General features: G+C 43.7%; 2 non-coding genes and 2 pseudogenes across 3 annotated transcripts; 2 read left to right on the forward strand and 2 right to left on the reverse strand.

Moving 5' to 3' along the window:
* Positions 1–2,009: 2,009 nt before the first annotated feature.
* Positions 2,010–2,629, reverse strand: LOC114884216 (annotated as a pseudogene). Its single transcript, XR_003790809.1, has one exon. The product of XR_003790809.1 is annotated as a 60S ribosomal protein L17 pseudogene (transcript).
* Positions 2,630–3,812: 1,183 nt separating this feature from the next.
* Positions 3,813–5,095, forward strand: LOC114883963 (annotated as a pseudogene).
* A 9,456-nt stretch (positions 5,096–14,551) lies between these two features.
* On the forward strand, positions 14,552–14,658 carry LOC114884884. The gene has a single exon (XR_003790945.1). It is a non-coding gene; the product is annotated as a U6 spliceosomal RNA (small nuclear RNA).
* Positions 14,659–58,969: 44,311 nt separating this feature from the next.
* On the reverse strand, positions 58,970–59,041 carry TRNASTOP-UCA. Its single transcript has one exon. It is a non-coding gene; the product is annotated as a tRNA-Sec (tRNA).
* Positions 59,042–72,089: the final 13,048 nt, after the last annotated feature.

Below are 72,089 nucleotides of genomic sequence, written 5' to 3' on the forward strand. Positions count from 1 at the left end.
GGATGTGTACTTGTCATTACCAAACCCTGAGAAAGATACAATGGAGCTAGAAGTAAAGATGCTTGGGCGCTCTGATTTGAGCGTTATTTTTTCCTGTATAATTATCAAGCGCTTGCATTACTTAAAGGGGATAGAAGGAGGCACAGAAATCTGTCGGACAGACACTCAAGAGACATGGCACAGAGCGTGCATCTGAGGAAGGGGGTCGGTGACTTGGAGACTGAAGTAGGGGTTGAGTGAGAGATATTCAGTTTTCATAAGGTATGTTTTGTATTTGAATTTTTCGAAACCATATGCATGGAGTATATTTTCAATTTTTACAAAAAACCATAAATCACTACTCAAACTGCCAGGATAAAGTTTGGTGTAAAACATGGACCAAACTGTCAACAGGCTATTATGTAATAAAGCATAATCAAACTGTAGAATCAAAGTTGAAAAAGACACCATAGCATGTTGAAAACAATGTTGGCATAGTTGTCAAGAGGGACTTACGGCTGTCTGGTTTGGTTATTTCTCTTTTTTCGTTCTCAGTTGCCCCAGGGAATAAGAGGGGGTTGATCTGGGTCAGTGGTTCTCAATCCCGGCTCTGGATTTTTCTACCTCATTAGAAAAATAGTTTAGGAGGGAGGGATAAATTAGGAGTTTGGAATTAACATATACACACTACTATATATAGAACAGATAGCCAACAAGGTTCTACTGGATGGCACAGGGAACTACATTCAATATTTTGTAATAACCTATAAGGGAAAAAATCTGGAAAAGAATAGATATGTATATGTATAACTGAATCAATTTGCTGTATACCTGAAACTAACACAACATTGTAAATCAACTATACTTCAATAAATAAATTCATTCATTCATTCATTAAAATTTTTTAAATAGTTTAAAAAATAGTGTTGGGGATTCCCTGGCGGTCCAGTGGTTAGTACTCGGCACTTTCACTGCCGGAGGCCCAGGTTCAATCCCTGGTTGGGGAAGTAAGATCCCACAAGCCACGCAGCGTGGCCAAAAGAAAAAAAAAATAGTGTTGCTTGGATCCCGTGCCTAGATTCTGATTTACTTGATCTGAAAACACTGGTCTGTCAGCGTCTCTCAATGTTTCTTTCACTCTCTCACCCCTAAGGAACCCTTTTAAAGATATATTTTTGCTAACTGCCGTTTCCCATAAACTTTTCATACCACCAGATATACTGTATATCTGTTTATGAACTGTATGTACATTTGTGCTTTACATATAAAATGAGTAAGATTTTTTGGCCCGTGTTGAGAATTCATGATGTAGATGGAAGTCCCTTGTAAGTTTACCAATTGTATAACTCTGTAAGTTTAACTTATCTGAAATAATGGAAGAAGGAAATAAAAAGAGGATACGCTACAGCATAAATTCCAACACTGTCTCCGCTGGGTTTTGTTACCCAGTCATATAACACACACATGGGTCCTGTGCCTTGTAGAGCTGGACCTGCCTTGGCAGTTCAAGACATTACACTCAATGAAGAAAGCTGACTGGTGTGGGGGACAGAAATATCAGACAAATATTAGGAAGATCCATCTCGCCCTTGGGATGTTTCCTGACCACCCTTGCTGTGCATTACTGGACAGAACAGCCTCACCCGGTAGTCATCTGCCAACACTGGGAGTGGTCAGACAGAGGCCAGATGTAAACGAGAATCCCAGAATTCATTGGGAGTTTGAGCCCAATAATCTTTTTTATTTATTTATTTAATTTGTTTATTTTTGGCTGCGTTGGGTCTTCGTTGCTGCGCACGGGCTTTCTCTAGTTGCGGCGAGCAGGGGCTACTCTTCCTTGCGGTGCGCGGGCTTCTCTTGTTGCGGGTCACGGCCTCTAGGCTCATGTGGGCTCAGTAGTTGTGGCGCACGGGCTTAGTTGCTCCACAGCACGTGGGATCTTCCCGGACCAGGGCTCGAACCCGTATCCCCTGCATTGGCAGGCGGATTGTTAACCACTGCGCCACCAGGGAAGCCCAAGCTCAATAAACTTTTTTTTTTTTTTTACTTTTATTTGCATTTATTTTTTGCAGCATTTATTCCCGGGCCATAAGTTTTTGTTTCTTCAATTTCTTCTGGGATATCTTTTTCTTCTGGGCAACCTCCTCTTCTGGTTTAGGAACAATCTGTTCTTTTTCAGTAAGGATCATCTCAATGTGGCACGGAGAGCTCATGTATGGGTTGATCCGACCATGAGCTCTATAAGTCCTGTGCCACATCTTGGGGGCTTTGTTCACCTGGATGTGCTCAATGACCAGAGAATCTACATCTAAGCCCTTAAGTTCAGCATTACTCTCTGCATTTTTGAGCATGTGCAGTAAAAATTCAGCACTCTTTTTGGGCCGCCGACCCTGCGTCCAGCCCCACTGTTTGGCCTGGGCACACCTACCAACTCCACCATCGTAGCGACGGAATGGCACACACTGCTTCTTTAAAGTGACATCCTTCAGATACTTCGTGGCTTTTCGGATATGCATACCCTTAATGGCCTGGGCTGTTTCACGAGTGTTCTTAAAGTGAACACGAAGATTTGAACCTCTCGACTTGCTTGATTTTGTGGGATTTTCTGGGTCAAGTGAATAGCGAACCATTTTTAGAGGTCACCTCAGGCCGCTAACCAGAAAAAGCCCAAAGCTTTTAAACACAATTCTATGCCCAAAGCAAGAGCAAATAATTGGAATAAAAGATAAAGCAATCTCCTCTCTAGGACTTCATGGCAGGCAGTGTGTGTTAGGTGGTCCTAGTCACCTCCACTTGTACTGGGGCTGTTTCTAAACATGTCTGTGGTCCTCCTATTAATAAAAGGGGCAGGAGAAAAGTTTGGCTGCTGCCCATTTAATGTGTAAGACCAATAACAGCTATACTACTCAGAGTGTGGAATTACTTCCAGTAAAATGTTTTCAATTAAGTCTTTTTATTCTGAAGGAACCTTTTACACGTAGGCTGGACACCTCATCATAGCATTTCTTTGCTTTAACAACAAAAAGCTCAGAAAAGTCTAGAAGTTCTAAATATGCCTTTGTAAATAGAGTTCTAGTTTTAGAACTCAGATTTGATCTGAGATACTTGTGATGCCATACTTGTGGACACAGATCCCGAGTTCTGGGGCTTCCTTCCTTCTGGTAAAACAGTAGCTCTCTGGGCTTCTCTGGTGGCGCGGTGGTTGGGGGTCCGCCTGCCGATGCAGGGGACGCGGGTTCGTGCCCCGGTCCGGGAAGATCCCACATGCCGCGGAGCTACTGGGCCCATGGCCGCTGAGCCTGCGCGTCTGGAGCCTGTGCTCCGCAACGGGAGAGGCCACAACAGTGAGAGGCCCGCGTACCGCAAAAGAAAAAACAAAAAAAACACAGTAGCTCTCTGTTCCTCACCTCATTTTCATCTGAGTGCACCTGTGAAAACTTTTGGTCTAAAGTTGAAGATTCAGGGTCAAAGGAGAGAGTGAGGGGTGGAAGGGAGATGTCAGCCTATAAAATGAAAAATATAACAAATAAACAACAATAATAATAAATCTGGACACTCAGGTTGGCTTGTGTTCCCTCAAGGGTCTGACAATACAGTTGGTAAATCAGACCATTTTTATGAAAAGTTGAGTAATAATATAAGGTATCATTAAATAGGAGGTACAGATAATAAGGAATTTAGAGGAGGGAGTGCTCGCTGAGATCTGGTGTCAGAGACATTCAGGAACGCTGGGGGTGGAAATACCTGCATATGTATAAGGCAGGAACAAAAGCCAGCTGAAGTCTAAAACGGAACAAAGTTCATCGGGTTAAACTGTTCAAGAGAAGTTTGGAATGAAGTTTCTCCTCTTAATTCTCGTTCTTCAAGCTGCTGCTTCTGGAGTTGTTCCTCTGTCTAATAGTACAAGTCTAGAAGAAAATGATGTGCTGTTTGCACAAAGGTACCCGGGCACCTTTTATGGCCTCCTGGTGGAAAGAACTCCCATGCTCAAATGAGAATCATTAGCAACTTTGTGGTGGGCAAAATCCAGGAAATGTGGCATTTTTTCTTGGGGCCTAATGTGACCTGGCAGTTGGATGCCTCTCCTCTGACAATGAGGTCCACACCAAGGTGTGGGAGGCCCAGTGTTCACCAGTTTGGCACAATGATGGGGAAACCAGTATGGACAAAACATCATGCCACCTACGGAATCAAGAATTACCCTCCATGGTGTGGAAGGACGTTGACTATGCCATCCCCAGGCTTCTCAAGCACGGAGTGATGTGACCCCCTGCAATTCAAACAGAAGAACTCTGAAGAGGCTGATATCATATATTTCCCACAAGGAGCTCACAGAGACTCTAATTCTGATGGCAGAGATGGAAACATCACCTGTGCTCATGGGCCTGGAGCTGGTATTGGGGGAGGCTTGCATTTTAATAGGGCATAAATGTGTTTCTTGTTGCTGGTCATGAGTTTGGCCATTCCAAACATCCAAAGGCTACTATGTTCCTCCTCTACATTATGTTGACCTCAACAGACTTTGCCTCTCTGCTGAGGTCATTTGTGACATTTGGTCTCTCAATGAAGACTCATAAAGGCAGTGTCACAGCCTTAGACCATGTGGTCCAATTTGACTGTTGATACTATCATTACAATTGGAAGAAAAAGTTTTTTCTTTAAAGATGAGTTCTTTTGGTGGAAGCTTCCTGAGCTATTAAGCCACATATGAAATTGGAACCAGGAGTCAAGTTTTTCTTTTTAAAGATTGCAAGTACTGGTTAAGCAGTGATTTAAAAACCACAACCCAGCTATACCAAAAGTACACATTATCTGGGTTTCCCTGACTCTGTGACAAGATTGAAGTTGCTGGTTTTAATCCACTCATCTACAAGACCAGCCTGTTTGTGGATAAACGATGTTGGAGGAGAAATGAGAGAAGGTAATTATGGATCTTGTTTATCCCATATTGATTACTGAGAAATTTCCAGGAATTGAACCTAAAATTGATGCAGTCTTCTACTCCAAAAGACACATTTATTTCTTCGAGGGATGTAATGAACTTGAATCTGACAAGCTATACAACTGTGTCACCAAAGGCTGTGAAGCAATGGTGGTTTTGGTAGGAATGGTGTAACTAATGGCATTTATCAATTTACTTCGCTTATTATATATTTACTGCATGTGGGTTTTGTGCCTGGTATGCCTTTATTTAGTGGTATCTTAAGATAAGAAGATAAAACTTTTATATAGACCATAGATTAATGATTATGAAAAATATAAACTGAATTTTTATAATATTTTCTAATTTTGAAAACCTCCAGCAAATAGGTTCTTCATTTTCAATTTTTCTTGTTAAGTTTGAACATAGAAACCCTCGAAGGCCAAGAGGATACATTTTGGAGAATGCTCAGTAAGTCAGTTTCTAAAATCCTTGGACTGAGATACCCCTCGCTGGTTTGCCTAAAATCACGAAATGACATTTCAGTGACCGTTACATTTTCAACAAGGGCATCATTTTATCTTATTAATTAGTTAATTTTGTTGTTTTTTTTTTTTAGCCGTGCCACCACACGGTATGTGGGATCTTAGTTCCCCGACCAAGGATTGAACCTGTGCCCCTGCAGAGGAAGCATGCAGTCTTAACTACTGGACCACCAGGGAAGTCCCAAGGGCATCATTTTCATTAAGAGTGAAAGCAGAATTCCCCTTAGAACTTAAATAAAAATGACAATTATGTAAGTAAACTATTTAAATGGTGATAATATAATTTATTCTCTTTCAAGATTGACTTCTTAATATTACATATAAAGTATATATAAATTAAAACTTTGAAAGGAAATAAAAAAACGGAATCAGTGTTCTGTTTGGATCCCCTAATCCTGTGCCAAAGACATCATCCCCTTGGCTTTGACCTATTTTGGATTTCTGGTCTCCACTTCCGAGTTCATCCCAGGCCTCTTGTAGCCTCAGCCTCCCATAACCAGCTTCGGCCTTTTCTGGTGGACGGCTGGCAGTGAGGCCCTCCCAGGACATACCTCCAAGACCATCTCACCTGTGGGGCAGGGGCAAGAAGCAACCGGACCCAGGCCTTGTGGGCAGCTTAGGACTTAGGCAAGTGTGGGGATCAGAGGAGGGCTTGTATGCAGGGGGGATGATCTGAAGAAAGATGCAGAATGGAACATGTGAAAGGTGTTTGGGGGGCTGTGTGTTGGTGGGTTTGCCTGGAACAGGTGGTTTGCTGTGGGGAACATTGAAGCTTCTGGGTTTAAGACCCAAAGATACAACAGAACTGACCCTCAATCTCTAGGTACTGTAAAGAAATAAAAAACTGCGGGAGAGGAAGGTAATATTAGCTGCCGATGTCTAGATCCCCAGTTTAGTTACTGGATCTTTTTGCACAATTTTGTAGTCAGGCTCTTTGGGAAGGGAAGGAGCAAAAGCCTGGTATGTTCATTCTGTTCTCCTAATGAACGGGGAAAACCCACATTTCATCCAGTTTATAGAATCAGACTCTGAGAGTGAGAAAGGGCCTTAAAGCCCTGATACTCCATGACCTCATCCGTTGTTTAAAAACCTGCAACATCCAACAACGGGGCATTCGGCCTAGGCTTGAATCCTTCCAGTGTTGGGTGGCTCTCTACTTCTCAGAGCAAGCTGCAACCTTCATCCGTTTTAGCTGGTTCAGTCTCCTTGGGATTCCAGGAAGCACTTCTCATTCTCTCTCATGTACCACCAGGTGCCCCTAGATTTTCTCTTTTCCCCTCACCTTCCCAGGCTGAACATCCCAGGTCCTTGAAATGCTTTTCTTGTGACACAATTTTAAGTTTCCTCCTATTCTCATGTCTGTCCTTGCCATATCTTCCTTTATAAAGAATAATATTTTATGGGAATGGACTGGAGGAAGCATTTATATAGGTTTTAAAAAAAATTTTATGAGACATAATATATATATATATATCATGAAATCCACAAATTGTAATGTAAATTTCAAGCACTTCCATCCTCCAAAAGGTCGCCTTGTGCCAATTTGCAGACACTCCCCATTCCCACCTGCAGCTCTAGGCAACCACTTATCTGCTTTCTGTCTCTAAAGTTTTGGGGATTTTTTTTTTAGGGTTGCATCTTATATAAAAAAAAAAATTTTTTTTTTTTTCTATCAGCCATCTGAGAGCCTGTGGAAACAGCTTTATATTATAGAACATTCCTTTGAGATGGTCTTTCTGGGGGGATTTTTGCCTATAGATGCAGACAGGGTGAATAGAAATTCATGAATGATTATTCCATAATGGGTTATAATTTATCTTCCTAATCGCTAAAGATTAGTGATTACCCAAATAGGACAACCAGAGGCTCTCCCAAAATATCCCCCCGAGCTACAGTCCAAATTTAGAGTGCTGAATGGACTATTGATCTAACCCAGTGTGGCACTTCAGACGACTTTGATGCTGTGCCCGGGGTCAGGGAATGAGGACGCGATGGAGCACAGAGGTCTCTCCTCTGCTCTTCTAAACCCTCCAAGCTCAGTCCTGCTTTGTTTCCAACCTCCTCCCTGTACGGAACTCATTACCCATCTCTAGTCTAACTTGAATCCCACCCGCTCTGCAAGATCCAGGTCTCTGATGTCCTCCACTGACCACACACTGGAAAAGCTGTCTGTGTTCATACACCACGCATTTCAGTCCCACCAGACAATGCGTATGACCATAAATGGCTTGAGAGTGGGGACCTTGTCATTAAGCATCCCTTAGATCCCACAGCCTTAGATGATGGCCCATCTGAACCCCTGACCCCTGACCCCTGATTTCTCCCTCCTTTAAGCCCCTCGAAGTCTTTGAACCTCTTTCATTATTTTCTGCCTAGTTTCACAGTCCCTTGAGTGCTTCATTATGTGTGCGTGTCCTGTGGGCAGTAGTTTCCTCTTCTGTAAGTCCTCCTTCAGGATCTGACACAGTGCTTTGTACATAATAATAACAATTAAGTGACGACCACCCACATTTGCATATCACGCCTCAGTTTCCAAAGTGCTTTTGTATCCATTCTGCGATTTGGCCCCATGGCAATCTGGTGATAAAAGTATGATTATTATACTTCTTTTACAGACAAGAAATCTGTGCCCAGCGTCCTCGCTTCTAAGATATTCTGATGCAGAGTGCCAGCACTCAGCTGCACTGCCCTACGGCTCAATAAATCTCTGTTGATTTCATGCTACTTGGTTGGTTGCATCGATATGGATGAGGGTACAAGAAGTAAGGAGCAGCTTTGGCTTGTTCTTTGTTGTAGCTTTTGTTGCTGTTCATGTATTCATTATATATTAATCCATTTATTCATTCAACAGACAAGTACAGAGGGCCAACTAAATTCCAGTGCCAGGCTCTGGTTAAGCACTGGTTAGGCACAAAAAGTTTCAGACACTGCCCTTTGGTTGCTGGTCAAGTTGTGAGGGCGAAGCACAAATAAACCCACAATTGAAATATAAAAATTCATTGGGGACTTCCCTGGCAGTCCAGAGGTTAGGACTCCACACTTCCACCGCAGGGAGCATGGGTTCTATCCCTGGTCGGAGAACTAAGATCCTACGTGCCCTGCAGTGGGACCAGAAAGAAAGAAAGAAAGAAAGAAAAAAATTCATAGTGTTAGGGCTATGGGAACCTAGAGGGGGGTCTCGAAATCATCCTGGGGATGGATGCTGGCGAGGTTGTCTCAGCACAGGCATCTCCTGTAAGTCTTGAAGGGCAGCCAAGAGTCAGCCAGGGTTTTCAAGAGAGAGACGTGGATGTCCCAGGCTTGATGGACGCCAGCCCTGCTGACTGTGGGAGGTAGGATGGGCAGTGGTGGGGTCGGATTTGCTCCAGGTCATACAAAAGTTTTAGCAGGCTAGGAGGCGGTGTGGTCCAGTGGCGAAAGGCTTTGATGTCAGATGTAGCTGAAGTTGAATCCCACCTCTGTCATTCATTAGCTGTGTGACTTTGAACAAGTCACGTGATTTCTTACTTAGACCCTTACTTTCCTTATCTGTGAAATAAGTAAAGTCTTCTCTAGTGGACTGTTGTGAGGATTGTAAGGGAGACAGGTGGGGTTAAAGCACTGGGCACAACGTCTGGAACACGGAAGCACTCAATAAAGAAGAGAAGACAAGGCGCTTCCCTGGTGCCACAGTGGATAAGACTCCGCGCTCCCAATGCAGGCGGCCCGGGTTCAATCCCTGGTCAGGGAACTAGATCCCACAGGCATGCCTCAACTAAGGAGCCCGCTCACCGCAACCAAGACCCGGCGTGAACAAATAAGTAAGTAAGTAAATAAATATTAAAAAAAAAAAAAGAAGCAGAGAAGACAAGAGTTCTTAGGAAATTGTTGTTGTCCTTTGTGGCATCATTAAGAGATGCAATTAACAAGAGAGCTGGATGGACCAACCACTGCTTTCTCTGAGAAATTCAGCTCTCCCACCTCATGTGCTGCCTGGAAATGCCCATGGTAGCAAAGAGAAGAAGAGGAAGGTGGGAGAGATGATTAAAACACAGGCAGAAGCACTGAACCAAAATTGAAAGCCAAAAATTGAGATTAAGGACGAAAGGAGTGGGAGATTTGGGGCAAAACAAATTCATAAAGTTCAAAAGCAAAAATACTTCTTTTCCTTGGAGTTTTAGGAAAGTTTTCATTAAGTCTCTCCTTCGACCAGAAAATTGATCCCGCACTTGTAGTGTTTGGGACCTCAGCTTGTCTCATGTGTTTTCTTCTGAATGGTTTACTGTTTCCAGTTTGCAAAGCACTGTCATGTAGAGTGTCTCATTGACCTCTCACAACAAGCCACGATTTTATGCCATTGTGACAAGGAGGCTGCTTCATTTCACAGGCGAAGAAACAGAAAGCCAACTGCTTTGATTCGAAGGGAACAAAAAATCATCCCGATTTTGAGTCTCCTCTAGAAACAGCCCTCAGATACACAGAACAGAGCACGAAGGTCAGATTCCTACCCAGGAAAAATTATTTGACTCCGAGCCAGAAGCCCGGAGGAAAGCAAGTATGTTTCTGTCTATCGTTGCTGAGTTTATGGCTCTTTAAACACATCTGCTACCAAAGGCTGCAGGAGTTTAAACACAGTATGTCCAGGAAGCACCAGGGGATCCCCGAGGTCAGCATTTGACCGCCAAGTATGTGGTCTTGAAAAGTCCATCTATATCAGAAAGATGGAAACCACTTTGGCTGGTTTTCAAGGTGCTTTCTTGGCTTTAATTCAGTTCTGTTAAAACTTTTTTCCCCAGCTTTATTGAGATATAATTGACACATACTATTGCGTAAGTTTAAGGTGCATAATACACACATATATTGATACATGTGTATATTGCGAAATGGTTACCGCAGTCAGGCTAGTTCACACATCCTTTACCTCACACGATTGCCATTCTGTTGCTGTTATGATGGGAACATTCAATCTTTACCCTTATAGCAACTTTTAAGGATACAGCACAAAATATTTTTAAAAGGATAATTTGCGGCTTAAACAGTTTAGACGTTCCCTCATGATACGGTCCTATAATAACCCACAGGAACACTCCACCTGTCGGAAGCAGGTAAAACAGGAGGTTTGTGGGTGTGTACAGTGTTTTCATTTCTGTGGCCCACACTACATGTAACTTTCAGTGCCTTCTAAAGCACCTCACGTATTTGTCTCATGTAATCCTCACCGTAAATCTATGAGCTGAGAATTTTTACTTCCATTTACAGATAAGAAAACTGAGGCCCAGAGAGGCTGGGACTTCTCCCACAGCTCAGAATGCGTGTGTCGCCGTGACTGGATTCAAAACCAGGTCTCTTTTTCAAAGCCAGGGCCTGTGCTCTTTCTTCTCCATTCATTGTCTCCCAAGGAATTTAGCTCTTATTAGAAACTTTGTGTTATTCTCTTCTTGTTCCTTGATTCCGCCTCCTTTTTGCCACATGACATAATGATTAATTTTTAAATGTAAAACTAACTTTTGTCGAGAGGGAGGTCTTTGGCAATCACTGTGCTAGGTACTTTTTAAACAGTAATTTATAAGGTTGCTGTTATTTTTATCCTTTATTTGTTTGCCTGGGTCATTTCAAGCAATTCCAAGTGAAATAGAAGTACATTGGCTACAAATAGAAGCTGATCAGTTCCATTCTCCTCCCCGCAAAGTAACCATTTTTAATGGATTTGTGGGTTTTCTCTCAGCTGTTTTTCTTAGCATTTAAAAATACATGTGGAGGCATTAGAATGCAAGCCCCATCAGATGAAAGAAAAAAATACATGCTGAGAACAGATACAAAGATATATATAATTATTTTTTAAAATAAATTTATTTATTTATTTTTGACTGCATTGGGTCTTCGTTGCTGCACACAGGCTTTCTCTAGTTGTGGTGAATGGGGGCTACTCTTCGTTGCGGTGCGCGGGCTTCTCATTGCGGTGGCTTCTCTTGTTGCCAAGCACGGGCTCTAGGGGCACGGGCTTCAGTAGTTGTGGCATGCGGGCTCAGTAGTTGTGGCGCACGGGCTTAGTTGCTCCACGGCATGTGGGATCCTCCCGTACCAGGGCTCGAACCCGTGTCCCCTGCATTGGTAGGCGGATTTTTTTTTTTTTTTGGACCGCCAGGGAAGCCCTTGCAAAGATATGTTGTTTCCATTTTATGGATGAGGAAACTGAGGTTCAGTGGGGTTAAGTGATTGCCCAGAATCAAACAGCAGGTGAGGCACAGAGCTGGGATCAGAACTCAGGTCTTAAAATGCCACATTTCAACCTTCAAACCACCACCTCTCTAGCTGGCCTTTGGTCCCAAGACAAGAGTCAAAAAGCGCACTGCTCTTGAGTCAATCATCAATGTGACTTTGACATATTACTTGCTTGCAGATGAACTGCTTAGGATACCCTGGGGACTTTTAGTTTGTCTCCTTGAGAAAAGAACGTAAAGATGCCTTCACCCGACTTCAGTGGGTGCTGAGAGAACGAAATCATGTCTGCTGTGTGTGCTGAACTCCTAGGAAAAGGCACTGAAGATGCCGGGGGTTCTGGGTGGGAACACGTTGTCCCCTGGCACAGACGTGCCTCTGCGGGCTCCTTTGGAGGGGGGCAGCCCTTGTTCTAGGGTTTCTTTCCAGCTGACTCATCCTGTGACCTTGAGAAAGTTCCCAGTCTCTCTGCACCTTTGTTTCACACTGGCTCTAAAACAGGGCTAATAATACCTTCTACCTTGTTCGTAAAAGAGAGGACATTCACAAACCAGCCCTCACAGTACATTTCTACAGAACTGGGGCCCGAGTTCTAGCACCTGCCCAAGTCAGATGAGATTTTTGGCTAAAGCACCCTCCAGCTCCCTTTAGGCAAAGAGACTGGAAAAAGTGACTGTGGGAACAAAAAGGAACATGTTTTAGCCAAAATGTGTTTCTCTAAGGAAACTGAGTGTTTCTTAGATCCTCACCTTTGTGAAAATTTTCACCTCGTGCCTTTTTAAAAGTGTTTTGCTTCTCCTGAAATGTCCTCCCCCATCTCTTCTTGTGAAATTGTTCCTGTCACTCAAGGCCCTGCCAAAATGCCACATTTCTGTGAAGCTTGCCTTTACTCTTTCAGCTAAATACCTTTTCTCTCTCCTCTGGACTCTCTGAACACTGTCTATCCTCCCTTCATCTCATATTCTGCCAAGAATTATAGTGATTTTTAAAATGCAAATCTCATTCTCTTAGTAGATGATAAGTATATTGAAGGTAAGACTAATACCTTATTGTTATAATTCTGTAAGCTAGTGACACAGTTTCCTACACAGAGTAGTTGCCTAATAATCAATTGCTGAATGAATAGAATATTTGTAGAGGAAAAATATTAAATAGTAGTGAAGGGCTGGTGAAGACTGATACCACCAAGGGTACCGAAGAATTTTTGCTCATGAATCAGTGTCCGCCTGTTAAATTCCTGCCCATTGATGGATCCACTGATGCATCAATCCCTTGAACAAACGCTATCTGAGCATCTCCTTGTGTAGGATGCTGTGCAAGGTCCTTCAGGGAAGAACACTGAAGATCTTGAGTAAGTGAAGAGAGCCCGTGCTGCTCTTATCCTGGTCATCCTGGCTCAGGATTTTGTGCAGAGTTGAGAATTTGTGTTTGTGCCAAGACACCTGGGTTCTGGTCTTGGTTCTGATCCTTGCTAGCTTGTCACTTTTTTTTTTTTTTTTGCGGTACGCAGGCCTCTCACTGCTGCGGCCTCTCCCGTTGCGGAGCACAGGCTCCGGACGCGCAGGCTCAGCGGCTATGGCTCACGGGCCCAGCCGCTCGGCGGCATGTGGGATCTTCCCGGACCGGGGCACGTAGCCGTGCCCCCTGCACTGGCAGGCGGACTCTCAACCACTGCGCCACCAGGGAAGCCCTAGCTTGTCACTTTGAGCAAATGGCCTCATAAATCTCAGTTTCATATTGTGTTTAATGTTAACCTGATAAAGAGGAGATAATACCGTAGTGCTTGTTTATCTGACTCCCAGAAGTACGGAGGCGAGGGGCAGTGACAAAGTGAAAACATTTTACCTTCTCTGAGAGCATATGAAAACCACATATAGGTATGTGTATATACACATACATACATATGCACACATATATTTTTTACTTAGGGGATGCAATGCATCATATATCTCCAACAAATTATAAACCGTGCCTTAGGTACCTTAGAGAAGCTTAATGGTTTCAATTTATGATACACACTTAGGATACAATACATCACAATTATTTATTCTAGATTTTTGCAGCAAAAGCTAAAAAACATCGAAAAAACAAAATTCTAAGTTTCATTACAAAACACCCACTATTCACTTGGCTCTATGACGTGACATTTCTTGTCATTGCACATACACAGTACTGCATAGTTGTAATCAATGTGTTCATTCTAGTTGGGGTTCTGGTTTTATTTTTAGGATTGTTTCGAACAGACCTTTCCCTATTTACAATTTTAATATCAGTATTATTCATCTAATTATCTATCTATCTATCTAATCTCGGAATTTATTTAACTATTTCCTAATTGTTGGGCATTTGAGTAATTTTCAATTCTTCATTATTACACATGGTCTATTTTTAATCGCATACAGACGCCTACCCATCACCTAACACATTCTTGGCTTGGCTCCCTCTACTGTCAGTTGATATATACCCAAGAAATGCCAACTCATTTTATTATTAGCCTGAGCAAAACAGAATTAGGAAGGAACTACAAATGTTTTATTTTGAAAATCAGACTGTGCATTTACAAGATGGTTTGCGAATGATTTCCTTTGGGAGAAGGGAGCTCTGGATCCTGGCACCACAGCTTTAATCTCCCAGGGAAGAAGAGTGATGACCAGGGACTTTATACGTTTATCAAACATTTATTGACCTCCAAGACACCAATTCCAGGCTGGGGAAGAAAGGCGTAATCCTTACCCTCAGTGAGCTTACTGGTTAGTAAATGATCTAGACCAGTGGGAATTCCCTGGCGGTCCCATGATTAGGATTCGGTGCTGCCACTGCAGGGGGCACTGGCTCGATCCCTTGTGGGGCAACCAAGATCCCACATACCACGTGGCCAAAAAAACAGAAAACAAAAAAAGAGGATCGAGTGCTCGCTTCAGCAGCACATACACTAAAATTGGAACGATACAGAGAAGATTAGCATGGCCCCTGCACAAAGATGACACGCAAATTCGTGAAGCATTCCATATTTTTAAGATGTGGCACATATATACAATGGAATATTACTCAGCCATAAAAAGAAATGAAATTGAGTTATTTGTAGTGAGGTGGATGGACCTAGAGTCTGTCATACAGAGTGAAGTAAATCAGAAAGAGAAAAACAAATACCGTATGCTAACACATATATACGGAATCTAAAAAAACAAAGGATCGAGACCAGCAGTGGCAATGCTCATGGCAAAGGCAACGATAACGCAGTGTGACAAGTGTTGCCAGAGCAGTCAATTCAAGTCACACACACAAGGAAGCGACAATAGTCTTGTTGGGGGTCCTAGAAGGAAGGGTCACAGAAACTGAGGCCCGAGGACCAGTGGGCATTGGCCTGGAGAGTAGTAGTCCAAGCACGGGAAACAGTGTTTACAGAAGCCCAAAGGAGAGAGAGGATATATATTTTTTAGGGATGGCTAAGTCGAGCATACAGTTTGAACTGTATACAGTACACAGTTTGAGTTGGAGTGTCAATGGAGATGAAGGGGAAAAGGTAGGCTGCAACCAGGTTAGGAAGGGCTTTATAAACCGCGTTAAACAACTTGGCTTTACAGTATCTGGGGGTGGTGCAGCTACTTTAGAAAACAGGGAAACGGCTTGGCAGTTTCTTAAGAAGTTAAACATAAACTTACCATATGACCCAGCAATTCCACTCATGTCTAGCCAAGAGAAACAAAAGCATACAGCCATACAAAGACCTCCATGTGAATGTTCATAGCAGCATTATTCATAATAGCCCAAAGTGAAACTACCCAAATGCCTACCAGCTGATGAACAGGTAAACAAAACGTGGTCTATCCATAGGATGGAATATTATTCAGCCGTAAAAGAGGAAAGAAGTTCTGATACCTGCTACAACATGGATGAACCTTGAAAACGTTATGCTAAGTGAAAGAAGGCAGTCATAAAAGACCACATCTTGTATGATTTCATTTATGTAAAATGTCAGAATAACAGACAAATTCAATGAGGCAGAAAGTGGATTATTAATTGCCAGGGGTTGAGGAAAAATGGGAACTGACCGCTAATGGGTATGGAGGTTCTTTTTGCGTGATGAAAATGTTCTAAAGTGAATCCTGGTGGTGGCTGTACGACTCTGCTAGTGTAGTACAACCATGGAACTGTGTGCTTTACATGGGTATGATATGGGAATTATATCTCAATGAAGCTGTTAAAAAATATCTGGGAGAGGGGCAATAGGGAGGTCATTTGGTTTTAAGAAGAAAAATGTCACGATTAGATTTACTTTTTTTGGGGGGGGGGCACACCGTGCAGCTTTGAGGATCTTAGGCCCCTGACCAGAGGCTGAACCCGGGCTGCGGCAGTGAAAGCACCGAGTCCTAACCACTGGACCGCCAGGGAACTCCGTAGATTTACTCTAGAACTTTTGCTCTGAATAGATGCAGTGGATGGTTAGGACAGGGCAAGGTGAAAAGTGTGAGTCTGGTTAGTGGGCGGTTGCAGTAGTGGGAGAGACATAGGGTAGACAGAATGGAATGGACAGGTCTGAGACTTTAAGGAACAAAACTGACATGACTTGGGGAGTGTCGGAAGTGGGGGATGGGAAGTTAGGGATCTCACCCCAGTTACTGCCTCAGGCCCTTGGGAGGCTGGAAAGGCTATTCATGCAGATAGGAAACCAGGAGGTAGTTTGGGGGGAAGTGATGAGTTCAGTGCTGGACAAGATGAGTTGGGGCATCCAAATGGCATTGGTTATGATCTGGAGCCCAGAGGAGAGAGCTAGTCCAGAGGTGGTGCACAAAGCATCTTCTTATTCTATTACCACCTTATGAGGGAGTTTAAGCCCCTGGACAAGAAAAGAGCTATGGATACTGTAGCAGGTATTATATGCAAGGTTGGCTCTCAGTCCCTTTCCATCAAACCCTAACATGAAACATAGCGATGCTTTTGACTCAGGGCACAAGTTCAGCTTCTCCTGTTGGTTTATTGTAGCCAGTATTCGAATAGCTTCAAGGAACATATTTTTTTTAATTTATTTTTATTTCTTTAAACTTTTTATTTTATATTGGAGTATAGTTGATTAACAATGTTGTGTTAGTTTCAGGTGTACAGCAAAGTGATCCAGTTATACTCATACATGTATCTATTCTTTTTCAAATTCTTTTCCCATTAGGTTGTTACATAATATTGAACAGAGTTCCCTGTGCTATACAGTAGAGGACCATATTTTTTTTAAGCTCAAATTAGGTTCTGCCATGCCTTGAATAAATGTGCAATTAAAAGAAACATTTGAATCCAAGACTCGCTTAGAATATAGGCTGTGTAGCCATGACGTGTATCTCTCTTGGTAGAACATCCCAGGAAGTAGTCCGGTCTGGGGAACCGGGTGGTCCTCACTGCTTCCTTGTAGCGTATTCTTAGCAAGTTCCCTGATTCTCAGATTTCTCGTTTGAAAAATGAGAATAACTATATTTCCCATGCAGTAGGATTATAAATAAAAACTTTGTAAAGTGTCTGGCTTGGCACAGGGTAAGATCTCAATAAATAGAAGTTTACTATTATTACTGTGATTTTCTTACTTAAGTGTTGAAAAAGGTGTTTGATACAGTGCTACAAAGGAAATGTTCTGAGTCTCTGTCTTTTGTACTCTCTTCTAGTTCCTAGATCTGTTCTAGCTACCAAAATCAATCTTGCCTCTTGGTGACTGTTATTTTAAACTGAGTGTATTTTAAGTTTGTTCCCTTCATAAATGGCATGATTTTATAAACTGACAGCTCTTTGATCTAATTTGCTGGCAGATTATGCAAGAAATATATATTTTATTGAAATGCAAAAGCTAGTCAGTTTTTGCACCCCCCTTCTCCCCCCGCCCTTCCCCTGGGCATTTGGGGAGTGAGGAGTGATAGTGGGCATGGAGGTAGGTAAGGGAGAGAAACAGGTGGTTTTTCTAATTAATTAATTAATTAATTTTTAGCTGCGTTGGGTCTTTGTTGCTGTGCGCGTGCTTTCGCTAGTTGCAGCGAGCGGGGGCTACTCTTTGTTGTGGTGCACGGGCTTTTCATTGCGGTGGCTTCTCTTGTTGCGGAGCACGGGCTCTAGGTGTGCGGGCTTCAGTAGTTGCGGTGCATGGACTCAGTAGTCGTGGCTCGCGGGCTCTAGGGCGCATGCTCAGTGGTTGTGGCTCGTGGGCTCTAGAGCGCAGGCTCAGTAGTTGTGGCGCACCGGGCTCAGTTGCTCTGTGGCATGTGGGATCTTCCCAGACCAGGGATAGAACCCGTGTCCCCTGAATTGGCAGGCAGATTCTTAACCCCTGCGCCACCAAGGAAGTCCCGAGGAACAGTTTTTGTCTCTGATTCAGACCCAGGTTGGGGGGACCTTTAGATGTTTGTGTACTGGTTGATTTTGGCCCCCATGCTCTCCTCCACCTGCTTCTACACTGTCAGCACCTTCGTTTCTTTAGAGTGAATCTTGACCTCCTGTATCCTTTTCTTATCTGGGATGTCTACCACTATTTGGGATTTCCTAACGGCCCAAGAGGACAAACTGAGACCCTTGTGGATAACCGTAAGGGCAGAGGGGAGCAGCTAGGGCTGCTCCAGCTGGGGCAGGGAGGCAGGCAGGTGGGGGAGGGCTCGGGGAGACCTGGCTGGCTTGGCAGCTTCCCATTTGTCCTTTCTCCAAAAGATGCCCCTGGGAGCCAACCAGAAAGCTCTCTGTGTTCATTTTGTAGCCTGAGAGCAAACACGCCACCTTGGCAAGGGAGCATCAGACCTATAATAATAATACAGTTCTCTGACATTAAAGTGCAAAAACATTTTCCATGACAGCTTAAAATTAATCACCACCACTTGCTGCTATAGATCCCTCTCCTTTAGGCAGTGCCAGCTTTGAGACAACTGTTAAGGCAGCCACATGGCTTCCAGGGAAAGAGCAAGAGGTCTGCAGAGACAATCGGCAAAGCTCCTTTTCTCCATTTTCCCTTTTGTCCCGGGGAGGATGTGCTTTCTCGCTAACAGGGTGGAAGATGGGGCTGGTAATTGATCATGGAGAACAAGCCACAACTGACTCTTACGGGTGGGATTATAAATGCATCTCGAGCTCTTAGTGACATCGATAAACCACTGGAGATGCCTGCTGTGCAGCTGAATGTTCCAGAAATTGTTCCCATGGTCTTTGAACTCACATCAAGGGAAAAGAAAGGAGCTTCCACATATCACTTTCTTTATCCGGCTGATGGAAATTAATCATCAGACAGATTTTACCCAGACAACCTCACAGAATCGTTCAACAAATATTTGTTTACTTTATTATTTAAAAATTTTGGGAATTTCCTGGCAGTCCAGTGGTTAGGACGCAGCGTTTTCACTGCTGGGTCCCGGGTTCGATCCCTGGTCAGGAACCAAGATCTCTCAAGCTGTGCGGGGTGGCCAAAAAAAAAAAAATCTAAACTTAGTTCCTGCTCATGGTAAAAGTTGAAATTGTATTGGAGGGTAAACGGTGAGCATGGAAATTCTTCCTCTTTCTCCTGATTCTTTGGTCCCAGTCTGCAGAGGTTACCACTATAAACAGTTTCCTGTATATCCTTCAAGAAGTTGTTCTTGCATATACAGGCCTACGTGTGTATGTATATGTGTGTGTGTATATCGCTGTTTTCATTTAACAATGTATATTAGACACCTTTTCACACCAGTACCTAGAGGTCTACTTCACAGTTTTTAATGCTACATAGTGTTTCTTGGTATGTATGTATTTATTTTTTTAACTGGACCTCTAATTTTGGATGTTTGAGGTATCTTTTGTTTGTTTTTTTGGTTTGCTACTATGAACAATACCACAGGCCACATTTTCTTGGACTTCTTTGTTTGTACTTGTGCAAGCCTATTTGTAAGACAAATTCCTAGAAGTGAAATATGCAGGTCAAAGATATGTGTAATTTAATTTGTAAAAGATTGTGAAATTGTTCTTCAGATAGACAGTAAACATATACTGAAAGCTTTCTCCATGCCAAGCACTGTGCTGGGTGCTAGGGACAAAAGGTCACAGTCCTTTCCCTTGAGAACCTCATGGGAGAGACAGACAATAAATTGTTACAGTGCAACGTAGCAAGCACTATAATAAGGGTTTTGTAACACTTATTATTACCTTACTGTGTTAGCTACTAGTTTTAATCCCTCACTGTGATTTTTTAAGATTTTTGAAGTGTTTTTTCATTCCAGAGTAGTTTTTTGGACTGTGATACGTTTCCCAGCTTAAAAAGCTGAAAACACAAAAGTCGAGGTGGGCCTGGCAGTGACAGCATGATGAAGTCCAATCAATATTTGAGAAGCTTCCAGGTCCACACACTCCTGTGCCTGTCATGTCATTTAAGCTTTGCAAAGTTACGATTATTCCGATTTTGCTGATAAGGAAACTGAGGTCAGAAGTACGTTAATGGGGGCTTCCCTGGAGGCGCAGTGGTTGGGAGTCCGCCTGCCGATGCAGGGGACGCGGGTTCGTGCCCCGGTCCGGGAAGATCCCGCATGCCGCGGAGCGGCTGGGCCCGTGAGCCATGGCCGCTGAGCCTGCGCGTCCGGAGCCTGTGCTCCGCAACGGGAGAGGCCGCAGCAGTGAAAGGCCCGTGTACCGAAGGAAAAAAAAAAAAAAAAGTACATTAAGGAATTTGCCCCAAGTCGTGTAGTCGTGTAGTTTGGTTCTGAATGTGAGTCTCTTTGATGGCAAACTCAGGGCCCTTTCTCCTGAGCAGTTTGTCTACGGCACAGTGGGTCACACTGTCCCCAGGGATTCTAAACCACAGCCTCCACATTGACCATGAGATTACTGAGCAGAGGCACAGTGCCAGGGATGGAGGAAAACAAGTAGTAGGAGGACCCACGACTTGGTCTTGGAAAACTCACTGCTTCATGGGGAAGAGAGGTCTCCATCTAAATGATGCATAGGACAGTCACCCAAATTCACATTATTCCAGACAAATGTTGCAGCCTTGAGAGGAGGATTTCTGGAGTTAAGAAGATTGGTTGGTTTGAGGGGAATAGAGGGAGGGGTAATTGGAAAAAGGTGGTCAAAAGTTGCAAACTTCCAGTTATAAGATAAAGAAGTACTAGGGATGTAACGTACAACATGGTGAATATAATTAACACTGCTCTATGTTATATACAAAAGTTGTTAAGAGAGTAGACCCTCAGAGTTCTCATCACAACAGAAAAATATATTTTTTCTTTTATTTTGTGTCTGTATGAGTTGATAGATGTTCATTAATCTTATTGCGGTCATCATTTCATGATGTATGTAAGTCAAATCATTATGCCGTACTCTTCAAACTTATACAGTGCTATGTGTCGATTATATCTCAGTAAAACTGGAAGGAAAAAAAGAAGATTGGCTGGTTTGAAGGATGAAAAGGTAGTTCGGGAGGAGAGGGGGAGCCTGGAGCTGATGGGACAGGGTGGGCGAGGCATGGGGAGGGCCAGTGTGGTTAGGTGGCTGGATTTTTTTTTTTTTTTTTAATTTTATTTATTTTTATTTTTGGCTGTGTTGGGTCTTCATTGCTGTGCACGGGCTTTCTCTAGTTGCGGTGAGCAGAGTCTACTCTTCGTTGCAGTGCACGGGCTTCTCGTTGCGGTGGCTTCTCTTGTTGCGGAGCACGGGCTCTAGGTGCACAGGCTTCAGTAGTTGTGGCTCCCAGGTTCTAGAGCGCAGGCTCAGTAGTTGTGGCGCACGGGCTTAGTTGCTCCACGACACGTGGGATCTTCCCGGACCAGGGCTCCAACCTGTGTCCCCTGCATTGGCAGGCGGATTCTTAACCACTGCGCTACCAGGGAAGCCCAAGTGGCTGGGTCTTGACGTGCATGGGGGTTTACGTGAGACATAAGGCAGGGAGGTTAAGTTGGGGCATATTATAGAGATTTTAAGTAACTTTCTTTGTTAAGTATAAAAGTTTTTTTTGCACAGAAAAATGACATGAACTAATCTATATTGTAGAATAATGAACATCAACAGTATGCAGGAAAAATTAGACTGAGGAGCCCTGGGAGGAAAGGAAATCAATTAGGGGACCACTGTGAAAGTCTGCATGCAAGGAACTGATGGCCTGGACTGAGGTTGATGGCCTTGGAAACTGGATGGACAGGGACAGGTTTGAGAGATGTTGCGGAGCTGGACTTGACATGATTGGATCTAACCAATTTGCTAAAGGATGGAGCGAGAAAATTAGAGCTGTCTAGACCAGGGTGAGTGGTTAGGCCCTTAATGGAAACAGGGAGCCACACACAAGGAAGAGCATTTGATGGGTGAAGGTCAGAAGATCAGCTTTGGTATGTGGACTTCGAAACCAGGTGAGACATTACAGACATTTATAGACATGTGAGATGCCTATAAACTAGCTGGAAAATACAGTCAGGAGATTGGGAGAAACATCCGAGCCACAAATGTAGATTTAGGAGTTGTGGTTACAGCTAAGGGAGGTTGTTTGGAAGACGAGGACCAAAAAGGCCTACATTTAAGGAATTATTAGGTAAAGGAAATGGGGAGGTAGGAGAGGATGCAGGCAGTATGGAAACCAAAAGAAGAGTTTTAAGAAGGGATGGTCCATAGTTTATGTATTGCAGAAAATTTGAGCTGAGTGTCATTAATTAACATGTTGAATGTTGTGATTAGGAAACCTTTGAGATAATGGGTCTATAAACAATAGTTCAAAGCACTTCTAAGAGGAGGCAACTGGGTCATAATCCAGCACGTTAAGTACAACTGAGGGGAGAGTGGCGGGGGGCACTGGTCTTCAGAGTCCAGCGATTGGTCTGTGATCATCCTGGACAGACAGACCTTTTTGTAAGAAAGTGGATCTACCACCATGCTAGGGTTAATGGTGAGAACAGGGACGAAAGAACTGTCAAGAGTAAGGCAGATGGGACTTCCCTGGTGGCGCAGTGGCTAAGAATCCACCTGTCAATGTAGGGGACACGGGTTCCATCCTTGGTCCAGGAAGATCCCACATGCCTCGGAGTGACTAAGCCTTTGAGCCACAACTACTGAGCCTGCGCTCTAGAGCCCACGAGCCACAACTACTGAGCCTGCGTGCCACAACTACTGAAGCCCACGCGCCTAGAGCCTGTGCTCCGCAACAAGAGAAGCCACTGCAATAAGAAGCCCTGAGCACTGCAATGAAGAGTAGCCCCTGCTTGCCACAACTAGAGGAAGCCCACACACAGCAACGAATACGCAAAGCAGCCAAAAAATAAATAAATTAATTAATTAAAAAAAAGAAAAAGAGTAAGGCAGACAGCAGAGATAAAGCAAGAGCTTTGCAGAAACTGGACCAGGGACGTAGGAAAGATGAGGTTGGTGGCGAAATTGACTATGGGTCCACTTGGCAGCAAAACAGTCTCTAAGGTCATGAAAACACAAAAGAGCACCTAGACCTGGGGATAGAGTAGGGGCTGATGGTACAGAACCACAGAGGAGGATTGACAGTCAAACTAAAGGAGCTTAAGCTTCAGGGCCTCTTACTCGCACTGCTCCCTTCCAAGACAGGGTGGGGCGCCCTCCCAATGCATTCATGTGGTCGTCTGCTTTAGTAAAATTTTCAAAATTGAGACATCTTCACCACAGTTGATTAGGACTGCTGTCCATCCCTTTGGTCTTGCCTTCTGTCAATGTCCCCTCACGTTGGTGATGTTGGAATGGCCATGGGCATTTTTGGGATCCAGTTAAAGGGAAATTGATTTTCAGATTTAATGGGATTAAATCTGGGTTGAGTGGGATATATTTCTCTGGCTCACAACCACTTTCATGTCTACTTAAGTTACTGCTGGCCATCCAGGTGTGGTGACGTGCAGGTCTGGGGCCAGAGGACTTATGATATAAGTGTGTCCCACCATACCCAGGCCCAAAGCATGAGGAGGGTGGAGGAGAAACAAGCCTTGAACGGCAGAGTCAAATTTAAGTCTTGAAACTTATTCCAAATTCTATTGCTTACATGAAAGAAATTTCATAAAGGACTTTTATTTTATTTATTTTTTACTTTTTTCATAAAGGACTTTTAAAATTTAATAACAGCTCTAGAAATTAGAATTATCAATAATAAAAACATTCAAAGAACCATGTTAAGAAAAAAGAGGAATTTATCTTTTTATTTTCTCTGTAAATTATATTACAAAATCATTGTCAGGTAAAGATGTGATCAAAGATAATGCAGTAAAAAATGTAGGAAAAATGTATTAGAGAGGGCTAGTAGGCAGCAAATTGATAAAAATATTGTATTACCTTTTCTGGATTTTTTGGTTCACTTTCCTAGGTGTATCAGCTTTAAAAAACTGCTATTTGTTGTGATTTATTTTCTTATTTGGATTTAATATTTATTTTCATATCTAATTTTATTTCTATAGTTTTTCTCTATCACATCTATTAAAATGTGAGGTTCTGAATCCCCTAAATTGTATAAGCTTGAGACTCCATAAAACCTGGATCTACCCCTCTTAGATCCTTACATCTTTTTGGTGCCAGGAATATTATTGGTGTGAAAGAACCTTTGTGTGTCTAAACAAAGAAGAAAATCTGGATATTTAAATGTGTGGGTTGTATTCTACTGTAACCTCTTTACTCGATACCACAGAGAGATGCAGATCTATGATTCATCCTGCATAGTAATAAGCTTGACTGAGAATGAATTCCAAACTCTTTAACAGGCAATTTTTTTTGGAGCAAAGGTGCACTTTGCATAAGTACAAAATAAATATTTGCTGATTTGAGGAAATATGGTATGTAAATACATAGGCCCTACTGAAAAAGAGGAAATTTTTTCATCAAATGGATGTTAGTAGCTGGTGGATTGAGTCATCATGGTTCCAAGAGAACTACTCCTTCCTCCTCATTACCCAGCCCCTTCTCCTCGAATAACTGGTATCCTCTAGGGTAAAAGGTGGACACAGACAATGGGGCAGAAGAGACTACAACATGCATTCATTCGTCAAACTTCCATGGAATATCTACTAAAGCTATCATGACCTGGGTCAGCAACTTGGGTGTGCAAATGTGATCACATCTTTTCTATTTTTCTGATTAATCATTCAAGATTGCACATGCCCAACTTAGCAGGAAATACAGCTTCTCCCTTTTGAGGCATCTCTGATTTGTCTAAGAGCCTCAGACACCCACTCAGCCTCAAATGCTAGGCTAGTCCTTGTTCTGCCAGGCAGAGAACAGTAGTTGAATCAGCGTACAGCTGATGTTGCTTCTTCCACAGTCTCGCTATTGCTCTAAAAATTGGTCCCATTCACAACTCTGGATGCTTGCCCATTATGTTGATGACGTGTTGCTTGTTGAGACCCCCTCATGAGTGGTAGTGGTGCTTCAACTTTGGACTCTAAGTTTAACACTCTTTTAACTCACACTTACATGGTCAGGCATAACCCTGATACCAAGGAGGTTGGTTCTGGAAGCATTTCAGAGCATCGCCACCCTTCTAGGGACCAGCTCTCCTCCCCAGGAACATAGGTCCAGGCCACTAGCTGAGATTCTTCTCCCTATGGCAGTGTACCTCTGGGGATTTTCCTGCCAGCATCCACTTCATCAGAGAGTTTCTAATAATGTTGAACTTCAGGACTTCCCTGGTGGCACAGTGGTTAAGAATCCGCCTGCCAATGCAGGGGGCACGGGTTTGAGCCCTGGTCTGGGAAGATCCCACATGCCGTGGGGCAACTAAGCCCGTGTGCCACAACTACTGAGCCTGCGCTCTAGAGCCTGCGAGCCACAACTACTGAAGCCCGCATGCCTAGAGCCCATGCCCCACAACAAGAGAAGTCAGCGCAATGAGAAGCCCGTGCACCATAACAGAGTAGCCCCCGCTCGCCGCAACTAGAGAAAGCTCATATGCAGCAACGAAGACCCAATGCAGCCAAAAATAAATAAATAAATAAATTTATAAACAAAAAATAATGCTGAACTTCAAAAAGAATTGGGGGACTTCCCTGGTGGTCCAGTGGGTAAGACTCTGCGCTCCCCATGCAGGGGGCCGGGGTTCGATCCCTGGTCGGGGGACTAGATCCCGCATGCATGCTGCAACTAAGAAGCCTGTGCGCCGCAACTAAGAAGGCTGCATGCTGCAACTAAAGATCCCAAGTGCCGCAACTAAAGATCCCAAGTGCCGCAACTAAGACCCGGCGCAGCCAAAATGATAAATAAATAAATGATAAATTAGAAAAGAAAATAATTGGGGTCTGAATCCATTTGCTTGCTGCAGTGCTCCAGAAGGGCCTTTGAATGCTTTGCAGATTCATTCATTTCATCTCCTCTTACCCCCCTCCAAACCAGAACAACAACCAAACAGCTCTGCAGCCTGAGGGGTAGTCAGTGGAACTGAGACCATTCAGTCCACTGGTTGACCACCTATCACACGGATAAAAATGTGAGGTTCTGAATCCCCAGGCACTCCAGGCATCAACAATACCTCAGGCACTAGACTTAAGGATCAAGAGGCAGTCTGGCCTTCAAGGAGTGCACAGCCTATAAATAGTTTCACTGAAATGTAATACATGCATATGCAGCTTGCAAAGTGTACCTCGGTGCTGAGGAACCACAAAGGAGGGGTGCAATCAACCAGGTGAAGCAACAATCTGAGTGACAGACTCTCTGCTGAGCTCAGAACTGAGCCTCCTCTCCAAGGCTAGCTCATCACCTGCAAACAAATGTGCACCCTCACTCATATCCTGGAGGCCCCCTAGCGGACCTCCACGATAGACGTAGACGGGTGCCCCCAGGGCCGGGACTAGGGTGAGGCAAATTTTAAGGAGTCATCAAAATCTTCAGAAATTGAGATTCATATTAAAAAAAAGAAATAACGGCAAATTATGGCCCATAAGTCAGCTGCCTGGTTTTATAAATAAAGTTTTATTGGAAACATCAGGATTAGGGTAAGTTGAGTGAGGCAGTGTCATGAAAGTAAAGGTTTGGATCTTTATTTAAAATTGTGGGACCTCCCTGGCAGTCCAGTGGTTAAGACGCCATGCTTCCACTGCAGGGGGCACAGGCTCGATCCCTGGTGGGGGAACTAAGATCCCACATGCCTTGTGGTGCAGCCGAAAAAAAAATTGTGATTTTTGTTCATCACTTTTTTTGCAATGTTTTTTGTCTTTTTAATATATTATATGAAAACATTATTTATCTTGATTTCTGAGGTTTTGGTGCCCCTGTAAATTCTGTGCCCAAGGACAGTGTCTCCCTTGTCTCATCTTAGCCCTGGCCCTGGGTCCACTCCCATCAGTCTTCAGAAACATTTAATCATGTCTGAGTCATGGATTAAACACAGCTGAGATGGCTGTTGTACATATAGAATTCCAAGATATAGTAAATTCTATAAAGGACAGGTTATTAGGAGAGAAATTAATATTAGGTAACTACATGAGATTTGGTAGTTTGGAAGCCCTCTCTGAGGAAGTGGCATTTGAAATAATCTCAGACTTTGAGAAAAGTTGTAAGAATGGCACAGAACTCCAATATACGCTTTACCTGGATTCAAAATTTAAAAAAAAAAGTCTTAAAAATGCTTAAGTTATTACTTGGTTTGTCTGCTTGGAGGAATGTTTTTTGTCTTCCAGTTATTACAGATGTAGCAATCAATAAACATATTCTACCTCTCATATTCTACTTTCTCTCTTCCATTCCCAGTAGTTGTTAATTACTTTATTTATATATTGTCAGGACACATAACTGTCACATCCTTTTAAATCACTCTAATGTGTAGAATTAGTTTTAGTCTACAGTAAATGTATTCAAAGCTTGATGCCAATTTATTTTTTTCATAATTTTCCCAATTATCTCTTGGTTGCCTGACATTTATCCTCTGGTAGTTTCCTCAAGGAAAGGTTCATATAATGGATATTCCCTGAATTCTTTCATGTTCAAGACTATCTGTAATCTTTATAGTTGAAAGATAATTTGGCTGGATATGAAATACTTGGGTAACACTTTTTTTCCCTTGGAGATCTTTAAGTATTGTACCACAATCTTCTGGCACTGAATATTGCTGTAGAGAGCTCTGAGACCAGCCTGATTTCTCTCCCCTATAAATGACTTGATCATTTTGCTTGACAGATGTAACAACTTTTAACATTTTGCACACGTGCTTTCTCTCTCTCTCTACTCCTCTGTTTCTCCCTCCATACACACACATGCATACGTGTTCACTCACACACATTATTTTCAAAATAAAAAGTTTAAAAATTGAAGCATAGCAGTTACTAGTGCATCCTAGGATTCTCACAGGAATAATTAAGTCAAGAGAAGAGATTGAAGATTAAGGAAAGAAACGATAAACAATGGTCTGGAGTCCAGTGGTTAGAGGAGATGGAATAGACCTACCTGGAGGAATTGGGTTCTAGGAGAAGGGACTCTTATTTGCAAGAAAAGTGAAAAGAAGTGGATGCAGTGGCAGGTAGGTCTGGGGATTTAGCAGTGGGAAAATGAGGTAAGTTTTGTCTGGTGACTTCTATGTTATAACTTAGGAGTAAGGCAAGGTTAGTGCTATTTACTGAATGTTTGTGTCCCCTCCAAATCCATAGGTTGAAGTTTAAGCCCCAGTGTGATGGTATTAGGTAATGGGGCTTTGAGGAGGTGATTAAGTCATGAGGATAGAGCCCGCAAGATAGGATTAGTGCCCTTATAAGATGAGACAGCAGAGAGCTTGCTTCCTCTCTCTTTCCTCTGTGTTAGGACACAGCCAGAAGCCAGCCATCTACAAACCAGGAAGAGGGTCCTCACCAGACATGGAATCTGCCAACACCTTGATCGTGGACTTCTCAGCCTTCAGAACTGTGAGAAATAGGTATTTGCTCTTTAAGCCACCCAGTCTATGGTATTTTTGTTGTAGCAGTCCAAATTGACTAAGATAGTTATTAGCTGAGGGTGAAGGGAGATGTGGAGAAGATGTAGTCTTTGTGGTGAGGAGTATCAAAATCACATTAGAAAAGCATAGTAACCTGGTCGAGTGGGTCTTGAATGCCCGTTTGTTTTTGCTGATCAAGAATTTAAAGGGCACGGGCTTCCCTAGTCGCGCAGTGGTTAAGAATCCTCCTGTCAATGCAGGGGACATGGGTTCGAGCCCTGGTCCGGGAAGATCCCACATGCCATGGAGCAACTAAGCCTGTGTGACACAACTACTGAGCCTGCGCTCTAGAGCCTGCAAGCCACAACTACTGAGCCTGTGCTCTAGAACCCGTAAGCCACAACTACTGAGCCTGCATGCCTAGAGCCTGCGCACCGCAACCAACAGTAGCCCCGGCTTGCCGCAACTAGAGAAAGCCTGCGTGCAGCAACGAAGACCCAATGCAGCCAAAAATGAAAGAAAGAAAGAAAAAGAAAGGAAGGAAGAAAAAGGATTTAAAGGGCAATCAATCTGCCAGGTGGTGTGATCTTTTCCCCACCATTTTTTCTCCAGTGTAAGTTGAAAGAAAGCACATTGCTGGACTCATCTAGGGTTGGGTGTCACAGAAGAAGAATGGTGCTGAGTTGATGAGAGAATTTGAGAGTGAATGTCACGCTGAACCAAGGCACCTGAGCAGGACACCCCCTTCACACCATATTATTTCTACTACTGCATAGCCTGATATTCTGAACAAGCCATTGGAGACCAGTTTAACCACAGCCTGGTGTGGGAATTCCTTTTGTAAATTTATGGTCTGGAGGAGGAGCACTTTGAGAGAAAAACGCTTTCCTAGCAACGGAAACATTTACTAGAGATTTTTCTCCCTTTTGAGCTTTTCGAGGATGTTTCTATTCATATTTGGAATAAAAAGAAAATGATTTCACTTCTCATAAGCATGTCACTCTTTATGTCTTTCTTAAAAGAGCTTAGACTATTTCCCAAAGATAATGTTGTACATCTTTATCTACCAATGAGCGAAGAATGTGAATTGATCAATTTAAAGTGGGGAAATTGAGCAGTGAGCTAACTTGCCTGATGTTACCAAGCAAGGAAGTTAGAGAGATGGGAAAAGAACCCAGACGTTCAGCTTTGTAGTTTCTATGTACCGGCTTGTGTTTCCATGGAGAAAAATTCAGAGAGCGCCGGTCAAACAGATGCCGAGCCCACATTCTATTCCTAAAGATACATGTGGACCCTGTTCATCAAGGTTTGCAAAGCTTTCAGAGAGCTAGGAATGATTTTGGTGGGAGCGTGAAAGACAAGATAATTTTAGTTCAATTTTGGACAGCATCCCATCCCACCTTGTTAGAAGCTGAATTCAGTGTCAGTTTGGTGTCTGCTTGTCAGCCCACTTCTCCAGGCAATCTTCCTCTTTTAACCACTGTGTCCTCTCTTTCCTCTCCATTATGCAAATTCTACTTCCTCCAAGAGACCTTCTTCCAAAAGGCTTTTCCCTGAAAATCAGCCATAGTGATCTCTCCCTGTAAGTGTTACACTTAATTGCCCTCTATGCTTACTGTTAAAGGGCAAACATCTGCACTCCTCCTAGGATGTGGTTGGAGGTGGGTGCCTACTTGGTGGTATGCTAAAAAATCCTTCACAACCAGTTCTAATTTTGTTTTTTTAAAGCCCTGATTTGTAGGGTTTGCCAGTTTCCAGGTGTAAATACTCTCATCATGACTGATGGCAAGCTACCAACATGACAACACCAAATTGGGAAGAGATGTGCATAATTGGCCCTAGTGAGCTGGTACCAGTTGGCTCCAGCATATCAATGGTGTATTAGAGATACACTTTGTGCCTCTTCAGATTTTCTTGGCCTCCCTCATCTCTTGGACCCATAAATGGTTGCTCCATCTTGGCTGCTACCACTGAACCAATGTGGGATGCATGGTTTCGTCAACTGAGCTTGACAAGATGCATACCCAAGTACCCTATTTGAAACTGATATTCATAGTCCTTGCCACATTCTGAGCTCCCTTACTCCATTCTAGTTTTTCCATAGCACTTAAAACTTTCTTATATATTTCATATAATTTATTCATTCATTAGATTTACTGTCTTTTCTGTCTCTTCCAAATAGAATGCCCCTGGGAGGGTAGGGATGTTTCTCGGTTTTGTTTAATAATGTACCCCAAATCCTTTGAATGGTGCTTTGAACAGAGGTGGTGCTCAATACATTTTTTTTAAATTAATTAATTTATTTATTTTTGGCTGTGTTGGGTCTTTGTTTCTGTGCGAGGGCTTTCTCTAGTTGCGGCGAGCAGGGGCCACTCTTCATCGCGGCACGCGGGCCTCTCACTATCGCGGCCTCTCTTGTTGCGGAGCACAGGCTCCAGAAGCACAGGCTCAGTAGTTGTGGCTCACAGGCTTAGTTGCTCCGCGGCATGTGGGATCTTCCCAGACCAGGGCTCGAACCTGTGTCCCCTGCATTGGCAGGCAGATTCTCAACCACTGCACCACCAGGGAAGCCCTCAATACATATTTGTTGAATGAATGAGTGAATGAATGAGAGAAGATGGATTCTACACTCTCACTCCCCACCAAGCACCTAGGATGATACAGATAACTCAGACTAAATAAATCCCTGTTGGTTGGTCGACTTCTGAGAAGCTGGAGAGAGAGTCCTTGACAATTAAAGTGGAAACAGACAGTTTCCATTAGACCCTGAAACTGCTCTCAGTGAACAAGTGCACAATTCTTCAGCAAGGGAAATCCAGTGCCTTCTCAGTATTAGAGAGCTTGGCAAGCTGTTCTTATTCATAGTGTGATTAAAGCATTATGGGAAACCCCCCCCAGGAAAGGGAAAAATAATTCATTAAGGTCTCATCAATTTAAATTTGTTTTCAGGAAGCAAAAATCAATCTGTCATTCTTAAAACTCACTTGGGCTTGCACACTGAATGGTTCAACCTGCAGAATCTGCCTGCTGCTGAACTGATTAGATCTAGTAATTGGGGTTGCTGAATTTGGTTCACATACAACCCCAGCAGAACATCTGAGGCCACGCCAGGCGTAAAAGCAGGAGGGCTGTATTTCTCTAGGTGAGAGGCATTGATGATGAGGGATACCCTCGAAGAGATGAATCTTTTTTGTTTGGGGGGTTTTATTTTTATTTATTTACTTATTTTAAGAATACCATCTTTTAGGTTTTTTTGTTTTGTTTTGTTTTTTGGCCGGGCCACATGGCTTGCAGGATCCTAGTGCCCTGACCAGGGATGGAACCAGCGCCCCCTGCAGTGGAAGCAGGGAGTCTTAACCACTGGGCTGCCAGGGGAGTCCCTAGGTTTTTATGTTTATTCTGATGCAACAGGTATTGAAAACATCCTATCTGCTTAGTGGTTCCACATGCTTGTGGGAAAAAATTATGATTCCAATTTTACATATGAGGAAAAATTCAAACTGAGCTCGGAAGTGCTCAGATCTACATAAGAACCACATCGAAAGCTAGAGGCTTAAAATAATCACCAAGTTATTTACTTCCCAATTTGCTTATCAGCAGTTTATGCTGGGCCCAGATGAACCTGGGACACCAGGCTCCAGGAGTCCTCACCTGGACTCTGTTATGCATCTTTGGTCAGCAGTGGGGTATTCTGGCCATTGGCTGGGCTGATGCGGGCAACTGGGCAATGTGCTTTTCTTCATCCAGCAGGCTAGCACAGGTTTATTTACATGGCAGCAAGAGGGTTCCAAGAGAGTTAGTCTCTCTCTGTCTCTCTCACTTTTTTTTAAATTTTAATTTTATACTGGAGTATAGTTGATTTACAATGTGTTAGTTTCAGGTATACAGCAAAGTGATTCAGTTATACATATGCATATATCTATTCTCTTTCAGACTCTTTTCCCATATAGGTTATTACAGAATACTGAGTAGAGTTCCTTGTGTTACAGAGTAGGTCCTAGTTTATTAACTATTTAATATATAGTAGTGTGTATATGTTAATCCCCAACTCCTAATCTATCCCTCCACCCTACCTTTCCCCTTTGGTAACCATAAGTTTGTTTTCTATGTCTGTGAGAGAGTGAGTCTCCTGAAGCCTTGGCTCAGAACTGGTACACAGCCACTCCCATTTTGTTCTTTTGGTCCAATCAGGTCATGACACTAGTCCAGATTCAAGAGGTGGGGAAACAGATTCTATCTCTTGCTGGGAGTTTCTGCAAAGCTACATAACAAGGCATTCACTCCAGGCAGGATGAAGAATCAAAACATCTGCCATAATGCTTGGCCAGCAGAAGGCATTTGTGGTTATCCTGTCTTATACTGAGCTCCCCATTTTTTTTTTTTTTTTTCTTTTGCGGTACGCGGGCCTCTCACTGTTGTGGCCTCTCCCGTTGCGGAGCACAGGCTCCGGACGCGCAGGCTCAGCGTCCATGGCTCACAGGCCCAGCCGCTCTGCGGCATGTGGGGTCCTCCCGGAGTGGGGCAGGAACCCGTGTCCCCTGCATCGGCAGGCGGACTCTGAACCACTGTGCCACCAGGGAAGCCCTCCCTTTTTCTTAATTTCTACTGTATTTATGGTGTTAGACGCTCCATTTGGTTAGCTGAATTGTGAGTTATGCAGCAGTGGATGAATGCGTTGCTGACCACCATCTCAGCTTTGTTTTTGGCTGTGCTGAGCAGCTTGCGTGATCTTAGTTCCCCGACCAGGGATTGAACCCGTGCCCCTTGCAGTGGAAGTGCAGAGTCCTAACCACTGGACCACCAGGGAAGTCATGACCACCGTCTCAGCTCTGGGCCACACTGAAAAACCCTTCCTCATCATCTTCCTCTCTACCCCCATCTTCTCCTTACTGGCCACCAGCTTGATTTTTAGCCACTATATCGCTATTTCTAAGAATGATGTAGTTACGGGGAGTCGCTGTGGCTACTGAGAGCTAGTAGCTTATATTTACCATTCTCAAGGTTCCAGCTTCTTGGCATGAATTCCCCTAGCCCTTAGTCAACCTACAGTTTAAGTAGAATATTTCTATAATTTATTCAGGTTATGTAGGGTTGGGATGGGTTTAGGACATGCAATGGAAGGAGGAAAAAGTAATTCTGCATTACTGGTAAGGAGAAACTTGACAGTAAACGAACTAAGCACTTTTTCTATCGTAGGAAGCTTGGGATATGGAGTCTGAACTGGATTTGAATTTGCAACTTACCTACCACATATTCTTGGGCAAGTTACTTAATTTCTCTGGACAATAATAGCACCTCCACAGTTGTTGTAAAGCATAAATGAAATAAAAATATGTAACACTCCTGGCACATATTACATGTTGAAAAGCACTTAGTTTCTTTTGTTGCAAGCTGTTGCATTCACCTTAATAGGAATCCCCAAATCCCTAACTTTTTCATCTAAAATTCTTCATTAGTTGTTGGAGGATTTAACTCTGAGAAGGGGAAGGACCTGTAGGAGTGTCTGAAGGATAATGAGACAGTGTATTTATAGTTGGGAAACAATATGCCACTCCAGGAATTCAATGTGCAACTCCCCCAGCATCTAAAGGGTATGGGAAAGTGAGGACCCCAGTAAAGGAAAGTGAGGCCCTCAGTAAAGGAAAGTGAGGCCCCCAGTAAAGGAAAGTGAGGCAACATGATCCTGGCTGTGCCTGGTTAACCAGTTCTACACTTGCCCTCAATGGCTGGTAACCCCCTGACCCTGGGTGTTCTGAGAAACATGTCACCAGGTCTTGGGTGCCTCTAGCAGGGATAAGAGGAAGGGGAGGTGGGGGAAAGGGAGAGTCTCAGGTAGGAAAGAGGGCAAACCAAGAACTGCCCCCCCCCAGCAAAAAAAGAGTTGGAATTGGTACCATGTGGCGATTTACAGTTTACACAGCACTTTAATATACATTATTTGAGCTTCCCAGCAATACAAGAGAAAGGTATTATTGACCCAGTTTTTTAAATGAGGAAACTGATACTCAAAATGCTTAAGTGGCTTTACCAAGATTGCATAGCTAGTCAATGGCAGGCAGGACTTACACTCAGGTCTCCCAATTTCCCACCTGTACTGTCAGGTGCGTTGCACATATGTTGTCAGGGAGAGGTTGGAAAAGGGCCACCCACATTGTGGTGAGAGTCATCAACAGTGTCACAGGCCATTCAGGATGAAGGACAGCTGTTCGTTTGTTGCCCATAAACACATTCAACCATTATTTGGTGACCCGTGGTCTAAAGGTGGGGAGAAAATGAAAAGGCAATTATAACAGTATGATAATTGTAACTTTGAAGAGTCTATGCTTTTGGGGGAGTAAATTGGGGCAAACACCTAATCTAGCTTGGGGACAGTTGGATACACTTCCTGGAGAAGTGTCATCCACGTTAAGAGCTACAGGGCAAGCACGAGAGGCCCCACCAGGTGAGCAGGTTTTAGAAGAAAGTACAGGACACAGAGGCTAGAGAAAGCAGAGAAACTGAAAGTCATGTGAGCTTGGGAGTTGACTTCAGAGAGGAAAGCAAAGTTCATACTCTAAATGGCTTTGTACATCCAGTTAAGAGCCTTGGACTTTAGCCTGAGGGCAATGCAAAGCCCTCAGGGAAATTACATGATTGGACGCACATCTTAGACTGATCGCTCTGGCTGCAGTGTGGAGAATGGATTGGCCAGGGGCAGGACCAGAGGCAGGGAGACCAGGTGGGAGGCTTTGCAGTCATCCAGAGAAGAGACACTGATGGGATGGAACAGAGTGGAAGAAGTGGACTGATTAGAGAGCAATTAGGGAATAATATGGTGGAACTGCTAGAACTGGTGGTTGCTTGGATATAGAGTGGAGGGAAATGGGAGATAAAGGCCCTATTGGCTGAGGGAGGAAATGCTTGCTAGAGGAGGAGCAGACTTGTCAGAGTGAGACAGAGAAGGATGGAGAGATACATTCAGGTTGGGATACAATAATACCAGATAGCATTTCTTCAGCACTTAACTGTGAACCATATGTTGTGCATGTATTGTCTCATTTATTCCTCACAATAATAACTCCCATTCCTGAGCCCTGGTACCATATACCAGGCACCATGCCAAGGACTTTAAATGAACTGACTTATTCATGGTTACCTTAAGAGTTGGGTTATCATAATTCAAAAAGACACATGCACCCCAATGTTCACTGCAGCACTATTTACAATAGCCAGGTCATGGAAGCAACCTAAATGCCCATTGACAGATGAATGGATAAAGATGATGTGGTACATATATACAATGGAATATTACTCAGCCATAAAAAGAAACGAAACTGGGTCATTTGTAGAGACGCGGATGGACCTAGAGACTGTCATACAGAGTGAAGTAAGTCAGAAAGAGAAAAACAAATTTCGTATATTAATGCATATATGTGGAATCTAGAAAAATGGTACAGAGGAACCTGTTTGCAAGGCAGAAATAGAGACACAGATGTAGAGAACAAACATATGGACACCAAGGGGGGAAAGCGGGGGTAGGGGGGTGGTGGTGGGATGGGATGAATTGGGAGATTGGGATTTATACATACACTAATATGCATAAAATAGATAACTAATAAGAATCTGCTGTATAGCACAGGGAACCCCACTTCGCTGTACAGTAGAAAGTAACACAACATTGTAAAACAACTATACATAAATAAGAAAAAAGAAAGAAGAGTTGGGTTATGATTATCCCCCATTTTACCCATGAAGAGACTGAGTTTCAGAGAGATTAAATAATGTATCCAAGCCCCACAGCTCATAGTTAACACTAGGACCAGTCTGTGGCAGGGCCCTTGCTTTTATTCACTGACCAGATTGCTTCCATGTTGAGTGTTCAGGGCCTCCGGCCTCCCCAAGACAGTGTGTCCAGAGGTATATAGTTGGAGTCCTGAGACTGAAGCTCAGGTGAGAAATACGAGCTGGGAATGCAGGCTTGTGACTTCTCAGCTTGGAGATTATATTTAAAGCCACGGAGGTGACTAAGCCGTGCAGGCTAAGAAGAAAAGAAGACAGTGGGCAGAAGTCTGAGGAAGCCCAGTCCACAGGCCCGTGGACAAGGAGCCTGCCTGCAGCAGGGCTGGACACGGGAAGACATGGGACGCTGAGGAGAGGAGGGGAGGCTTTTTAGGGGTGTGTGGCCACCTGTGTCGGTGCTGGGAGGACCCTGAGGAAGGTGAGGGGGTGAGCGGATGGTGTCAGCACCGTGAAAGCGGCCTCTGCACGAGCCGAGTCAGTGCAGTGCTGAGTGGGCACCGGAAGGGAAGGGAAGGGAGGAGTGGGGAGGGGCAGAGCCCTCTGTCCCTCGTTCAAGAATTCTCAGTACGGGGCTTCCCTGGTGGCGCAGTGGTTGAGAGTCCGCCTGCCGATGCAGGGGATGCGGGTTTGTGCCCCGGTCCGGGAAGATCCCACATGCCGCGGAGCGGCTGGGCCCGTGAGCCATGGCCACTGAGCCTGCGCGTCTGGAGCCTGTGCTCCGCAACGGGAGAGGCCACAGCAGTGAGAGGCCCGCGCACCGCAAAAAAAAAAAAAAAAGAATTCCTATTGAAGGGTACAAATGAACTTATTTACAAAACAGAAGTAGAGTCATGGATGTAGAAAAAAACTTATGGTTACCAGGGGATAAGGGGGGTTGGGGAGGGATAAATTGGGAGATTGGGATTGACATATACACACTACTATATATACAATAGATAACTAATAAGGACTTACTCTATAGCACAGGGAACTCTACTCAATACTCTGTAATGACCTATATGGGAAAAGAATCTAAAAAAGAGTGGATATATGTATAACTGATTCACTTTGCTGTACACCTGAAACTAACATAACACTACATCAACTATACTCCAATAAAAAATTTAAAAGAAAGATCAATTTCTCAAAGGCATTTTATATATACACACACACACACACACTCTCATAACAAGGCCACATGAGTAATAAAAAATACAATAGTGTGTGACTAAAAGTTGTGACTGTAATAAAACACTGAATGAAAAGAATCCCTATTGAAAAACAAATACAAAAACAAGAAACAAAAAGAAAAAACAAGAAAGAAAAAGAGGGACTTCCCTGGTGGCACAGTGGTTAAGAATCCACCTGCCAATGTAGGGGACACGGGTTCGAGCCCTGGTCCGGGAAGGTCCCACATGCCACAGAGCAGCTAAGCCCGTGCGCCACAACTACTGAGCCTGCGCTCTAGAGCCCGCGAGCCACAACTACTGAAGCCCGTATGCCACAACTACTGAAGCCCGTGCGCCTAGAGCCTGTGCTCCACAACAAAGAGAAGCCACCACAATGAGAAGCCTGCGCGCCGCACGGAAGAGTAGCCCCCGCTCGCTGCAACTAGAGAAAGCCCTGCGCGCAGCAAAGACCCAACACAGCCGAAAATTAATTAATTAATTGATTTAAAAACACACACACACAAGAGCTATTTAAAAAAAGAAAAAGAAAAAAGAATCCCTACGGAGAGGGCCACGTGGTGAGGAACGGAGGTCCCTGCCAACCACGCACATGAACCTGCCCGGCAAGTAAGTGAATTCCCGAGGAGCTAGATAGATGCCTGCAGCTCTGCTGGGTATCTTGACTGCAACCTCCAGAGAGACTTTAAGCCAGGACCACCCCACTAAGCTGCTCCTGGATTCCTGACTCTTAAAAACTGTGTAAATCAATACATTTGTGTTGTTTTAAGCTGCTAGTTTTTGGGTAATCGGTTTTGCTGCCGTAGATATGGTCGCTGAAAACTAGGAGGATGAGAAAGGATAGCACTATGTTTGAGTGTCAGACTTCAGAGGTGGAACGGTTGGGGGTTCACCGCAACGGATGTCTGAAGGGGATGAGAAGGGTGGACACCGAGGCTGAGAATTCCAAGAAACTGACATGTTGGCCAGGCTATCTGAATACGTACTGAAGTTATCCAAATAAAGGCTGAACGCAATTTAAAGAAAAAGACTACAGAACTTCCCTGGCGGGTCCAGTGGTTAAGACTCTGCGCTTCCACTGCAGGGGGCACGGGTTTGATCCTTGGTTGGGGAACTAAGATCCCGCACGTCGCACAGCAAAAACAAAAAAGAAAAGAAAAAGGAAAACACCGTGAAGCACAGGCTAGGTCTTGAATGAGCAGGGGATGTGGGAAGACGACGTCAGTGGTCGGGGTCAGACGGCACAAGCAGGAATCTTTACAGAAAACTGGGGGATTCATGATTTGAAAGCAACACAAGCTAGTGAGGAGGACCCCAGTCTCTCTCTGGATTCCAGGTCCTCGTGGTATGGCAGCATGAGCTCTGCACTTAGGAGAGACTTGGAAGTAGCTACGTTATACTTAAAGCCAAGAGCTGGGGATCCACTCAAGCGAGCCGCTAAGAGTATAAACGTAGGAAAGTACCTTAACCACGGCGTGGGAACGCAGAGTGGTACCGTAAATGGTTTGGGAAGAAAGGGAGTAGGGGAGGGTGTGTGTTTGCGTGTGTGTGTGCGCATGCGTGTAGGACTGAGGAGGAAGTGTGAATTAAAGCTGAAGCACATTCAGAAGGATTCAGGCAAGGTTAATTCCCTGGCTTGTGAATTTTTAGGCTATCCCTCCAGTCCTTGTCACAGCACTAATTCAATTTATCAGTAGTTCATGCCTATCGTATGCGCATGGCTGGAGTCTCAGAAACGCAGAGGCTCTGCATGTTAAACATGGCATTTGAGTCACACTCATTCAAGACACTGAGACTATTTTCTCAGCTAAGATTAAACTTGAAGTTTATTTTTTGCACATAAAATATTGTTATTGCAAAAGTGCAATTTATTCTTCACATTGTTTGAAAGAATATAGCTAGAAACAGACTTCTAAAGACATTTTTCCAATTCTATACAGGTAGATAAGAAATATTTGTTGCTACATGGTTGGTGTCTATTTTTGGTTGCAGGGGTTATTCTATTTCTTTTCGTAAAAAATTTTAAAATGCACTTTCTATTCCTGAAAACTTCCTATAGAAAATAATTCAGTGTTTGAGACTTATTCAGGTTTTGTAGAACAAGTAAAAGCTGCTTAAATGTATAAATATATGCTTACGTAACAGGAAAGTTCTGAGTTGGAGTCATAAAGGTGAAAATTTGAAGTCCTATAAAGAATGGGGATGGTTGTGTCCATATACAATATATGAAAACATACATTATTTTAAGGGTAGGAAAAATATAAACTTAGAGAAGTTTCCCTAGGTGTCAAATGACAGTTCTGAAAATAAATAAAAGAAGACAGGAGATAAGGAAGGGAGGTTACTTCGTGTTCACTTAACATGTGGAAACAGCTAGAACTAAAGAATCCATTGAGTGTCTTCTGAAGCTAGAACAATGTAGCATTCTAGCAGCTGTGACATCATTTTTTAAAAATAGCTGCTTTCACCAACAGATAGCAGTTTATAATGAAAACGTTTTTTCATTTCTTTGGGGAAGAGGGAGGGGAAAGTTGGGAGAAAGGGTGACTAGTGACTAAGTGAGATAAATGTTCTAATTGTCCCCAATCTCCATGTAAATAGAAATGTAACTGGCACCAAGCTGCAAGGTCACGTGCACATTCTCTCATGAAAATATTAAGCAAATAGTCCATTCAATTGTTTGGTGTTATGACTAGTAAGTCATTAACATGATGAATTTTATTATTAGCCGACTGTTAACAGATTACAAGCAATCAACAGTAATGAAACAAAAATCTCCCTCGATGCTTCCATGATGACTTTGATAAGGGTGATAAAGATGTTGTCCCCAGAGGCATCCTGGCGCCAGGGCTGTGATGTTGGGAGTGCACAGAGGGCTGGCACCCACCCAGGGCCAGCCTCAGCCCTGGCAGGCGGTGGCTTTGCTTTCAGAGTCCCTCTGTGCCCCACCTAGTCTTCTGTCCCTCGGGATGTAAAATTTCATTGCTTTCGAAGTCACAGAGAAACCTTGTTGCCGGTGGTGTGCTGGGAAAGTTGGCTGTTGAGAAAGTTTCAGTGGTATGAATGCTCCCGCGCCATGGAAGATTTTCAAGCTCCCCAAATGGGAACGAGTTGGGAAGAGTCGTGTACAGTGTGCTCTTGGGATCTAGAGTGGCTGGCTCCAGGACACACGCGCCTGCTGCGCCCACTCCACCCCCAGACGCCCCTTCCGGCCAGATGCAGCTACTAGCCCACCAGCAGTGCCTTATTTATAAGGTTTGGACTCCCTTCAAAAGGGAAGTCTCTCTGAAAAAGCTGGGGGTGTGTTCTCCTCCCCTTCATCCTCTCCCTTTTCCTCTCACTTTCCTCTCTTTGAGAATTTGCCCGTGACAACTCTGCTGGACATTGTGCCAGACACTGGGATGCAAAGACTAGTCAGACTTCACCTCTGACAGTAAGAACCTGTGGTTTAGCTGGTGGAGAGCAACATAGGAAGGCAATAAATGTTTACCTCTTCAGTGGTAGAAGATCGCACGGAGCACGGTCGGATGCAGAGGAGAGGAGTGGTTAATTCTATGCAATACAGGAATGAATATATAAGGAAAGCCTTCAGGAAGATGCTAGCACTGGAGTTCAATCATCAGAAGTGTCCATGTTTGAATTTGCGTTTACGATTGAATTCAGGTCAAGTAAAGGCCAAATCGGGATAACAAAAAGAGCAGCAGCAAGTTTTCGCAGAGCACATCCTAGGGGCCAGGTGTTCTTCTAAACCCACGTATGATCTCGTGTAATTCTGATAGCAACTTCATGAGGATTGTACTCTTCATACCCTTTTATCAGATGAGAAGGTTGAGGCACAGGGAGGTTAAGTCACTTGCTAAAGACCAAAGCGCTAGTAAGATGTGGAGTCAAGATGGAACTCAAGGCATTCTGACTCTAGAGCTATTATCTCAACCGTTGATGATATACAGTTGACCTTTGAACAACGAGGGGGTTAAGGGCGCCCACACCTCCCCCGAACACCCAACACACACAGTAGAAAATCCACACACGGCTATCTCTGTCCCCCAAACAAAGGGATTGATAAATCACACCCAAGGGCAGGAAGCTGAAACCGTTTGGATAGAATCAGGACTTAGGAGTTCAAATAGGGAAAGTGGAGAGGCTTAAACCATCACCTGCACCCTCAAATATCCACGGGCTTGACATCAGTCCTGTATTGGCAGAGCGCTCAGATGTTCTGTGTGCACCCGTGCCACTCAAGACCGTGCCAGCTTGGCAGGAGTTTATTAGCTATACGTGTAAGTCATAAGTGCACCATCAAGAAATTTTCTGTAACCAATTCCAGTCATAATTGGATTAGATACTTATTTAGTGCAGATTTCAATAAAGCTGCAATATTAATTTCATGTTCAAGGAAACAAAACTGCTTTGTAGAGATCAAATGACACCACATTAAATTGGCATTGAAGACTGCCCACTGGCAGAGTTTTGGGTACGCATGGGGTCGGATTCTCTTGAAACAAAGCTTTGAAATCACTAATGCCATTTTGTACAACGTAGTGTGCAAACAGATGTTCTCTGCCGTACTGAAGACGAAATATAAAGCAGCTTAAATACAGAGCTGGACCTGAGGCTATGGGGCCTTATTATGAAACACAACATGTGTGAGTTAATTTGGCAAAACATGATCCAGCACAGTAAACTGCTGATGGTAAGGACTATCGGTTTTGTAGTTTGGTTTGGACTCAATGTATACATTTGCCTTGGTTTTACAGTGGTATAAGAAGCATAAAGAATTTATCTCCCTTAGGCTAATATTGCAAATTCCAACTTCTATCTCACCCTTCTTATAGACGTTTTGGGTTTTTAAAGTTTTTCCAATTCTTGAAAACTGGGATTTTGACACTTAGCCAGGATGACTTGTGGGCATCCAGAGCGTGGTTCATTTGTTCTTTTTGAATGTTTTCTCTTTCCCTAGTGCTTATCTACTACCCCCAAAGGCAGTGGTTTTCAGTTTCCTGTAGTGAATGTGTAGATAAAGCACTTAGAAATGCGTTTAGGGACTTCCCCGGTGGTCCAGTGGTTAAGACTTCGCCTTCCAATGCAGAGGCGATTGTGCGGGTTCAGTCTCTGGTTGGGGAGCTAAGATCCCGCATGCCTCGTGGCCAGAAAACCAAAAAACATAAAACAGAAGCAATATTGTAACAAATTCAATAAAGACTTTAAAAAATGTGGTCCACATAAAAAAAAATCTTAAAACAAAAACAAGAAATGCCTTTAGGTAGTCAACGGCAGAGAAGCCAGCTCTCAGCTACCAGGGAGTTTGGGAAGGCGAGTATTTTTAGTTGAGGGCGATATCCTAATCAAAATCAGGGTATTGCCGGTAAGGAAGAAACTGAGATGAATAGTGGGTGGGGAACTCGCAGAGTCTGTTGAAGTGAATAAATAAAGGAAAAAAATTCAAAACCATTCTCACATTTCTCTCTATTCAGTCCCTCCTTCCCACTGTTCTTTCCTTGCTAACTTAAAAGCAGTGGTGTCCTGATAAATGTTTCCCATGTGGCTATCTGGGGGGAAAAGCTCTGTTTGCCAGTTTCTGTGATATAAATATTCCCACCTCAGTGGGTTTCGAGCTACCAGCGTGATGCCACTGAGCACGAAGATGGGAAGAGATTTGCAATAGTACCATCACAGCGTCTTTCCACCAGACAGATAGGACAGGAGTAATGGCCTCAAGACGCTAGATAGTGGGAAAATGCTGTGTTAGTTTGATGGGGCTGCCATAATAAAATACCACAGATGGGAGGCTCCAACAACAGAAATTTATTGTCTCATAACCCTGGAGGCTGGAAGTCCAAGATCAAGGTGTCAGCAGAGCTGGTTTCCTCTGAGGCCTCTCCTTGCCTTGCAGGAGACACCGCTCAGATTGGATTAGGGCCCGCCCTAGTGGCTTCATTTTACCTTAATTACTTCTGTAAAGGTCCTATTTCCAAATGCAGTCACATTCTCAGGTGCTGGGGGTTAGGACTTCAGTATATGAGTTTTGAGAGGGGACACAATTCAGTCCATAATGAATGTAGTAAAATAATTAGAAAGCAATGAATTTTGAGTATTTCTTTGTTTTTAATACCATTTATTGAATTATATGTTTATAAAATTTAAGTTTTAATAATGGCTATGCTTTTTTTTAGGCTGAGTCATAAACCATTTTATTTATACACCACATCTTTTTTATCCATTCATCTATGGATGAACACTTAGGTTGCTTCCATATCTTGGCTATTGGAAATAAGGCTGCAATGAGCACAGGAGTGCATATATCTTTTCCAAATAGTGTTTTTGTTTTCTTTGGAAAAAATACGCAGAAGCGGAATTGCTGGATTGTATGGCAGTTCTATTTTTTAAGTTTTTGAGGAACCTCTATACTGTTTTCCATAGTGGTTGCAATAATGGCTATGCTTAACAGCTGACTTGAAAAATTCCTAAAGATTGAAAATCAGCTCTCGTGAGCTGGTATGAACTGATTCCAGCACTGCTTTAAAAGAAAATAAAAGCTTAAGAAACTCCCCCCCCACCCCAGCTCCCCCAAACCAAACCAGCAAAAGACAAAGCACAACGTGCCAGTGTCAATTTTCCTAAAAACCTTTTCCCGGCAAAATCTCATTATTATGAGAAAACAACATAATCCCCAGGATTATTGGGGGGAGATAGATCTTGAACAAATAATCATTTAAGTAATTAATTTATAGTAGTTCTAACTGCTAGCGGGAACATATATAAGGCACTACAGGAGAAACTAACCTCACCCAGGAGATTACAGAAGACTTATCTTGGGAAGTGACATTTAACCTGTATTATGGGCTAAATTTCTCACCCTTCCCTCCCCCCCAGATTCATGTGTTACAGCACTAACCCCCAGCACTTCAGAAAGTGACTGTATTTAGAGACAAGCTCTTTACAGAGGTGATTACTTTAAAACGAGTCTTTAGGGTGGACCCCAATTCAATCTGACTTGTGTCCTTATAAGAAGAGGAAATTTGGGAATGCCCTGGCGGTCCAGTCTTTAAGACTCCGTGCTCTCACTGCCGAGGGCCCAGGTCCAATCCCTGGTTGGGGAAGTAAGTGCCCACAAGACACGGCCAAAAAACCCCACAAAAAAACAACAAAAAAAAGGAAATTTGATCACACAGAAACACCAGGGATGTGCACGCAGAGGAAAGACCATGTGAAGACACAGTGGGAAGATGGCCTTCCGGAAGCCAAGGAGAGCCAATCCTGCCAGCACCTTGATCATGAACTTCCAGCCTCCAGAACTCTGAGAACATAAATGTCTGTTGTTTAAGTCACCCAGTCTATGGTATTTTGTTACATCAGCCAGAGCAAACTAATGCAACTTGGGGCCCAGGAGTAAGTAGGGGCTGGTTAGACCAAGGGGTGGCAGGAGCGCATTCTAAACAGAGGAAAAAAAAAAAAAATAGAGGAAAGAGCATCTGGTTGGATCCTCAAAGGAACAGATAAAAGGCTCATAATCGAATCTACAATGGTGGTTAGGAGTGTGGGCCCTGGAGTCAAAAGAGCTGGACTCAACTCAACTCAACCTTGGGAAAGTCATGTGACGCTTTGTTTTCAAATCTATAAAATGCAGTTAATACTAGGTTCTATTGTAGGGTTGTTAGAGGGAGGGTTAAAGTGCTTAGCTGTAAAGTATTTAACTCAGTGACTGCCACATACTGCTGGAATTGCTAAAAAAAAAAAAATGTTAGAAATCGCTTCTTGTCTGAGAATAACTCATAGCCTCAAAGTTTAGTTGGAATGTTACCTACCGTGGCAAGTCTTCACTGGTTCCACTCCAACCTGTGTAAAATCATTTTCTCTCCCTTATTGGGAAGTAAGACCATCTGTTTCTCAAATCTGGATTCTCCATTTCGCATTACTGAAGGTTTGGATTCTGTCCTAGTGTCTTTTGCTATGGGCCATGCAAACCTGTCATTTGAAAAAAGAAGTACAATTAGGCCTTTGGGGAGTGAGGACTGACTAGGCCGTGCATAGAAACCATAATGGTTTGGAGGAACTGGACCAGGAGAGGGGACTCTAGCTCTGCCAGGTGTTTGGCCCCTATTCCTGGGCTCTCATGGGCTAGGAAGTGCCAGCATCCGGAAAAAGAGCCACTGTCGGGACACCACTAAGTGCTAAGAGAATGAGGGCACTTTGAGAAGGCACTGCCCTGTGACACCAGGAGATTGATTCATAAGCCCCTAGGCGACTGGAAATCCAGCAGGAAGGTAGTACTGGTGGGTGGGTTACGGCAAAGAGAAACTCGCACCCCGGCTTCTGAGCCAGGCTGGAGTGCTTTCATGCCCCCAAATTAGGGACTTCAATGACTTCCCTGGTGGTCCAGTGGTTAAGACTCCACGCTCCCAATGTAAGGGGCTCGGGTTCGATCCCTGGCCGGGGAACTGGGGAACTAAGATCCTTTCAAGCCGCGTGGCACGGCCAGAAAAAAAAAAAAATTAGAGACTTTAGGGACACTATAGCAGGTTATGCATTCACAGCACCATTGTATGTACTATGTTTATCTGTAAATTCCCTCCCCCCACTCAGATTCTTAACAACAAGTGTCTTATCTTTTCTCTCTGCATCCTCCACGCTTAGCCTAATGCTGAGTCTCTATATTTATTGAATAACATCCTTCTTTATTAAGCATTTGAGACTTAGTAATTGAGTGACTTGCTTAAGGTCACACATCTCGTAGATAAATTATATCCAAAAGCCAAAGCGTCCATGGGTTGAGGCTTTGCTCTTGCCAGCAAAGCCTTCAGGGCAAGGGATGTGTCTTATGCTTTCCCAAGTGTTTGGTACCATGGTTAGCCCATGGTCAAGCACAGGAAGAACCTGGCAATAGAGCCACATATATATTTTTTAAATATTTATTTATGGATTTATTTGGCTGCACTGGGTCTTAGTTGCAGCACACGGGCTTCTCTCTAGTTGTGGTGTGTGGGTTCTAGAGCACACGGGCTTAGTTGCCCCACAGCATGTGGGATCTTAGTTCCCTGACCAGGGATCGAACCCGTTTCCCCGGCATTAGAAAGCAGATTCTTAACCACTGGACCACCAGGGAAGTCCCTCTAGAAGGTAGTCAGTGGATTGATAGATAAAGCTGTTTGCCTGGAGTCTAGAGCAGATAAACCTTCTCATCCAATTCTGGCTCCAGGGAAGCACCCACAATCATTCTCATTCATTCATTCAAAGATGTTACTTGTCAGACTTTTGTTTTTTTGGCTGTGCCTTGTGGCATGTGGGATCTTAGTTCCCCTGACTCATGCCCCCTGCAGTGGAAGCGCGGAGTCTCAACTACTGGACGGCAAGGGAAGTCCTGTCAGCTTTTTTTTTTCTTTTACATATGCCTTTTACTTTTATGCTCAGCAAGGTAGTGAACGCAGCATGGGCTTTTATTCTTTCCTTCAACATATATTTATGGAGCGGTATCCCAAGTATTCACTGTGTAAGGGCCAGTAAATCCACCTCTGTGCGTTTCAGTTTACACGTGTATAAAATGAGGAAAATAACACCTATTTCCAGACTGGCACAAAATGTAAAAAAGGGCGAGGACGCAAAAGCTTGGCATGTATTAATGTCACTTAAACTCCGCCCCTCTCCCCCCCACCTCCCCATCCCCCAATCAGGGCCAGTGACAGCTGTTTATTTCACTTCTCTGTTGCTCTGCTGGGGAGGCAAGGAGGGGGGAGCTTCTCAAATGTTGACGCCCTGAAGACATCCCCAGGCGGGGTCTCTCCTAGGCCTGGCACATTAATAATGCAGAGTAAATATACATTCAGTCATTTGTTCTGGCCTCTGGAATGAATGTAACAGTTTAATAATGCAGTAAAAGTGAGATTCATCACACAGCTTCTCGTTCTGGCCATGGCCTCTTCCTATACATCGAGAAAAGAAAGTTCCCAGCAAAATAGGATTATGTTGTTTTGACATAAATATGTCCTGCCAGTCCCTTCTGGCTTGCAGAGTTTCTGCTGAAAGATCAGCTGTTAACCTTATGGGGATTCCCTTGTGTGTTATTTGTTGTTTTTTCCTTGCTGCTTTTAATATGTTTTCTTTGTATTTAATTTTTGACAGTTTGATTAATATGTGTCTTGGTGTATTTCTCCTTGGGTTTATCCTGTGTGGGACTCTCTGTGCTTCCTGGACTTGATCAACTATTTCCTTTCCCATATTAGGGAAGTTTTCAACTATAATCTCTTCAAATATTTTCTCAGTCCCTTTCTTTTTCTCTTCTTCTTCTGGAACCCCTATAATTCGAATGTTGGTGCGTTTAATGTTGTCCCAGAGGTCTCTGAGACTGTCCTCAGTTCTTTTCATTCTTTTTTCTTTATTCAGCTCTGCAGTAGTTATTTCCACTATTTTATCTTCCAGGTCACTTATCCGTTTTTCTGCCTCAGTTATTCTGCTATTGATCCCAACTAGAGTATTTTTCATTTCATTTATTCTGTTGTTCATCATTGTTTGTTTCATCTTTAGTTCTTCTAGGTCCTTGTTAAATGTTTCTTGCATCTTGTCTATTCTATTTCCAAGATTTTGGATCATCTTTACTATCATTATTCTGAATTCTTTTTCAGGTAGACTGCCTATTTCCTCTTCATTTGTTAGGTCTGCTGGGTTTTTATCTTGCTCCTTCATCTGCTGTGTGTTTTTCTGTCTTCTCATTTTGCTTATCTTACTGTGTTTGGGGTCTCCTTTTTGCAGGCTGCAGGTTCATAGTTCCCGTTGTTTTTGGTGTCTGTCCCCAGTGGCTAAGGTTGGTTCAGTGGGCTGTGTAGGCTTCCTGGTGGAGGGGACTAGTGCCTGTGTTCTGGTGGATGAGGCTGGATCTTGTCTTTCTGGTGGGCAGGTCCACGTCTGGTGGTGTGTTTTGGGGTGTCTGTGGACTTCTTATGATTTTAGGCAGCCTCTCTGATAATGGGTGGGGTTTTGTTCCTGTCTTGCTAGTTGTTTGGCATAGGATGTCCAGCACTGTAGCTTGCTGGTCGTTGAGTGAAGCTGGGTGCTGGTGTTGAGATGGAGATCTCTGGGAGATTTTTGCCATTTGATATTACGTGGAGCTGGGAGGTCTCTTGTGGACCAGTGTCCTGAAGTTGGCTCTCCCACCTCAGAGGCACAGCACTGACTCCTGGCTGCAGCACCAATAGCCTTTCATCCACATGGCTCAGAATAAAAGGAAGAAAAAGTAGAAAGAAAGAATTAGTAGAAGTAGAAAGAAAGAAAGGAGGGAGGGAGGGAGGGAGGGCGGGAGGGAGGAAGGAAGGAAAAAAAGAAAGAAGATAAAGTAAAATAAAATAAAGTTATTAAAATAAAAAATAATTATTAAGAAAAAAAATTAAAACAAAACGGATGGATAGAACCCTAGGACAAATGGTGGAAGCAAAGCTATACAAAATCTCACACAGAAGCATACACATACACACTCACAAAGAGAGGAAAAGGGGAAAAAACCATAAATCTTGCTCTCAAAGTCCACCTCCTTAATTTGGGATGATTGTGGAGCTTTAATCCGCTGCTCCTGAGGCTGCTGGGAGAGATTTCACTTTCTCTTTGTTCTCACAGTTCCCAGGGGCTCAGCTTTGGATTTGGCCCCGCCTCTGCGTGTAGGTCGCCGAAGGGCATCTGTTCTTCGCTCAGACAGGACGGGGTTAAAGGAGCCGCTGGTTCGGGGGCTCTGGCTCACTCAGGCCGGTTGGGGGGGGAGGGCGGGGCACGGAGGGCGGGGCGAGCCTGTGGCGGCAGAGTCCGGCGTGACGTTGCACAGCCTGAGGCGCGCCGCGCGTTCTTCCGGGGGAGCTGTCCCTGGATCCCGGGACCCTGGCAGTGGCGGGCTGCACAGGCTCCCCGGAATGGGGCTGTGGAGAGTGACCTGTGCTCGCACACAGGCTTCTTGGTGGCGGCAGCAGCAGCCTTAGCGTCTCATGCCCGTCTCTGGGGTCCGCGCTTTTAGCCGCAGCTCACGCCCGTCTCTGGAGCTCCTTTGAGCAGCGCTCTTAATCCCCTCTCCTCGCGCACCAGGAAACAAAGAGGGAAGAAAAAGTCTCTTGCCTCTTCGGCTGGTCCAGACTTTTCCCCGGACTCCCTCCCGGCTAGCCGTGGCGCACTAGCCCCCTACAGGCTGTGTTCACGCCGCCAACCCCAGTCCTCTCCCGGCGCTCCGACCGAAGCCCGAGCCTCAACTCCAGGCCCTGCCCGCCCCGGCGGGTGAGCAGACAAGCCTCTCGGACTGGTGAGTGCCAGTCGGCCCTGATCCTCTGTGTGGAAATCTCCCCACTTTGCCCCTCGCACCCCTGTTGCTGTGCTCTCCGCGGCTTCGAAGCTTTCCCTTTCTGCCACCCGCAGTCTCCGCGCGCGAAGGGGCTTCCTATTGTGTGGAAACCTTTCCACCTTCACAGCTCCCTCCCACTGGTGCGGGTGCCGTCCCTATTCTTTTGTCTCTGTTTTTTCTTTTTTCTTTTGCCCTACCCAGGTACGTGGGGGGTTTCTTGCCTTTTGGGAGGTCTGAGGTCTTCTGCCAGCGTTCAGTAGGTGTTCTGTAGGAGTTGTTCCACGTGTAGATGTATTTCTGGTGTATCTGTGGGGAGAAAGGTGATCTCCGCCTCTTACTCTTCCGCCATCTTCCCGGAAGTCCCCCGTCATTAATGTCTTGACGTCTGAAACTGAAGGAAACAAGTGATGACGCTACTGTGTTTCATCCTGGGCCAAAAGGAAAGAAGAAATGGGATCATCCTTCCACCTACACGCTCATGCTCTTCTCACGTGTTGTTTCATTCTCTGCCTCTCTCTTTCCCCACAAATATGGACAGGGCTCATGTTAAAGCTGTCCTCTGGGCATTATGCTAAGTGAAATAAGTCAGACAGAGAAAGACAGTTACTGTGTGATATCACTTATATGTGGAATCTAAAAAACACAACAAACTAGTGAATATAACAAAAAAGAAGCAGACTCATAGATATAGAGAACAAACTAGTGGTTGCCAGTGGGGAGAGGGAAGGGGGAGTGTTAATCTGGGGGTAGAGGGCAAAAAAAAGGGTTATTATGGGATTAGGTGAAATCATGTGTGTGCAATTTTGAAAATTGTAAAGCACTATAAAATTTAAAGATCTCTCATTCAGTTAAAATAAAATAAAATAAAATAACAAATAACCCCAAACTGCCCTCTGAACTACAAACAAATGCTTGTCCTGAAATGGATCATTGGGCATTGTGTACCTGGCCCTTCCATACTCACTGCCAGCAGTAGCACTAGAGCATCTCACCCTGTTCAGGAGGGGCAGCTCTAAGGAAAGGGTAACCACTCTACACACGAGGGTCTCCTGGGTGAAGAATGGGGGGTTCTGTGGGATCTGGACCTGCCTTCATTCATTTAAGGCTCCCTCCCACGCAGGGGTTCTCTGGCTGCTCCCAGGCACTCACCCAGAGTGGGGCTGCTCGCCGGCCACACCAGGCTGCCTGCTGTCTCCCTTGTAAGTGGGTGTGTGGAAAAGGGGCTGCAGGAGGAAGAATTCAAATGACTCAGAGCATCATGGCTATTAGGCCTGCAAACTGGGGCCGGGGGAGAACCAAAGAGCATCATTTTCCTACAGTTGCTCTATTGCATAAGACTGAACGCTTTATTGCGTTTTCACCTGAAGATGGGGAAATGAACACTTAACTGAAAGTTACGCGTATTAAATAGCAGAGTTGTGCCAAAGGGTCCAGTGGAGTTCACCATGGCGTGTACATGTGGCCCTCAGCCCCCAAACTCAGCCCCCAATTTTCTATGCATCCCTTCAAATATTTTGGAAAATCTATAGGGTTCTTGTCAAGTTTACATGCATTACTTTATCTAATCCTCAGGGTCACAGACTAGGGTGAGGGAGTGAGGTACTTGCCTCTTGTGCAAAATTTAAGGGGGTGCCAAAGACCCCACCCCAACTCAGGAGTCAAGATAAATAATATTTCAATGCAATATTTTTAAAAATAAAAATTAATGAAAAAAATCAAGATTTAAAATAAAGACAGGATATCCGTGTTAGTGATTTTTTCCTTTGGCCTCAGCTCCGAAATGTCTGGGCCTGGCACTGCTAATCCTCTCATTATACCCTTGGGGTAGGGCCATGTTGTAAATTGTGATTCCAAAGAGCTCAGCATTTACTCTGGTAAATGGTAGAGAGGCAACTTGAACTCGGAACGCCACTGTTCGTGCTTTTTTCTTAAGAATGTAGCCAACTGCTGGGTTTTGGGGGACCGATGTCTAATTTAGGAGCAGGACACTCTGCCTTCTTCAAAGGCAGCTGGGACCCTGAGTCTCTGAAACAATTGCTTTTCAGAGGTGCCGGGAGATAACTCGTGGAGTGCCCTGAGGGTATAAGTCACCACTAACCCTAGAATCGTCTGGTCGGGGGTGGAGTGAGCAAAACAGTGACTTCGGCTTGCCTGACAAACACGCTGAGGAAGAATTAGCCTGACCTGGAGCCCTTAAAGCCACATACCCTTTCCTTTAAATCTCTCAGCGGCAGAGTGGTTTTCTCAGGACCAAAGGCTGGAATCAGTTAAAGTATTTAAAAACAAATCTAAGAATCCATTCGGAGAGCAAGGGTGTTTTTTACAAACTCAGCGGAGGCTTTTCCACGCTGCATTTTTTTTTTTTTTTTTAAATTGCAAGCTAGCCTCTAGAAATTTTGTTTCCAGCACAGCAGGTTGACTGAAGGAGAAGGGGAGGCCGGTGGATGGGCGGCTGGAAGGCCTCCGGGATTGTTGCAGGGACCCATTTTCCCGGGTGCAGGGTGTAGACCCGGTCTCAGTCTGGTAGAGGCGCCGGGGTGGCCACGCCCGCCTCCCACCTCGTGGCTGCACGCGCACTGCCACCTACAGAGCTCCGGAGGCAACTCAGCCTCCCTCCCTGTTCTTGCCTCCGCTGGAGCCGCCTGGCTTAGGGATGGAGTCCGGATTCCTGCAGAGGCCTCCCTATTCATTACCATAACAAAGGCTTCATCTTCCCCTGGGCAGCTGAAGACACACTAAAAACCAGTTTTCACTTTAGCAATCTTACCTAGCTAACCTTCTCACCAGAGGCGCTGCACTTTTGTTTGTTAGTTTTTTGGGTTTTTAAAAAATTTTTATTGGAGAATAGTTGCTTTACAATGTTGTGTTAGTTTCAGGTGTACAGCAAAGTGACTCAGTTATACATATACATATATCCACTCTTTTTTAGATTCTTTTCCCATATTGGCCATTACAGAGTATTGAGAAGAGTTCCCTGTTCTATACAGTAGGTCCTTGTTTATGCTAGCAAGACTCCCTCCCAAATGCATCTTTAGGGTCCTTAAGTAAGCTCAACTTGCTTCATCAAGCTATAGTCCCTCTTTGCTGTCCCACTGATTGTCAAAAGGTAAAAACTGTTGGTATTTACTGAGCACTGCTCGGGTACCAGGCTCAATGTTATGTTCATGCTACAGGTGAGGAAACAGGCTTAGGACCATTATGTAAATTTGTCTGAGGTCACTCAGCTAGTAAGCAGTGGTGCCAGATTTTAGATCCACGTAGATTTTTTTTCTTTTTTACTCAAAAGCTTAAAACATTTATTTTGTTTTAGTCTTTTAAACAGCTTTACTGAAATATAATTTACATAACATACAATTCTCCCATTTAAAGTGTACAGTTCAATGTTTTTTTAGTATATTCAGAGGTATGTGCAGCCATCACCACAGTCTATTTTCCTTTTTCTTTTTTTCCAATTAGAATTTAAAAAAAATTTTTGTTTCTGCAATATAAATAAATAAATAAATAAAAATAAATTCCTCTAAAAAAAAATCCAGGTAGACTTAAAATCCAGGACCCACATCCTTACTCCCTTGAATTATAACCCTTGAGAGACTCTGGGATTCAGAGCATCCAATCTTCATATATTGAGCATCTACACAGGCCAAGTGCTCTACTAAGGACATCACGTATTTTATCTTGTTTAATTGTTCCAACAGCTCTGTAAAGTACATACAGATGATAAGACTATTTTACAAACAAAGAAAGCTAAGCTTAAAGAAATTAATAGCCTTCTTCCACTGGCCATTGTGGCTGGATGCAATGCCTCGAGTTAGGTAGGGCAGAAAGATGGAAAGAACTTGGATTATTGCTAATATTTTTGAGCCACTGAATTAGCCAGCCACCTGAAGCCACCCTGCCACTGGATTCCTTGTCATGAGAAAAAACAGATATACTTATTTTCTAAGGATTTGACTTAGGGTTTCTGTTATTTGTGGATGAAAGCATACTAGCTGATATCACTAGGATCACTTCCTCCAGGCAGCCTTGTCTTGCCTTTGTTGCTCTCATCTCTGGTTGTAATTTTTTTTTGGTTTGTCGTTTTTTTTTAAAATTTATTTTTATTTTTTTTGAAGTATGGTTGATTTACATAGCCACTGCTTTATTTATTTATTTATTTATTTGCTGCACCATTTGGCATGCAGGATCTTAGTTCCCCAACCAGGGATCAAACCCATGCCCCCTGCATTGGGAGCATGGAGTCTTAACCACTGGACCACCAGGGAAGTCCCCTGGTTTGTCATTCTAAAAATTATATTTAATTGTGCCAAAATACACATAACATAAAATTTACCATCTGAACCAGTTTTAAGTGCACGGTTCAGTAGTGTTAGTACATTCACATTGTTGTGCAACCGTCACCCGCATCCATCTCCAGAACTCTTTTCATCTCGCATCTTTCATTCAAAGAGCAAATCTCCACTCCCCTGCCCCTCACCCCCTGGCAACCACCATTTTACTTTGTCTCTATGCGTGTGACAACTCTAGGTACCTTATATAAGTAGAATCATATAGTATTTGTCCTTTTGGGACTTGCTTATTTCACTTAGTAGAATGTCCTCAGAATTCATCCATGTTGCAGCATATGTCAGAATTTCCTTCCTTTTTGAGGTTGAATAATATTGCATTGTACGGAGAGACCACGTTTTGTTTTTGCATTCCTCTGTTGATGGACACTTGGATTGCTTCCACCTTTTGGTCATTGTGAATAATGCTGCTATGAACACAGGTGTACAAATATCTTTTTGAGACCCCCGCTTTCGGTCCGTGTGACTAAATACCCAGAAGTGCAATTGCTGGATCATCTGATAATTCGCTTATTAGTATTTTGAGGAACAGCCATATTGTTTTCCATAGTGGCTCTCTGATGTAATTTTACACTGATTTGTGTGATTATTTGATGGCCTGTCTTCCTGCTTTGAGAGCAGGCATCCTGTTTATCTTTGCCACCTTGCCTCCTGCAACTCTGTATCCTGAACAGTAAAGCCTGAGACAGAGTAGTCACTGAAATATCCGCTGAATTAATGAATGAGTCGGCTAATAAGAACACGGCATCGTAGAAAGACTTAGTCTCTGCACTTATGAGTTTACAAATTAGTCGGTGAGATGGGAACAGGGAACAAATAAAGGAAGGATATAATTATGTACTAAACTGTGGTTCTTCTTTTAAGTGTAGGAGGAGTTGAGAGAAGGAGAAATTTCCGTGGGTGGGGACAGTCAAGGGAAGATGGGTAGGTTTGGACTAGAAAGGGGGAAGGCAATTTAGAAAGAGGAAACAGTCTTTCCCCCCAGCTTTATTGAGGTACAGTTGAAAAATAACAATTGTATATATTTAAGGTGTACAACTGGATTTTTTTTTTTTCTTGGCCGAGCTGCGTGGCTTGTGGGATCATAGTTCCCCGACCAAGGATTGAACCCGGGCCCTCGGCAGTGAGGGCACGGAGTCCCAACCACTGAACTACCAGGGAATTCCCTGGCTGTTTTGAAATACCTCTGCAGTTTGAAATAATCACCACAATCAAGCTAATTAACATATCCATCACTTCATATAGTTATCTTTGTGTGTGTGAGATGAGAACACTTCATATCTACCCTCCAGCTCATGCAGTAGTTTTCTTTCTTATTTCATTTAGCATATGTCCCCCAGGTTCATCCACATTGTCACAAATGGCAGGATTTCCATGTTTTTAAAGGCTGAACAATATTCCATTGTGTATATAGACCATGTTTTCTTTTTTCTTTTTGGCCACACCATGCAGCTTGTGGGATCTTAGTTTCCCAACCAGGGATTGAACCCTCGCCCTGGGCAGTGAAAGCGCAGAGTCCTAACCACTGGACCGCCAGGGAATTCCCAAGACAACATCTTCTTTATCCATTCATCCATTGATGAACACTTTGGCTGTTTCCATGTCTTGGCTATTGTAAACAATACTGCCATGAACATGAGAGTTCAGACATCTCTTTGAGATACTGATTTCATTTCTTTTGAATATATACCCAGAAGTGAGATTGTTGGATCATAAGGCAGTCTTATTTTTAATTTTTGGAGGAACCTCCCTACTGTTTTCTGTAATGGCTGTACTATTTTACATTCCCACCAACAGTGCACAAGGGGAGGAAACACTCTTCACTCGTTGCAGGGCTGGGCACAGGGTTAGTTAAGGAATCTGAAGACGTCAGTCCAGGGACAGCAGTAAGAAGTGTGGGTTAGGAGTGGGCCCAGGAGGTCCCAAGCACACTGTTCCAAGCAGCACTGGGGGATGCAGGAAACAGACTCCACTTGAAAATTAAGCAGGTGGGCAGCACAGGGGGATCCAGCCTGTCTCTCTCCAGGATGCACATCCTAGCTGGGGGCCTGGCCAAAACAAGGCATGGTCCAGTCTAATAGGGTTGGGGGCTTAGGCAGGAATCAGGAATGCAGGTGGGGAGCACAGCATCATGCTAAGAACTCAGATGTAAGATGAAAACCATCACTAGAGGGTGTGAGCTGGGCCTTGCTTAGCCCTGAAACACTACAAACCTACACAATAAGAGGTATTCTTTGTGCTGAGGAGCTGTAGCCACAAAAGTCTTTTTTTGCCCCTTCTGGCTCTGTCAGGATGGGTTCTGGAGCTGGGGCAGGACTGGGGCTGCAAGGAAGCAGGCTGGTGACTGGAGCAGTATGGAAACAGGGGTAAAAAAGCCGTGTGGGGAGGGAAGGCAGGAGAGTGGCCTATATGGCTGAGAGGCAGGGATCAGTTGTAATGGGGGCCAAGGCTTGATAAAAGCTGATATTTGGGCAAGGTTGGGCGGGGTGCTGGCAGTCAAGTGGAGGCTTCTCCTATTTCACTCTCCTCTTCCTCCAATGAGGAGAAAAAAAAAATCATTGCTTTAATATTTCAGCAATACTTTTCACTTTTAAATTAAAATTAAAAAAATAAACACAAACAAATACAATAAATACTCCAGTATATTTACAAAGGAATTTTTAAAGATACTGTAGACTTTGTGCAACGTGACTTTAGCTTATGAGAGATCACCATGCCCGATTGTGCATCATGATTGATATTTAGACCAACTGGACCACAAACAGATTCAATGAAAAAGTCCAAGCTGGGGCTTCCCTGGTGGCGCAGTGGTTGAGAGTCCACCTGCCGATGCAGGGGACACGGGTTCGTGCCCCGGTCCGGGAAGATCCCACATGCCGCGGAGCGGCTGCGCCTGTGAGCCATGGCCACTGAGCCTGCGCGTCCGGAGCCTGTGCTGCGCAATGGTAGAGACCACAGCAGTGAGAGGCCCGTGTACCGCAAAAAAAAAAAAAAGTCCAAGTTGGTCACACACACAATGGTAACTAAGCTACAGTGGTTGTAGATGACAGGCCGTCAATGGTGGAACAATAGAAAAAAATGAATTATCCATGGCTAGTAATTGCTAATAAATTCATAAGGTGTCACACACATTCTTAAAAATGTCTATGAATAAGAAGGAGGATGAAAACGGCAGAAAATAGGAATCAAGTTATGTCAAAGGACCTAAGTAGATTATCTTGGAAAAACAAAACTCCGCTCATGTATGGCTTAACCCAGGAGCTTTAGATGCTAAGGTTGGACACTGGGGATGAATCCAAAGGCAGAACAGTCTGTTAGAGAAAGAGTGAGTTAAGACAAAGTCATATTATCAGAGGACTAGAAAGTGTCAGGACTTCCCTGGTGGCGCAGTGGTTGAGAGTCCGCCTGCCGATGTAGGAGACACGGGTTCGTGCCCCGGTCCGGGAGGATCCCGCGTGCCACGGAGCGGCTGGGCCTGTGAGCCGTGGCCGCTGAGCCTGCGCGTCCGGAGCCTGTGCTCCTCGACGGGAGAGGCCACAGCAGTGGGAGGCCCGCGTACCGCAAAAATAAATACATAAATAAAATAAAATTAAAAGTGTCAATAACCCAATGAGGTCTGAGCTGGCATTTATGTGGTCCCAATTCTAGCCAGGGACCAGAATCAGGGACATCACAGAGCACTGCTATCAGGAGACTGTGATTCAGGGGCAGTAAATCCAATCCTCAAGGTGGAATTCCCAACTGATTCTTGTTTTTATGGCCGCAGGGCATGTGGGACCTTAGTTCCCCAACCAGGGATCAAACCCATGCCCCCTGCATTGGGAGCACGAAGTCTTAACCTCTGGACTGCCAGTGAAGTCCCCCCACCTGATTTTGCTAAGACTTCACCAGCTCTCCTAGAAACTGCTTCCTTATCCACAGGCATCGTCTATAGCTGTTTCCCACCAAGTCCACGGGCAACTCACCAAAGGTCCAGCTAGAAAGCTGAGGGTCCCTAGGCTTCCCTTTATGAGTCCCTGCTACACCCCAAGTCACTGCTGTTCTCTGGCCCCTGAAAACCCACTGACCAAGACTCAGAGCTCTTTCCACCCAAGCAAAGGAGACCCCTCCAACTGGGATTTCTCCCTGCTGGCTGTGGGAAGTTGAGCCCCTGAGCTCTCTGAGAGTTTACAACTCTTTCCAAATTCCCAGTGGTAGTCCTGAGTTTTCAGATATCCAACCACCCACCTTTGCCACAGACTGAAACTAAATTCCCATGAACTGGGAAGGAAGCACCTTGGGAAATACTGCTCTATGCTCCTTCTCTAACCAAAGTCCCACAGTGAGGATGCAAGTCCTTCTTTTAAGATGAACTCCCTTTACCTTCCTTTCAGGGAACTTGGGGCCTACATTTTTCTCTTCCCCTTTGTATAGGAACCTTAATACTTATGGTCAGGCATGTGACCTCTGACTTCTAAGTCCCTTTTCAGTTTCTTTCAAGGGACACTTTGGAGGAGAGACTTTGGACTGGGAATGAAGGTCACACTAGCTCCTGTTGCCAGGCTAGAATTATTTTAAGGGAAAGAGGCCTCTTTTATTTTTTTCTTCCACAGGCTCCTTTCCAAAGCATTGTTTGTAGCTATTGTGTCTAAAAAAAATGGAAATGACTGACTTTAAGTCTGACCCTTGCAAAAGGTCTAAATCTGTCCTGGGAACTGGGGTTACAAGAGAAAACAAGCCCAGGCAAAGAATTTATAGTCTCACAGGTTCCAAAGACAAGTAAACGTTCTGTCTAACACAGATTTGAAGGCATTTTTTTTTCCTTAGAAAGCTTCCAGGGGTCCCCAGGATAAAGTTTCTAGCACAGTGTACAGGGCTTTTCTTTTTCTTTTTTTTTTCTTGTCTTTGTTTTTGTTTTGGCCACACTGTGTAGCTTGCAGAATCTTAGTTCCCTGACTGGTGATTGAACCCAGACCCCTGGCACTGAAAGCCCGAGTCCTAACCACTGGACCACCAGGGAATTCCCTGTAGGGCTTTTCAAGAACCGATCCACCCAGGTTTCCAAACTCACCTCCTCCATCCACAAGTAAGTTTTCTACAGACCCTCTGACGATTTTGTGTTACTCCCTTTGGCTTGTGTGATGATTAATTTCAGGTGTCAGTTTGTCTGGGCTAAGGGATGCCCCGGTAGCTGGTAAAACATTATTTCTGGGCGTGTCTCTGAGGGTGTTTCCAGAGGAGACTAGCATTTGAATCAGGAGACTGAGTAAAGCAAGTGCCCTCCCCAAGGTGGATGGGCAGAACCTAATCCACTGAGGGCCCAAATAGAACATAAAGATGAGGAAAGGCGAATCCGCTCTGCCTGCTTGAGCTGGGATCTCTGTGTTCGCCTGTCCTGATTCTTGGGCTTTTGGACTTGGCCTGAATTACACCCTTGGCTCTTCTGGGTCTCCAGCTTGCAGAGGGCAAATTGTGGGACTTGTTGGCCTCCATAACCACATGAGCCAATCCCTAGAATAAATTTCCTTTTCCATGTATCTCTACACATCCTACTGGTTCTGTTTCTCTGGAGAACACTGACTAATACATCTTGAGTGCCTTTCTCCTTTTTTTTTTTTTTTTTTTTGCGGTACGCGGGCCTCTCATTGTTGTGGTCTCTCCCGTTGCGGAGCACAGGCTCCAGACGCGCAGGCCCAGCAGCCATGGCTCACAGGCCCAGCCGCTCTGCGGCATGTGGGATCTTCCCGGACCGGGGCACGAACCCGTGTCCCCTGTATGGGCAGGCGGACTCTCAACCACTGCGCCACCAGGGAAGCCCCTTTCTCCTTTGACTCCGCCTGTAAGCACCTCATCCTTTACGAGGCAGGGTAAATATCACTGGCCTGGTGACACTTTCCCAGATCCTCCCACAGGGACTTAGTAACTCCCTCTCTTCTGCTCCCACTTTGTCCATACCTCCTGTGGTGGCCTTGTAATGATTTAGTTAGATTGCTTTCCTAATAGCCTATAAGCTCTGCCAGGGTGAACTTTGTTCATATCTGCGTTGCCAGCACAGAGTAGAAACTCAATGTTTGTTGAGTAAAATGAATGAATGAATAAAGTCTTAATTGGCAGGGTAATTTCGAGGGCTCAGGTGTAACATGGGTTCATTACTAGCATCGAGGAGGGAATAGGAGAGGCAGAAGATGTATCTTGAACAGTAAGATGGGGGGGTACTTAATTCTTAGCAATTTTGCCTCAGATTTGCTCTGCCTGGGGGGTTGTCGCCTATGGGAAAGAATGTCATTTGAATCAACATTTGATCATTGGCTCCATATGGGCATTTCTCAGGAAGCTCTTTCTCCACCTGACCCAAACTTTAAGTCAGGTGGTGATCATGTTTGGATTTCCAAATTTACGGTGTAATTTATTTAATTCTAATATAGTAATAATACCTTATAATTGTATGGTTTCATCTTCAAACATCAAAGCATTTTCTAAATATTAATAGACATGAACAGCCCCAGGGGATTGATGCTACTGGATCCCTTTCTCTGATGGATAATGTATGATGGAGAGCTAGCTAACTTGGCAAGGGATGTACAGATTATTATTTTTTTCAAAAACATTTTTTATTATAGAATATTTTAAACACAGAAGTAAGGAGAATACCGTAATGAACATGGATGTACCTACCATTCAACCATGAATTCATGGCCAGTCTTACCCACTTCTACTTTCCCATGTTATATTGATGCAAATCTCAGGTATCATACATTTTCATTCATAAAAATTTCATCTCCAAAAGATAAGGACTCTGCAAAAAAAAAACCCAAAACAAACAACCTATAACCATGATAACTGTATCACACCATGGACAGTAAGGATAATTTCCTAATATCAAGTATTCAATCCATTTTTAATTTCCAGTTGTTCTATAAACTTCATGAACTTAAAAATATTTTTGACTTTTTTTTTTTTTTTTGGCTGTGCTGTGTGCCATGCGGGATTTTAGTTCTCTGACCAGGGATTGAACCCCTGGTCACACTAGCTCCTGTTGTGGAAGGGTGGAGTTTTAACCACTGGACCCCTGCGGTGGAAGGGTGGAGTTTTAACCACTGGACCACCAGGAATTCCCCAAATTTTGTGACTTTGACTCAAGATCTACAAATGGCTCACCTATTGTGTTGGCTGATATGTCTTTTATGTCTCTTTTATTTATTTATTCATTCTTTCTCTGTGATTTTTTTTTTTTTTGTGGTACGCAGGCCTCTTACTGTTGTGGCCTCTCCCGTTGTGGCCTCTCCCGTTGTGGAGCACAGGCTCCGGATGCGCAGGCTCAGCGGCCATGGCTCACGGGCCCAGCCGCTCTGCGGCATGTGGGATCTTCCCGGACCGGGGCACGAACCCATGTCCCCTGCATCGGCAGGCGGACTCTTAACCACTGCGCCACCAGGGAAGCCCTCTCAGTGATCTTTATTTAAGGTTTGTCTCTTTTTTTTGTTTTATTAATCCAGTCAAATCTTTTTAATCGAGATATAATTGATTTATAACATTATATTAGTTTCAGGTGTACAACTTAATGATTTGATATTTGTATATATTGCAAAATGATCACCACAGTAACTCTAGTTAACACCTATTGCCACACATGGTTATAAATATTTTTCTTGTGGTGAGATTATGTTTCTTTTAAATGTATAGGTTCATAGAGTTCCCACTGTCCGGACTTTTCTGATCACATGTTTATGTATCATTTAACATGTTCTTTTTTCTTCTCTTCTTCCTGTAAATTGGTAGTTGGACCTCGAGCCTACATTAGAATTGGGTTTGATTTTTTTTGACAAGTCTATAGGTGGTGGTGTTTTCGTCCATCAAAAAGCAGATAATGTCTGGTTGTCTTTTTTTGTGATGCTAGCAGTTGTTGATGATTTATGTCTACATTAATTTATTAGGGATCACTTCATTGTTTATTAATGGGAATATATCAAGAGAAACTTCATCTACTATCAATGTAGGCCACGAAGAAACATCATGAATTCATCTTCCTTAAAGTTCTTAAAAAATGTATAGTATTAGGGCTTCCCTGGTGGCACAGTGGTTGGGAGTCCACCTGCCGATGCAGGGGACACGGGTTCGTGCCCCGGTCCGGGAAGATCCCACATGCTGCAGAGCGGCTGGGCCCGTGAGCCATGGCCGCTGAGCCTGCGCGTCCAGAGCCTGTGCTCTGCAACGGGAGAGGCCACAACAGTGAGAGGCCCGCGTACCGCATGTGTAGTATTAGAGAATAATATTATTTATAATAGACAAGATGTGGAAGCAATCTAAATGTCCAGCTCGTTCAGATGCATCTTTCCATTCCACCAAGGAAAAGGGTAAGTTGGCAGCCAGTGCCGAGCAGGGGAGAAACAGGGAGGATCCCCAAAACAAATGGTTTTGGCGGCTGCTAAGAACATCCCCCCAGATCCCTCTCTCAGGGTCAGAGAGCCACAAGCAGTGAGCTCATTGCAACCATCTTGGCACATTATCATGGCCATGGCTCTACTCAGGGAAACCCTGGGGAGCCAGGTGTCGTGAGAGCGCAGCCCCACGTTGGGCACAAAAAATGCTCGCTGCTCAAAAGCCAGTAAAGAGGCAAGTTTGGTGGAAAGGAAAGTTTGCTTTATTTTGGATACCAGCAATGGGGTGGGGGAGGGTGGACTCCTGTCCAAAGGCCGACTCCCCCCTACTGACAATCAGGGGGCAAGAGCTTTTATTGATGGAGGGAAACAGCACAGTCAGCTCTGACAGTCCTCTTGAAATTGGTCGTGTGGTGGTCTGCTCAGCGTCGTCTTGTTTTAAGTACAGTTAGTCTTTAGTTCCAGGGTTGGTTTGTTCCCATTTCTTTGACACCAGTTCTCAGAATTGTGGCAGCTTATGTCATGGCTACAGTGTGGTCATTATGTAATTAACTTCTTCTACCTGGTGGGGGCTTCAGTATCTACAAAACAGCTCAAAGGACATGGCTCAGAATATTATCTATAGCCCTTGAGGAGGAACTAAAGGTCCTTGACTTTGCTGAGTGACTACACTATTATTATTTAGTCTTGTTGGACTGCTTTCTTTGCTTCTGCATTTTCTCACTTCTCTAATTAAACTAATTCTTTGGCTAAAGTTTTTCCACAGACAAAAGGCAGGTGGAGGACGTGGAGGGGAAGGACCACAGGGTCCTGCTCCATTTCAGCTGCACCAATTTACATTCCCACCAACAGTGTACAAGGATTCCCTTTTCTCCACAGCCTGTGCATGCTTTCCTGAAAGCACTGAAATAGTATGGAAATTATCCGTGTCTCTCAACCCAACCAGTGTATGAATATTTTGAGAGAGTAAGAACCGAGCCTCATGCATCTATAGCCTTAGCCCCTGGGGCAGCACTTTTGTAGAGTGAGTGCTTAATAAATGTCAGTTGAGTGAATGAACAAATGATGCTCTGTTCTTCTTTACATTCTCCTTATTTAATCCCTGTAGATCATTTCCTTCCTTCCTCCCTTCCTTCTTTTTTGAAAAAATAACCTACATCTCTTTATTTTTTTCCAGCTTTATTGAGATATAATAGGTAGACAGTATTGTGTACCTTTAAGGTGTACAACCTGATGATTTGATATGCGTGTATATTGTGAAATGATCACCACAATAAAGTGAGTTATCACCTCCATCATCTCACATAATTAGTATTTTGCGCCCCTGCAGATCATTGTTCTTCTTCTACAGATAGGCTCATGATCACAGATGAAGGCGAGGAACGTGCCCTTTAAATAAACCTGCCAGAATTCGGTATGTCTGAATGAGCATCCTCTCTCTTGCAGCACCAGCATGGCACTCTCCATGCTTGCTCCACAGGTGACTATGGCTGTGGCCGTCAGTGTCAGAGGCACGTTCCTTACATATCCTCAGTGGTCATAACTCTGTGTCATTTCAGAACAGATTTCATTTTTGAAACCAGCTCCAAATAATTTGGAGTGAAATCTGATAAAAGGAGGTGAGTGACCCAACTTGAGAATGTCATTTTAGATTTAAAAGAAAGTCTTGGATGCCTCGAATCAGAGGCAGTTCCCAAGGAGGAATTCCAAATTCGTTGTCAGCGATGGCAATGTCAAGGGAATAAGCCTATAGACTTTAGGGGAGAGAGGACTCATTTATATTTGTAAATTCTACTGTATGGGTTTGAAAATCTCTTCAATACAGAAACAAACCTTTCAGAGCTGTATTCAAATAACAAATAAGAATGATACATTTAATCCTCTTTTCTGGTACTTTCTTTTCTGGCCAGGCCCCAGCTCAGGCTCCCAAGTTGGTCCTCCTGCAGCCACTGATAACATCACGGGCACCTCCAGACCCCTTCCTGCCATTGTTCTGGGTGTCATTGATGTTAATCAAACGGGGAAGGAAACACAATTCAGAGCTCACAAAGCGAAGGGGAACTGATTTTCAAGTTCATGACTTTCAAATCCATGGCACAAAAGCATATGCGTTTTAACTAACTAGGTATGTGAGGATGGAGTTACTGTTCTTAAATCTGTTCTTTTAATGGGAAATGCTTTTTAATTAGCGTTTTTGGAACTTATTTTACTGCACAAAGAGGTTTGTTCCTTTGCATTTTTGGTTTAATGCCTTCCTACATGGAAGTGTGAAAAGAATGTGTAAATAAGCCCCTGGAAAATCAAAGGTCTCATTAACTCTGCATCTTACTTAATCCAGCAAACGTTTATTAAACACTCGTATGTTCCAGGCAGTGTAGTAGGAGCTGGAAATAGAAGCAGAGTAAGACATGGTGCCTCCCCTAAAGGAGTTTGCAATCTGATAATAGGATTGACAAACACACAGATAAATGTCAGAATAAGGTGCTAGCAGAGAAGTGTAGGAAAGAGGTAGCCTGGGAGGATGATAGAAGACTTAGATCAAATGACATTTGAGTTTGATTTTAAAGGGCAGACAAAATCTTAGCTGAATTGGGGATTGTAGGCAGAATGGAAATCCAGATGGAAGGACGAGAATAAGACCTGGAAAACGCAGAGGATCCTGGAGAAATGGTGCCTAAACCAGTCTCCCTGACCATTGGTGTGAGGAAGAGTAGAAGAAGCATAGTCGCTGAGAGAGAGAATGGGAAAGAATGGACGCCTGAACCAGTCTCCACTCTTATTAAATGGGATTCCTCTTCCCTTCGCTTTTCTCTCAGACCTGACTGATTTCAGGCAGCTGCCCTGCAGACCTGAGAGAGAACGTCTTAATTCACTACTCTTCCTGTATACAGTGGTCCCTCAGTATCCGCGGGAGATTGGTTCTAGGATCTCCCTCGGATACCAAAATCAGAGCAACCTCCAATCCCTTGTAGAAAATGGCGTAGTACAGCTAGCTCTCCGTATCCGCGGGTTCCGTGTCCACGGATTCAACCAACCGCAGATCAAAATGGGTTTGGTTGAATCTGTGTTGTGAAACCCACAGATCTGGAGGGCCGACTGTGTAGCTACATCTTGAAAAGAAAAACTTTAAAAACACACTTATTGGAATTGCTGTTTTACGGTGGAATTTTATACCTTGAGCAAGAAGCCTATAAGGAACGTACTTTTTACCAGGGAACATTGTTGGAGCACATAATCACAGTGGATAAGTGAGCACTGAAGAGGGTCTTTGTCTAGGGGTGTGAGTTTGGGGAGCAGGTATAGGAGGCTGCAGACCAAGGCCTGTGGAGGGATTGATGGCTCTACGTCTTATCTTGGTATCCCCCAGTGAACTTCATTTCTCCCCAGTTGCTTTATTTATGTGCCCATCTCCCATGTGTCTCCTCTCCCATCTTCTTCCTTTAACTCTACTGGCTTTTTCCAGATCCAATACCATCATACATACGCCATATGGCATGATGCTATAATTCGGCAAAAACTAGTAAAGTGAAATTAAAGTCTCCTTTATACTGCCCTTTCCCTTCCCTTTCCTTCTGTTCCTAGTTAATGTACTTTGTGGTTCTGAGGGAGGCTCACACAGCTGGTAGCCTGTGGAAGGAGCCATAAAATGATGTAAGATGCCACTTCAGGAATAAACACATTGATCCTGCAAAAGGCCTGAGCTTAACTGTGTAAAGGAAATCCAGGAGAGACCTGAAACAGACGAGTCCATTGTGATTGTGTTGTTTGGCATTAAAGTAGATCTGTTTTACCATATGTCACATATCCGGTATCTCCAAGGCATGAAGTATTCCACTGAAGCACGTTTTCAAAATAACTGAAGGTTATCATGTCAGGGGTAAAATTAACATTTTTTTATTAGGATCTTTATAAAACATGATCACTCTCTTGCCTTCATTTTGTGTTAGAATATTATAGAAAGAATATAAGAACAACCTTCAGGTACATTTTTTCCCTTTGTTTTAAACAAAAACAAGTTTACAGAAAAGTTGGAAATACTGTACAGAAAACTTGTTTCCCCTGAACCATCTGAGAGTAAATTGCTCACGTAATGCCTCATCATTCCTCTTGATACTTGTTATGGGCTGAATTGTGTCCTCCCCAAATTCATATATTTTTTAAAAATTTAATTTATTTTTTTTGAATTTTATTTTATTTACTTTTTTATGCAGCAGGTTCTTATTCGTTATCCATTTTATACATATTAGTGTATACATGTCAATCCCAATCTTCCAATTCATCACACCACCACCACCGCCCCCCCACCAACAAAATTCATATGTTGAAATCCTAATTCCTGGGACTTCAGAATGTGAATGAATTTGGAGATAGGGTCCTTAAGGAGGCAATTAAGTTAAAATGAGGTCCAATGTGACTGGTGTCCTCACAGGAAGAGGAAATTTGGACACAGACACGGTACATAGGGAAGACGATGTGAAGACACAGGGAGAAAATGACCATGTACAAGCCAAGGAAAGAGGTCTGAAACAGATCCTTCCTTCATGGCCCTCAGAAGGAACTAACCTTGCTGACACCTTGACCTTGGACTTCCAGTCTCTATAACTGTGGTTTTGGAGGTTCTAAAATATTTCTCTGCCACATTATGACCAATAAAGTTAGATAAACCTCATTCACCTTGGTAGATTAATTTCATATGTGTTTAGTATTCTTTATGTGAGACAGCCTGGAGGATTAGAAATGACATAGGCTTTGGAGTTGGATGGACCTGGCTTGGAATCTTGATGTGACTCATGTCTACCTGTGTGACATTGTACATGTTGATTAATCTCTCTGAGCCTCAGTTTTCAAATACGTAAAATGGGAATTAGAGGGTACTCCTTATATTAATAGAATTGCATAGCTGTTATCATTTTTATTTCTAGTTTAGAAAATAGGAGGGAGCTGGGTAGGACAGCAAGGAGGTCTCTTCCTTTCCGTCTGTTTCCTTAATTTCTTTCCTGCCCTGCTCTACTAGTTCACCTCTCACAGGAACTATCTTTACTACCTCTTCTATCTTCCTTGTTAAGCCTTCAATGTCATCCTCATTTCTATATAAGGATAGGATCTTCAGGGCTATGCTGTTACATCATGTTCTTTCATAAGCATCAAGAAAATCATGGCGAAGGCTTTGATCTGGCTGAAATCTGTAAACTGGTGATTTCTCTCTTTCTAGCCCATCTTCTTTTCTGAATCACTAGAATAATTTGAAACTCCCTATATGTGTCATTGGTACAATGTTAAGTAGCATCTAGATTTCAATGACCATTATTTGTCATGGTCAGGACTTTATTGAGGATGGAGTTGGTGAGGCACTTAGGCTCTCAGTGGTTCCTCACTAGGAAGATTCAAGGACACAGCCCAATGAGTACATTCTGTTTGTTTCTGGCCGACTTTCCTTGTCAGGTTAGCTAAACGTCAACTATTTATTAAGGTGGAGCAACAGCGAGGTGAGCCTTGGCTGAGTCATAGGTTGGGAGTTGGAGCACCTTGAAGCTGGTGATGGTTGGGTCCAAGTAAATTTGATTTATTTCCCACTGTTGCTGTTTTCAAAAGCATGAGGACGACAGGGAGATGGAGATGAGAATCAAGAGGAGAGAAAGCAGGGGAGGAGAAAGGGGAAAAGGTAAGGAGGAAAGAGAGACAAGAAGGAAACAGAACTGTCTGAGTGCCCTTTGTACACCAGGAGCCATCTTATGCATCTCACACGATTATCTTGTTTGTTCCTTAAAACCATCCTGTAGAGCAGCTATGACTCATGTTTGTCCAATATCTGTTTTGTGCCACACGCTGTGCTGTAGGCGTGGTGATGTCATGATGAATACTTCCTTCACATCTGCCTGAACACGAGGAGTTGACAGTCTAGTAGGGGATTCTGATGTTGAGATAGTTTCCATTCAGGGGCCTTGGGTATGTATAAAGGACAATGAAGGTTTTTTAGGCAGGAGTAATCTATGCCACCTGGGGAAGGAGGTCTGGAAAGAATAAGGTGAATGTGGGGAGGGCCTTCTAGGTGGAGGGAGCAGTATATGCAGACTCATGAAGGCGTAGAAGATCGTTATGTGGCTGGAACGCAGGGAGTGAGGAGAGGAATGGTTTGACCATGGTGGGCCTTCTAGGCCCACCCAACAAGTTTGGGTTTCATCCTGAGGGGGAGATGCCTTAGCAGAGAAGTAAGTTGAGAAATTTGTCTTTTAGGTAAGTTCCTTTGACAGTATTGCAGAGAATGAGTTGGAAGGAGTTGAGGGTGAAGCCTGGGAGACCCCAGAGAGGATAAAAACAGTCTAGATGCAGGGTGATAAATGCCTAAACAGGACATTGATGGTGAGAAAAAGCCATGGACTCAATCAAGTAAATACGATAACATAATAGAATGTAATGATTGATTGGATGACGGAGGGGAGGATGAGGGAAATTGAGGATAACCTCGAGCTACTGGGTTGGGTGATTGGGATCTTGATAGGTCTGCTACCTAGTGCTGGAAATTAGTGTTAGAGATCAGTCTGGGCAAACACCCCTTTCTGCCTCACTATTGAAGTTGCCAAGGAAACAGCAGCAGCAAACTCGTTCCTGTTGGAACCAGTGTTGGGGATGGAGCATGTAGATGAGGGTCTCTCTCCTCCTCTTCTGAATCCAAATATTGGAGTCCCAATATAGATGTGGGAGAAAGCTGGCCAAGTCAACTTGCCCATCCAGCCGTAGGCACAAGTGAGGTAGAAAAGCAAGAGAGGGGAAGAATACACAGACTTTTAATTTATAGTAATTTCAGGCCACCAGTAAACGTGGCTCAGTCTATGTCTTGGATTGAGATCAATCTGTTTTACAGCTCTTCCGCTTTGAGTGGGGTGGATGGAAAAGTAGGAGGTAAATGAAAAAAAAAAAAAAGGGGGCAAAAATTTCCTTTCTATGTATCCCGGAGAAGAAATATAGAAGGAGAAATAGGCTTGGGACAGGGAGATGATAATCATTTCATTTTTGACATGCTGAGTCTAAGAGGACTCTAGAAAATCCAGGTGGTTACGTACAATACAAAGTCAAAAATAGGATTCTGGAGCTCAGGAGGGAGGTCTGGGCTAGAGTAATGGGTTATGGCATTTTCAATAAATGGTAAAGTCTTGTCTGTGGTTGACAACAGGGCACAAAGAATGACGAGCATTGGGAACACTGGGAATTAAGGGACAAGTGAGGAAAATGAGCTCATGATGGTGAGTGATGAGAAATTAATAGTTAGGAGGAAAACCTGGGGAGTGTGAGGTCTGGGAAGCTACAGGAAGAAAGTGTCTCTAGAAAGAGTTATTAATAAGGTATAAGGACAGGTAAGGAGAATGACCTGAGACAGCTACAAAGAGAAACTGGAGAGAGAGAAGAAGCAGGATGAGTAAAAGGAAAGCATTTTCCAGCTGCCCCGAGAGTACACCTGAGAATGGAAACACCATCCATCATTAATCATGGAGCCCGTTTCCATGGAAATGCCACTTTCTTCAGCAATGGTCTGTAGTCAGGTTACAGCATTGGCCCAGGATTGGGGATCTGATGGGTGGATGTGGTGAAAGGACAAAGGGACCGGAGCTGAAAATGATGGGTTCAAGTTCAAAAGGAAAGGAACAAGTTTCAGGTGAGCTTGAGAGACTGTATCTAACTGCAGGGTTCCAGAGACTCTCCTGGGACCTCTGTAGAATAAAAGAGTAGACTTAGAAGAAGAGAGGTAGTGGAAAGCAGGAAGGCGAGGAGATGGTGGGTGTAGACCGAAGAGTTAGAGTTTAAGGTTTTAGAGGCAGAACCGTTCCTCATGATGACAAGGGCCACCACTGGCAATGGGAGTAGATTGCAGATGGGAAAGGGAGTTGGCAGTTTATTGCCATTGAGGTTAAGGGATTAAGAGGCTAGGGTGTTAGATGTGCTGCCCATGTGTATATTGAATTCATTTAAGGTGATGGCAGGCACTAAGGTGGAGAGGAAGACAACCAGGGGTCAAAGTGCCCAAGGAATGTAGAAGCATGATACTCACTTTAGTAATTACTAATGAGAAGGGTGAAAGGAGGACTAATAAAATGGCCTGAACTTCAAGAAAAGGGATTTGGTTCTAAGGAGGTAAACATAATATCCTGGTAACATTATTAGAGAATTAAGAGAATGCTAGTACTACCTCTGGTGTCCATATAGAACCTAAAAAGGGTTCTAAGGAATTGAATATTTTTAGGGAAGAAACAGGCTTCAAGAAGTCAAGGACACAGAGAATTATAGAAGGATAATGTCATTCTGAAGGTTGCTTATATTGCATTTGGTATTTTCTGTTTCATGGACTCTTTTCTACTATTTACCATTCATACATCGTTTAAATTACTATAGCTCTATAATAGAATTTAATTTCTGGTGTTTCAAGTCCAACTTTGCTGTTCCTTTTATCCCTCCAAAATTTTGCAGCTATTTTCACTTAGTAAAATTATTCCCCTGTCATTCTGATGAGAAATTATATTAAATGTATACTTTGGGTATAAGTGATACACTCACCTTTTGTTGTAGGTCACGTTTCCTGGGAAGATGAACTTGGAGAAGGAGATGCAGGTGCAGTATGTTTATTAGGGAGTATTCTGAGGGTCAGTACCTATTGGGCATGAAAGAAGTGGGATTGGGCAGAGGAGGGGGTTGAACTGTAATGAAGTCATGACAAAGGCCTCCGCTGACCCCAGGGGAGCTCTGGAGCGAGGATGGAACTTCGTAGTTGTCCCATATTGAGACCAGTGGACCAGGCCTTTGTAAAACTTCCTACCTCACCACTGACCAGTCATTAGATGAGAACTACCCCGGGAGAGCAGGTGGCTTTCTTCAGTTGAGGGAAATTCCTGGAGAACAGCACAGCTAAGAGCCATCAGTAGCCCATGCTCTCAGCAGCTCAGGGAATAAGTGCCTTGTTCCCTAAGTGGGAAACCTGGATGGTACATCATGGCATCTGCTACAACAAAATGGGAACATACTGTGTCTCCTCACTTATTCAGATCTGCTTTTTTCCAAAGATGTTCAAAGATTCCAACCATCATAAAGACAGTTTTTTTTCATACACTGCCCACCACACTGCTTGTTACATTTATTATAGGTTATTTCATATTTTGTGTTGGAATGTTGAATGAGACATTTTCCCATTGTATTCTCTAGCTGGTTATTCCTACTGTGTAAAAGCAGTGTATATGGGTTACTGTATTTATTTTTTTATTTTTTTATATTTTTTCAGCTTTATTGAGGCATAATTGATACACAATGAATTGCATGTATTGAAAGTGATACATGGGAATTCACTGGTGGTCCAATGGTTAGGACTCCACGCATTCACTGCCTAGGGCCCAAGTTCAATCCCTGGTCAGGGAACTAAGATCCCGCAAGTTGCACGGCCAAAAGAAAAAAAAAAGTGATGCTTAGATGAGTTTTGACATAAGTATACATTTATAAAAACATCTCCACAATTATCACCCCCAAAAGCTTCCTTATATGTCCCTTTGTCTTCCACTGGCCCAAGGCAACCACTCATCTGCTTTCTGGCACTATAGTTTGCATTTTCTAGAATTTTAAATTAATGGAATCCTACAGTATGTACCCTTTCTTGCTTGTCTGCTCAGCATAATTATTTGGAAATTCATCCATGTTGTTTTGTGTATCAAT

The sequence above is a fragment of the Monodon monoceros genome, unplaced genomic scaffold (genome assembly GCF_005190385.1).
Source record: "Monodon monoceros isolate NGI ecotype Baffin Bay Population unplaced genomic scaffold, NGI_Narwhal_1 Super_Scaffold_5, whole genome shotgun sequence".
Taxonomy (NCBI): domain Eukaryota; kingdom Metazoa; phylum Chordata; class Mammalia; order Artiodactyla; family Monodontidae; genus Monodon; species Monodon monoceros.